Source organism: Elaeis guineensis, chromosome 10 (genome assembly GCF_000442705.2).
Source record: "Elaeis guineensis isolate ETL-2024a chromosome 10, EG11, whole genome shotgun sequence".
Taxonomy (NCBI): Eukaryota; Viridiplantae; Streptophyta; class Magnoliopsida; order Arecales; family Arecaceae; genus Elaeis; species Elaeis guineensis.
The window spans coordinates 28,402,171-28,467,357 of record NC_026002.2 but is presented as its reverse complement, the minus strand read 5'-3'; the positions used below and the strand labels follow the sequence as shown (position 1 = coordinate 28,467,357).

At 35.4% G+C, this 65,187-nt stretch overlaps 3 protein-coding genes and 1 long non-coding RNA gene across 5 annotated transcripts; 3 read left to right on the top strand and 1 right to left on the bottom strand.

Annotated features, from left to right (window-relative positions):
- Nucleotides 1–20,864: 20,864 nt before the first annotated feature.
- On the top strand, nt 20,865–21,824 carry LOC105052539 (uncharacterized). 2 transcript variants are annotated; one of them, XM_010933377.4, is made up of 2 exons: nt 20,865–21,141; nt 21,258–21,824. In XM_010933377.4, the coding sequence occupies exons 1-2, from the start codon at nt 20,927–20,929 to the stop codon at nt 21,451–21,453; spliced, it is 411 nt and encodes a 136-aa protein (XP_010931679.2). In that variant the 5' UTR covers nt 20,865–20,926; the 3' UTR covers nt 21,454–21,824. The 2 variants fall into 2 exon arrangements, with proteins under 2 accessions (XP_010931679.2, XP_073101150.1); XM_073245049.1 differs by having other exon boundaries at nt 20,878–21,141; nt 21,267–21,824.
- Nucleotides 21,825–31,681: 9,857 nt separating this feature from the next.
- On the bottom strand, nt 31,682–38,051 carry LOC140852003 (uncharacterized). Its single transcript, XR_012134894.1, has 3 exons — nt 37,924–38,051; nt 34,142–34,247; nt 31,682–32,582 (listed from the first exon to the last, which is right to left on the bottom strand). It is a non-coding gene; the product is annotated as an uncharacterized lncRNA (long non-coding RNA).
- A 6,367-nt stretch (nt 38,052–44,418) lies between these two features.
- Nucleotides 44,419–58,127, top strand: LOC105052538 (peroxisomal fatty acid beta-oxidation multifunctional protein MFP2). The gene is made up of 18 exons (XM_010933376.3): nt 44,419–44,690; nt 48,377–48,448; nt 48,546–48,611; nt 48,694–48,750; nt 48,849–48,916; nt 49,007–49,088; nt 52,524–52,579; nt 52,693–52,995; nt 53,132–53,218; nt 54,580–54,754; nt 54,870–54,991; nt 55,100–55,263; nt 55,332–55,586; nt 55,761–55,882; nt 56,029–56,150; nt 57,379–57,527; nt 57,612–57,750; nt 57,852–58,127. Exons 1-18 carry the CDS (start codon nt 44,441–44,443, stop codon nt 57,885–57,887), a joined length of 2,325 nt encoding a protein of 774 aa, XP_010931678.2. The 5' UTR covers nt 44,419–44,440; the 3' UTR covers nt 57,888–58,127.
- Nucleotides 58,128–60,768: 2,641 nt separating this feature from the next.
- Nucleotides 60,769–64,961, top strand: LOC105052537 (mediator of RNA polymerase II transcription subunit 28). The gene is made up of 3 exons (XM_010933375.4): nt 60,769–61,072; nt 64,284–64,396; nt 64,532–64,961. Exons 1-3 carry the CDS (start codon nt 60,883–60,885, stop codon nt 64,664–64,666), a joined length of 438 nt encoding a protein of 145 aa, XP_010931677.1. The 5' UTR covers nt 60,769–60,882; the 3' UTR covers nt 64,667–64,961.
- The last annotated feature ends 226 nt before the right edge of the window (nt 64,962–65,187 follow it).

Here is a 65,187-nt window from a genome sequence, read left to right as displayed (position 1 = left end):
GGAGCCCGGGCGGAGCTGTCGGCGGCGGAGCCCGGCTCCCGTAGGAGTCCGGGCGAAACGTCCTGTAGTCGATGTCGGCGGCGGAGCCCGGCTCCCGTAGGAGCCCGGGCGGAGCTGTCCTGTAGTCGATATCGGCGGCGGAGCCCGGCTCCCGTAGGAGTCCGGGCGGAGCTGTCCTGTAGTCGATGTCGGCGGCGGAGCCCAGCTCCCGTAGGAGCCCGAGCGGAGCTGTCCTGTAGTCGATGTCGGCGGCGGAGCCCGGCTCCCGTAGGAGTCCGGGCGGAGCTGTCCTGTTCGTAGTCGATTCCGCTGAGGATTTCGGCTGTGGGTATTTTATACCCAACAGTAATTATTGTTAAAATATAAAACTATTACAAGTACAATCAATGACAACAATGAATTTTGATTAATAATAGTACAATAATTAGTAATAATTTAATTACGATAATTTAGAAATAAAAAAATAAAAAATTCTTAATAATAATTTAATAATAATTAATCATTATTTATTACAATAAATAGTATAATATTAAAATAAATATATTATTATATTTTATAATATTATATTATATTAATGATACTTCTACTAATTATTATAATATAATATTATCAAAAATAGTATAACTCATCCATCCAACCCTCTTCCCTCCTCCCCAAAGTTTCAATAGCCACTCGATTCTTTAGCTCCCCTAGGAGCCAAAGTCATTTTTGGCCATTTTAGTTTAAAATAACTGATTTTTCTTTTAGATCTCAAAGTGATTTTTGATTATATTTTAATAGTAAACGATAGGTTGAAAGCTTAAATTTTTTCTATTTTAGCACTCTCAAGTCTGAAACAAAATGCTATAAAATTGGATCTCCATTTATCGAACAGAGATCAGAGACATTAATGCTTTAGGGAGCATGCATAATCATGCTCCACGTGTGGATTGCTCATGCCAATATTATCCCATATTTATTTTTTTTTCATAAAAAAAATTATTTGAGTAAATTAAAATGACCTTCCTCAAAGCTTAAAGTAATTATAGATTTCCATCCAACATATTAGAAATATACATTTTACTATTTAATTTTTACTATATGCATGATACATATCCACTACTAATATCTTTTTGTTAAATGGACTAATGGTTTTTACTAATATCATTACTATAAAATCTATTTGAATCTTAAAATATTTTTTATTTTGATATTTTTATTTTTAAAATTTTAAAATTTTATATTTGATCAGGGGGTTATGTGTATATTCGGTGGGATCACGTCATTACCCCAAATCTCAAAAGAGGTTACGATAATTTACTCACCCATGATGCCGATTGTAGAAGAAGATAAGTGTCTTTGTCACTGCACCTGATTCAGTCGATTGGGCCATGCCAACATTTGTAAAATGGATGCGAATCACTTTCAAGCTAGTAATTGAGATCATAAAACCATTAGAGTTGATGCCCATGCCAGAGTTTCAAACCAATCCTTTACAACTGTAAGCTGCAAAAATATTCTTCAACTTTGATATATGTGGCATATAATTTTAATGGGCAAAAGTCTTGATAAGTTTTTTTTTCCATTTACGGCAGCCGCCGGTTATTGGATCTTCTCCTGTTAATAAACTGGGCATGACGAATCATGCACGACATCTCTTTCACCCAATTGTTCGCCCAAGCTTGTCTCTCTGATCAATAATGCTATCGCTGTCCCGCATACGAATTTCTATATGGTATTCGATACATGTCCATATATGAACCAATCAATTCCACTAAAATCTAAGACTTTGTCAGTGTGGATCATCCATCATGGATTTATAATTAATAAATCTCATTAACATATTTTGTCAAGCAAAAAAAACTTATGAACATGCTGTGCATGTGATATGGATGATTATTCACACCATATTTATTATAGTCACATCACATACTTATAAGTGAAATTTACTAAGTCACTATTCCCCATAGTTAAAACGAATTATGTATATTTTTATATCATTTAGTCTTAGAAATTTGATAAAATTTACTGCTAATTTGTGCTATACATCATAAGTATTGAGATGATGGAGTCAACTGATTAACTATGAGAATTTTTATAAGTTAATTGAGTTATCAATACTTTACTAATAAATATTTTTATAGTAGATCGTGTTATAGTATCCATTACAATATAATATTTATCATAAATTATGAATTATCATGGTTACAATTTACTTCTATTGCTCGATCGTGGGGCAGGATTTGGTTATACAAGAAAAAAATGAGGACGATCCCGGAGTTCCGACTGATCTTTTATTTTTCTATTTATAATTTAGATTTTTAAAGAAATAACAGTGTTTGGGAGAAGATACCGTCTGAACTATCTAATAAATAGACCTAAATAATGATTCAAATATACTAGTGTGATATTTTGGGCTTTATTTTTTTATCTTAGGATGGAAGATGTCTGATGAACTTGTAACACAAATAAATATTTGATTATTGATTGTTTATCTTTAAATGAAAAATAATAACAAAACAATAACTTTAAAAGTGTGAAATATTGAAATGTTATCTATTTATTTAAGACAAATAATTATAGTAGTGATGAGATGTAAAGATAAAGGTAGATAAAAAGGATTATGGAGTTTTGGTTTGATACATAAGGGTTGTGGCAGAAGCATTCCAATTTACTGTTAGACTTGGATTGGGATTCAATTGGACTGATAAAATTAAAAAATTTCATTATGTAGTTGGTACTTCTTATAAAATGTTTCAAGTTCAAATCTTGTCTTCGACATGTAGTAGGTTTTTTTCAAAAAACTTTCATCCCTGCTAAATCACTATATATATATATATATTTCACACACACATATTAAAACGGATCCAACTGCCTCTATCCATCACGTGTGTAAAATGTAGATGCATCCATCCGCCACATATTAAAAAAAAAAAAAAAAAAAAAAAAAGTCTCCGGAAGGCATTGGAGTACGCGCGCTTTGCTGGCGTTCGAGAGGTTGGGGGCCATCCGCCACGTATTAAAAAAAAAAAAAAAAAAAAGCAAGGTCTCCGGGGCATTGGAGTACGCGCGCTTTGCTGGCGTTCGAGAGGTTGGGGGAAAGGGCGGCGTGGGAGCTGACGATGAGCCTGCACGTGACGGCGGCCATCTACTGGCCTAGGGCGGTACAAAGAGGCGGTGTTGGCACGGGAGCGAGCGGTGGCCGTGGTGCCGGGGGCCGGAAGGAGAGCACGAAGATCGGAGGGGTTTCTTAGGTTCCGGTGGGGGTTTTTTCTCGAGTTATTGAGTAAAACCATTAGCAATTATGGATGGGCGTCACTGATGCCGCCCTTAAATTCTTCCCCAATCTCCCTTCCATTGCTTCGGTTCGCTAACGTATGCGAGCGAGAGAGAGAGAGAGGAAAAGAAATAAAGGGGAGTGAGGGAAAGGGCTTTTCATTTTCGACCTGTTCGCCCCATAGATGCCCTCTAAACCGTCAGAACATTCTTGGAGCCCCGCTGGAAGGAGTCGTCACTGTCGTCCGTCGTCTGGAAGCTATGTCCAGCGGTCGCGGGGTCGAATCCCCATTGGGATCAATCATTGCCTTCTGAATCCACTGGAGGAGGGGTCTGGGCGAAGAGACTCTCGAGAGAGATGGAGGGAAGGAGAGAGTGCGACGAAACTCGTCGGAACAAAGACGTCGTCGTCGCTTTCCCAGGTTAAGGAACTCTTGAGAGAGACGGAGGGAAGGAGAGAGTGAGGAAGACGCACCAGATGGGATGAAACTCACCCCAACAAAGATGCCGCCATCGCTTCCCCAAGTTTAGCTTTGGGTTGTCCCTCTCCTTGCTTTCTTGGGTCAAATCATATCTTAATTTTATCCTCTGAGCATACTATGCAACAGAATAACAACTAAACAATGTGCACACTTGTTATTTAAGGTTTGCTATAAATTATCATCAAAAACATAAGTTAATTTTACCTACAAAAAATTCATTACTAAAAGAAAAAATAGGTTGCTTAAATTCAAGAGTGGAGCTTAAGTTTTTCTCTTAATAACTCCAAAAGTCGGACCCAACCTAGCAGCGCATGGACAAATGATTGTAAAAATGGCGATCTCTATCCTGAAGAGGATATATTAGATGAGATATAAGAATTAAGTGCAGGAGGCATGGCCGACGAGCAACCAGTTGCTTCATATGATACCAGAGTGCAAATGTCGAGAGAAGTTTAATGAGAGCTTTCATACATTTAGAATATTACTTCCACAAGATACAAAAGTATGCATTTCCAACTAAAACTTTTTAGAATACCATATACTCATAATAAAATATGATCACTTTACTTATCTGCAAACAACTTGATCAGCAGAGGAACACTATTGTTCAGAAGAAGTATGGGATGGAAGTCTGTTTTAAGAACCAGCTGAGATTAGAGTCCGTGATATAGAAGAAAATTGTTGACATGGATTTCATTTCATTGATATTGCAGGTTTTTAAAATATAATATAATAAATATAATAAAATAAATAAATAAAATTAAATATTATTTTAAAAAAATCATATCCCATGCATCGCATGGAGTTATAAGTTAGTTGAATTAAAAAATAGAATGCATGTATCCTTAGACTCATCCAATACTTTCTTCATCTAAAAAGAATTTGAAACATTTTGATAGAAACTACTGCTTGTAGATATGCTGCATTGTTTGTTTGAAATAAAAAGTAGTGTCATGTACTTCTGTACACATTAAGAGTATTTAAGAGAGTTTTGAGAGTCAAAACTGAATAAATTTAGTATGCACATTTTCAATGAGATTGATCTTTTAGTAGATAAAGGTGCACCACAATGATACCTTTGCTTAAAAATGATTAGCCATTTACAACCATTCTTAATATAGTTGAGCTTAAGAATTTTTCTCCTTTGACATGAAAGGATAAAATATTTGATTATATTTATCTTGATAAAACAATATGTATTATTTATAAAATAGAAATAGACACTTTATGATGTTTCCTTGAAAAAAGAGTCAATGATTCAAAATTAACTAAAGAACTATCCAAAATTAAGATCTAAACTATTGAATATGACTTATATTACAAAAATGTCTGGGACCCAAATTCATATATTTTAGTAGTTTCTAACCTAATTAGCAACCAATTGTCAAAATGGATTGTTTTAATAGCATGTTAACTCTTTCTGCAAGGGGTTAACAATTTAAAATCAACAGTAGGCCATTTAAATGAAGATCTAGATGTTAAAAACTATCTATATTGTAAAACAGTAAAAGCTTAGAAACTAAAATTCATATATTTGGCTGGTCCTCAACCTATGCATTAAGTTTTTACCAAAATAAATAGTACTAATTGAATCAGTACAGTAAAATACATAATAGAAATGTATAAATTGCAAATTTGTCTTATGGATCAGTATTTTCATAACTTAAAACATGGTTCACTTGATTTTGACGAAGATTATAAGAAAATACAGTATCATCCTATTAAAATAAACTATCCATTTTGACATGTACTTGATGGTTAGGTGTGAGGCCATCAAAGTTTCTAGGTATTTCTTATAATATAGATCATGTTCAACATTTGAATCTTGAATTTGGATATTTAATCGTTGACTCCTTTTTCACAGAATTAATGTAGAGTGTGCTCCAACTCATACAATAAATATACATATACATACATACAATTAGATACTATAAAAATGAGAATAATTTCTAACAAGAGAGAAACTGAACCATTATTCTCTGACTCACTTGATCTACTAGCTACCTGGTTGGTCTATATATCAATCATATCATGCTTATGAACGTTGTCCTTGGCTTGGAAAAGGGTCTGATGAGGCACGGCTCCTTAGAGGGCAAACCAATTGATCCAACATATATGCTGTTTGATGGACAACTAATCAATCCGAAGATCAAACCACATAGCATAATAGCCAGAACAGCCCTTGGTTTGTAGAGAAAATAATTGGTTGTTTCTAATCAAAATTGGATAAGTATGTTACTATGATTTTAAGTATTACATATCACTCAATAACAATTTTCTTATAAACGTGATCTCGTAGTATTTTCTGTTGTTAGTATGATTGTATATCATTTTCTTTTATTAGTATGATTTTGCATCTACTATTATTATTTTCTTTGTATATACGAAGACTGTGTACTTGTATATATAATCCTTAAGATATATCAAATGTAACTGAAATAGAGATAATAAAATCATTTTCCTCTCCTTCTGCAAATATTTTAATATAGTATTACAGCAATGGATCACTTAATATACTACTATTATCTCTTCCGCCTTTGTTATAGCCCTCGTAGCCGATCTATCAATCTTTATTTCTCTGTAGATCCTTTATTCTTCAGTGAATTTACAAATCATCTATTTTTGGATGGATTAAGACCCAAAAATCCTTTGTTTTTAGATGAATCCGTAGCAGTTCTTTGCCATCTTTTCCTTTTCTTTGGATATTTTACATTTTTTAGCTCTTTCATCATTCAGTTTGAGATCTTTTTCATCCTCTTTCGATATTATTTTGCCTCTGGCTCTTTGACCATCCAATTTAAAGTATTTTTCTTTTATTTAGATATTTTTCTGCCTATAGTTTCTTTGCCATCCAATTTGAGGTATTTTCATTTTTTCTGTATATTTTTATACCTTTAGCTCCTTCACCACCTAATTTGGGACCTTCTTCTTCTCTTTACGTATTTTTTTCCTATTACTCTTTCACTATCCAATTTAAAATTTTTTTAAAAAAATATTTTTTTATCTTTAGATCCTTCTTCACCTAGTTTAAGGTTTTTTTTTTTTTCCGAGCATTCCTTCGTTAACCGGACTGATTGGGCCAGTCCTGAACCAGAGTCGGCAGGCCAGACCGACTTCAGCCAAAAGTAAAGGGTGAAGACCGAAGCAGGGGAATCACGATCCCCTACTGATCTTCAGTCGTTGGGGGATGAGGCCACGAAATCGTGGCTATTGCGGCCGCACGAACGACCGTCGCAGGCTGTTGAGGAATGGCTGGAGGCCATTGAGGTGATTGCGCCAGCGAAACGGCCGGACTTATCCGCCATTAAATCAAGCTTTATCCCATCCAAAGCCCTTTCTATTTAAACCCCCCTCGATCGATGTCTCCCCGGAAACCCATCTCCGCCTCTCACCCTCTTCCTTCTTCCTCCTCTCCAGCAATCTTCGAGCCGCCGCAGCCCAGCCTCGCCACCTCCTAAAGCCTATCTCTCCTTCAAGCTGTCGATATCTCCCTATTTTCTTCCCGGATTCGTGCCTCTCTTACTGCGCCACCGCCGCCGCCGGTAAGCCCTTCCCCCTTCCTTTCTTCTTTCGGCCTAGGATGCCACCGCCATTGCAGCTGGGGGCAGTGCTCCTTTCCCTTTCTCAGCTCCCCCTTCACGGCCCCTAGCCACTGCCGGCCACGCCACATCTCCCCTTCCCCTTCGGCCCCCTCCCTTCCTCGATTTCTAGAGCCACGGGAGGGCTTTGTTTTGGCCTCTCCCTTCCTCGAGCCACGGGAGGGCTTTGTTTTGGTCTGAGAAAGAGAGAGAAGAAAGAGAAGAGAGAGGAAAGAGATCGATCTAAATTGTATAGGTCTGATTTGTGAATCAATCATAGATAAAGAGCATAAGCGGACCCACACTAAGCCCAGATCGAGAGTCCGTTCTTATCCAGTTTTCCCCTATTGAAGGTTAATAGCCTTGTTAATTTATTTAATCAAAATCTTCATCATCAAAAGAATGCCGAATCAAGGGATCAAGTTGCATGCCATTGTTGAATTCAATTATCTATAAATTCCATCTGTGATTTTACTTGACATATTTCTAGTATTTTTCAGTATAAAATTATATAAAAATTATAATATTTAAAAAAAAATAAAAAATTTTGAAAAAATATATATTTTATGCAATTCAAAAATTCGGAACATGCATAGTATTATTCTGATATATTTTAAATATGATAGGTCCTCTGTACCACATAAATTTTTGAAGGTAAAAAAAATAATTTATTTTTAAAAATAAAATATAAAAATTTATGATATGCAAATGAGTGTTGGTTATGAAAAAAAAATTGGTTTGACATTATTGTGAAAATAAGTATGATTATTTGGTAATGATGAAATTATGAGAAAAATTTTTTAGTTAGACTATAGTCTGGATCTAGCTAATGAAACTGATCGTTGATCACACATTAGAAATATATTTTTTCTGAGCTTAGCCAGTCGGATCTGATTGCTGGCAGAGTTAATCTTTTAGATCTAGTCAGTAGGGGCTGATCGCTGGCGCACATTGATGCATTCGCGTATTTCTTTTCAAGATAAATCTCTTTGTCCTATCACGAAGATAATTATGGCCGTGTGAATCAAAGCTAGTTCTTTTATAGGTCTAGCTAGTGGGACTGATCATTGATATACATCGATGGATCGAATATTTTATTTTTATAGGCTAGTCTCTTTTGGACTTTGTCTCGGAGCTGATCGTGGCTGTAGTTACCAAAGACTGAGAAAGAATTTTATGTTTTACTGTAATATATGACATATATTTTAAAAATTAAAAATTATGTTGGTATATGTATCTCTTGTTATCAATTACTATATTTGAAAAAAATTAATTATGTTTGATCCCTCAGAGATATTGGTAACTTACCAAGCCCATAAAATTTACTTCTTTTTTTTTTCTTTTGTTTATATCCTAAAGATCCTATAGGGGGCTTGGGACCAATCATCGAGGAGCATAGGTTTTAGGTATTTTGCTTAGCTATTTTTAAATAAAAATTATCTTGGGACTTTTGTTGGATATTTATTTTATTTTATTTTTAACTTAAGGGATTTATTTTTCAATCGAATAAAAATTATTAGATTTACTTTTACTACTATGTGAGTTGGATTGATGTATTGATAAAAAAAATAGACCTTGCATATTCTTTAAGGTATTGTCCTAAAAAGTATGCAGCCATCACATATCACATATCCGATTCGAATACTGGATTCAGAATGTGATAGATCCTAAACGCTCGATTGGATTATATTGTCTCTTAAGGTTTTTTCTTTTTCTTCTGTGGTATTTTTGTCCACAAGGGTTATCGATTTTCGTTTATCTTCTATTTGAGCACCAATCTTTTCTTTAGTGATATTTTTGTCTACGAGTATTATCGATCTTCAACTGTCTTCTCTTTTAGTGTCGATCTTTTCTTCTATGTTATTTTTGTTTATAAAAAAAATAATAATTTTTAAACTGAAGTTGGTATCTAAAGCACCATCTTGAGTTTGAGGGACAATGTTAGCATAATTTTAAGGATCACATATTAATCTATAATAATTCACTTGTTAAAATGATCCCATAGTATCTCTTTATTAATAAATTCTATATCATTTGCCTTTGTTAGCATAATTCTATATCAGTTGTTATTATTTTTCTTGTATGAAGTCTGTGCATTAGTATTATTGTGATATAAAAAGGAGAACATTTTTAGTCCCATATTATTTGTGAGTCAAGAAGAACTCTATTTTATATAGGAGAGGATCATTCTTCTTATGTGGAGCATCTTTTAAAGTGCAAAACTGTGAGGCCTAAAATAGCTCATACAGTCCAAAATGGATAATACCTCATGATCGTAGGTCAGAATGGACAATACCTCACATACCAAGTCATGAGTCCTTGACTGCAATAATAGCATTAGAAGAAGAGCGCTATGTTATGGTGTAGAAATGATGGCATTATTAGTTTCATATTAGTTATAAGTCAAGAAGGACTATGATTTATATAAAAAAGGATCATCCATCTTATGTTAGAAGTTTTTTGAAGGACAAAATCGTGAGGCCTAAAATGATCCAGACAGTCCTCGGACTATAAACTGTATGTCAGAGCGGATAATACCTCACATACTGAGTCATGAGTTTCTGATTGTAATAAATATATAAAATTTTTGAGATATAACGAATGTGATTGAAATAAAGATAATAAAATTATTTCTCTCTCTTTTTCTTATTTTATTTTTTTTTATAAATATTTTAATAAAGTAAATAAGTCCCTTTAGCTTGGAAAGCTTAAGCATGAACCACATGTAGGCTCTGATATTTCGGGTTCGCGGATTTAAACAAAAGCAAGTAGCATCTAGTGTTTATTGTACTCCAGAGTCTGGAATAATATTTAGACTTGACTTTTAGTGAAATTGAAAATAATGATTATTTTTGGCAAAAAAAGTAACGATTTAAATTGAAGAAAAAGGGAAGCCAATGCATTCTTGCCGATCAATGATGATTAGGATGACTACTAGACGATCTACAGCTAGTAAAATGAATTATTTTTAGAAAAAAATTTAATTTTATATCTCTCTTGTTGGGGTAAACCCATCAATCTTAATTTTTGTCTCCATGACTCTGACTCGGCAATAGCTGACCGACCGAATATATGACTCCGACTGATCGACTTCGACTCGACAGTAGCCGATCAACCGAACGCACAACTTCGATGGAGCATCGACTGAACTGACAACTCCGACTTTTCATCAACCGATTGAACAAATATCACCAACTTATAGCCGGTGACTGATGATACAGCAGAATCATCAACTGATGACCGTACTTACTACCGACACACAGTTGGCTAATCTGCTCAATATGTTTTAACCGTCACGAATGGTTACCAATCGTACATCACGACGTCATAATTGAAAAATTAATGACCCACTACATGATTATGGCCCGATGATTTAGCGTCATAAAACACGGGACCACGTCCGATGGCTACAAGAACCTCGTCTATAAAAAAGGGTAAGAAAAACAGGACTGGTAAGCCACTTCTGGTCAGAACTTTGCTATTCTGAATATTGACATCTACTGTTCACCAACTTTTCTCTCTAACTTAAGCATCGGAGGATCTCCGTCGGACACACATTCGGTTAGTACAGACGTTGTCTTGCAGGTGTTCGTTCCTGGTGACAGATGATGGAGAGTTGGCCGCAACAGATTGGGCCCACTGAAGTCCAAAAATGGTCATGAGCTAAAGCGGACAATACCTCACGTATGCAGAGATCCGACTCCTTGACCCATAACCACAACATTGGTGCTGTTTGTGGGAAGCCTCCTATCCACACATACTCTCTCTTGACTGGGGGACTATGTTGCGGTATAGAGAGGGCTTCTTTAATCCCATATCGATTAGAGTCAAAAGAGAATATGGCTTATATAGATTAGAATCATCTCTCCCACGTGAGGTGCTTTTTAAAGGGCAAAACGGTGAGGTTCTAAATGATCAAAGCCCACTGAAACTCAAAGATGATCATGAGCCAAAGCAGACAATACCTCACGTATGTGGAGATCCGACTCCTTGATCCATAACCGCAACATCTCTAAAATTTCTTTTCATATTCTAATAATCTAACAATTTTCTATTTTGGCATGGCCAACACTAACAAGGAGAGAGAATGGTAGCTACAGTGTGATCCACTTGATCCAACTTCGAGAGGGAGAGAGAATGGTAGCTAGCGGTTCTACCTCCCTATCTGAAAGGTGAAACAGGTGAGGGGTGGGGGGTGTGGCTTGGCAGAATTTCTCTTCTGAAAGATATGCTGGCATTCTATATATGAGGTGCAGGTGTACATCCAAGAATAAAAATATTTATATAAAAATATTTTTATTTTCAAAATAATATATGTTTTTATATTTTTTAATTCATGAATTTTTTTGATTGTAGAAGCTTAATTCTCACGAAAAGGAGTTTAGGATAAGTAGAACTTCTAATCAGAAGAAGGTAAATTAGAAAACTTTTATTTCAGAAGGATTTCAAAAAAAAAAAAATTTTTTTTGATAAGATTGGGGAAGAAGAGTCATTTATTTGAAATTTATGATATAGCATGCTTGATTTTTTTTATGTATATATATATTTTTTAAGAAAATCTGAGTTGTGGAGAGGCTAAAGCTTCCTTTCTCCTATGGCTTTAACAGCTATATAGAGATGTCGCTGAAGGACTCAAATAGGATGGGCTTTGGGGTGGCTGTAGTGAAGTTCCTGAGGTTAAACACCCAGACCCAACAAATGGCCTCCGTACTGCATGTACCTATACCCAACAAATGAGCCACCAAGCCATGCGGCACCTGAAAAAGAGTCAGTCAGTAATGGTATCACGAGAGAAATTCTCTGCGCACCACCCGTGGTGTAAAAAATTTAATATAAAATATATTATTTTATTTTATTAAATATTATTTTTAATATATATTTAATATTTATAAATATATTTTTTATTTAAAATTTTAAATGATGAAAATATTTTTTAAAATAAAAATTATAATATTATGGATCAAAATTATGACATCCTATCAAACATTCTGTGATAGGATGTCATAATTTTGTTCGAGAATATCATAAATTTTTTTTTGGATATCATAATTTTATCAAAACAGAACGATATTTTCATCATTCAAAATTTTAAAAAATGATAATTTTACTGGATAAAAATGTCACTTTTTTTGACAAAATTATGACATCCAAAATAAAAATTATGATATTATGTGTCAAAATTATAATATTCTATTATAGAATGTCACAATTTTAATTCACAATATCATAATTTTTACTTTGAATGTCATAATTTTATCAAAATATATGGATATTTTTGTCATTCAAAATTTCAAATAAAAAAATAAAATTATGAATATTAAATAGATATTCAATATATATTTAAAAATAATAATTATATGATCTAATAGGATGAAGTGGTATACTCCATATCAAATTTTCTATGCCATGGCAGTACACAAAAAATTTCTCGCGATATTATAACCAGCATTGAGTAATTTAAGTAAATCTGGGGCTCTTTTTAATTTTTTCTGACTATAATATATAGACAGTGGAGCAGGGAGAGGATATCCCAAGCCTGTTCGACTAGATGGCCCGCATGTTGTGACAAGGGAGGGTCAATATCCTCCCATTGTCCAAGCCATATTAAGAGTTTGCGTAGAGGCAGGGGCCATGCACCCGTGACATCCACTTGGCTTTGGTTACATGTGATGGACAAGAGAAATTATCCTACATTGCATGCACCAGTATGGCCATGCACATGATCAATCATCACCACTGATTTCTATAATAGTACACCGTGATGTGCATTCCATAAATGGGGCTCATGGATACTAGCGGCTATGATCTGCTGTACGCACAATCATGCTGGTGCATGCAGTGTAGACAACGATTTCTCGATGCAAAGATGCATAATAGAAACTATGGGTTTTGATGCAGCATTATATGATCTAAGAGCTTGCTCTTTACATTGGACCATTAAATGAACCAATAAATGTGGAACCCAACTATTTTCCAATCTTGATATGACATGAATATCCGCATAAGAAAAAAAAAAAAAAAGACTATATGTCCTTAATATCAAATTGTAAGATTTGGATTGCAAATTTAGACTCTATGATCAGATAAGAGAGAAAATAATATTTTCTTCAACCTATTCAATTCGAATCTTTCAAAAGAAAAAAAATAAGATAATAAAAAAATTATAAAATTGAAACTTAAATACCCTCTTTCTTTCATTGATTAATCTCCATATATAAAATAAGGTACACAGTATTTGTTTATAATAGTGAGATCCATCCTTACATAATTCAGATTGGATTCTTTTTCTTATCTTCTAAATGGATGCCCACTCTTAAACAAATTGGATCGGACTCTTCTTCCTAGCTTAAATAGGGACTAGATCTCTAAAAATTATGATGAATATAAAAAATCATAAAAAATACTAAAATTTTATAGGAGACAAAGTTTTACTTTTACATCAACTTTATCTTCTATCGCTCTGTCTAATTCTTTATGGATTGAAAGATAACTTTTGATTAAACTATTTCCTAAAAAAGAAAGTTGTGATTTGATTAGTCGATTTTGAAGCCTAAATGATGGAATTTCGATCAGATTTGGCCCCTTTAGGAGCTATCTCAAACTTATATATCTTAAAAGAATATCCAACTTTAAAAAAAAAAATCATCTCCATTGAATATCATATAATTAAGTTATTGCCTCCTGAAATTTGGCACGTGATTCGGCTTCTTGATATGGCTTCTTGATTCGACTTCTTGATATGGCAGATCTTGCTCGTAGATTTTAACTAATTTTGCTCATAGTGGCCAACATGATCCACATCAAGTCCTCATGGTAGTAAAAATGATCTACATCGAGTTTGATGATCCTTTTGGATATTCATAGTAGTCAAAATGGTCTACATCTAGTCTGATGATTCATCTAGATTAGAGCTTCCCTTATTTAGGAGATTTAGCTTCTGCTAAATCAAAATTGAAGATGAAAAATGCTTACTTCCCTGTCTCGCAATTGAACTACTTGGGCCGCTTGGCTTTGCTCGAAGATGGTTTTCAGATTTGATCTTCCTTACTAAATAATAAATCTTGATCTCTAGATGTAGGAGACAACTTTGCTATAAGAGTTGTTGGTGCTTGTGTTGAAGGCACTGCCAATTAAGGTATAGCCTAGGTGAGTTAGATATTCTTCTCCTCTAGTTCTATGAGACGTTCCTTCATCTCATCATCTATCGAAGTAAAACCAATAGCCATACTTACTTTTTGCCCTTCGATATATTTCAAGTATGAATAGAATTCTTCAGACTACTTGTATTGCTCACATGACTGGACCTCCTATAGATGTAGAGGATCGAAGCTCTGATACTAACTTGATATGATTAGTTCAAATTGAAATTTCCACTAAGAGCATGGCTTTGGTACCAAATTAATCTGATTGGGAGAAAAAAGATTTTCATCGATCCGCACAACTCAAATATTTCAAAAGAAGAAAAATAAGATGATGGAAGAATTGCAAAAGTAAGACTTAAATCTCCTTTTATCATTGATTAATTCTCCATATATAAAGTGAAGTATATAGCCCCTATCTATAATAGTGAGATCTATTCTTGCACAATTCAGTTTGAATTTTTCTTCTTATCTTTTAGAAGGACGTCCACTCTTGAACAAATTGGATTAGACTCTTCTTCCTAACTTAAATAGGACTAGATCTTTAAAAAATATGATGAATAAAAAAATCATAAAAAATACTAAAATTTTATAGGAGATAGATCTTTATTTTCGCATCAACTTTATCCTTTATCGCTTTACCAAATTCTTCATAGACTGAAAGATAACTTTTAATCATTTTTTTTTGAAAAGAAAAGTTACGATTTAACGAACCCATTTTGAGGCCTAATTGATGAAATTTCGGCCAGATTTAGCTCCTTTAAAGGCTATCCCAAAGTTGTAGATCTCAAAAGGATAAAAAAAGATCATTTTAATCAGATATCGTATGACTAAGTTATCGCTTTCTGAAGTTTGATACATAATTCAGCTTCTTAATGTGACAAATCTTACTCCTGAATTTGGTATAGCGCTGCTCATAGTGGTCGATATGATCTACATCGAGTTCTTATAGTGGTGAAAGTGATCCACATCGAATTTGATGATCCTCTTAGATATGCATGATGGTCAAAATAGTTCGCATCGAGTCTAATGATCCATCTGGATCACTCCACAACTCTAATTGACGCAAGTCTAAGATTTTGGGTGTAGCTAGATCACATCTAAAACTAAGCTAGACTAGAAAGTCTAAAATATCATAGGTGTTTAAATATGTTGGCATTTTTCTACTAACCATAGACATGGTCGTTCCACACCAGTGGCTTTAGTGAACTTTTTACCACCATGCCCATTAGATAAGATCCTTTTGACATAAGTTTCTATTTTAAGGAGTGTCATAGGGCGGTGTTAGAGGGGTTCAAGGTAGCCCATTGATCCTAAATCTATTTTTTTTGAGGATAAGATATTTTTTTGTGAAAAATCATTTAGAGGATTGCAAGGTACTTGAACAACGCTCTCGAACTCCTTTCTCTCCCTTCTTAACTTAGGGCTCGATCCCTCATCTCATGTTATTTTTTGCATAGTTGCCCGAGACATCCATGTAGGGTCTTAAGCCCTACATGGAAGCTGACTCAGATTATTTTTTGGTAAACGAAGCTGACTCAGATTAACCATAATAATTTATGCATCTGGTGAGATGAAGTGCAAGGATTCCTATTAAGAAAGAGGACAACAAATTTAAAAGTGGCCAAAGAATTTGTAATCATTTAGTTTTAGGGATAAGGTAAACCTTTCTTGGGATTTATTATGCCCAAAAATCAGTGATAATATGATCCATGGTTCTCTCAAGCTTGCAAAATTCTCTGTCCATTTCATGCATCCTCCATTTGAGAGGTTATTTGTGGATGGTCCATGTCCCATAGCCCTGGTTGGATGCAGCTCGCAGTAAATTGTAGGTACCTTGCACATTATCTGAGAGTAGTTTGAGAAGGCTGATCAAAGAGAGAAAAGGAGCAAACTGTGGAAAGCCAAGAAACTTGTAACCCTTGAAGTTGAGGAACAATATAAACCATGATTTTTTTTTTTTTGGGGTAAAGATATAAACTATTATTTTATATGTATCTATTATCCCTTGATACCAAGGATAATGTGATTCATGACTCTCCACTTCACTATTTTTCAGAAGAAATTATCTATAGATCCCTAAATTGATTCGAAATTATTTTTAAGTCCCTGGACTTTTCAGATTCCATAAAAAATCTTTGAACCACTAAGGAGTTATTTCTAGGTCCCTACCGTCTACACAGATTGATTATACAGGTCCATGTTCAGATTACACAGATTCATGTTCAGATTACACGGGTTTATATTCAAATTATGCAGGTTATGCAGATAACCTGAATATGAACTTGTATAATTTGAACATAAATCTGTGTAACCTAAATATGGATCTGTGCAATCAATCTGTGTAGACGATGGAGATATAGAAATAACTCCTTAGCGGTTCAAAAATTTTTTATGGAATCTGAAAAAGTCCAGAGACTTAAAAGTAATTTCTGGTCAATCTGAGGATCTATAGATAATTTTTTCTATTTTCCACCGACCTACAAGGTGATTTGTTTTTTTTTGAAGTTTATAAATATTGTGTCAGATAAAGAGAATAATGAAATAAAAAAACATATATAATATTTATATGATTTGATTTATTGATTTAGATCTATAAACAAAGATGATGCAAAATTTTATTTTAAAAATTAAAGATTGTAAAATATAAGTATCTCTCAAATCTTAGCTCTTGATGCACTCAATCTCTAGAACAATAAATATCTTTCAAAACATTCAAATTAAAACATAATTTGATTTATCTAAAACTGAGGTGTGTTGGACTCAAACCATCTTCTTAGAACAATGTACCTATCAAAACCAAGTTATATATTTCTATCAAAAAAAAATCAAGTCAGTGTTTGTTGAAGTACTAATTAGTGCTAATATAAAATGAGAATTGGGGTTAGGACGCTTCCATCTTAAGAATAAGAAAAAGAAAAAGATAAGAGTCAAGCAAGCACTAGAAATGACGGAGTACAAGAGGACACTGGGGTAGCTCAAAAAGGGCTTCACCAAAAAGTCCTACAGGATGGTTTGCAACATTTGGCCCATGATTTGGACCCCACCACACCGAGGAATCTTGTACTGCTTACCCCCTTAACGGAAACAATGCAGCGGGCGTTACACGGAGCCCGAGTGCTCGTACTACAGCAGGAAATGCAAGGAGACCTAGAAGCATGACTTTTCCTCCACCCAACTCTTAATCGAGTATGTTTTTGAGCAGCTCCCAGACTCCATGACTAGTTAAGCATTCTGGAATAATAACTGTTAAGGCCATTCTTCGGAGGATAAAAAATTTACTCAATAATTTATATTTTTTAAATAATTATAATTTAAATAATATTTAGATATAAAAATAAATTATTCATACTTTTTTATGCATTGAAATTTATCATCTACATTTTTTTGCATTACTGATTTTTCGAATAAATTATGAAGATCTATCCATATTTTTAATAACATTCTTTATTATATAAATATCATATCATATTATCATATAACATATTATATTATTATAAATATTTTAAAAATAAAATAAAAAATTATTTTTTTGATTGATGGCAAATAACTTATCGACATCCTAAATGGATAAGATCTTTTTGCTGTTTCATAGATAAATATTATTTATGAAAAAATAATTTATTTATAAAAATATAAAAATATGAATAAATTAGTGAATGAAAAAGTTGACCAATTTTTTTAATGATATTTACTCACCAAAGAACTGACTCTAAAATAAAGATCTAAAATTAGATAAAAAATATCTAAAGTTCAAAAATTATTCAGATATTATGATAAAAGTAAAATTACTAACATATTTGTAAAGCTTTAACATAAAAACAAGAATAAATGAGGTAAATGATAAAGTTTTTTTTAAAAAAAATAAATAACAACAAATAAAACTTGAGTTTGTTACTAGCAAAAGTATATACCGCTGGTAACATATAATCTATTTGAATTCTATAAATAATTTATATATAAATTATAATTTTTAGGTACAATAGGCTAAGATATAAGCAATAAAATTTTTGTACCAAAATTGTTACTCATTTATTTTGAATATAAAAATATTTATTTTTTAAAATTATAATGATTAAAAATTAATAAAAATTTTTAAAATATATAAAATATATAATATATATAGATACAAGTACTTGAAAAAAAAGTATATAACAATAAATATAGTATTAGTATGTTGTCAATAAAAATGCATAATGTCACTTATTTACACCCCATCAAACTTTTGGATTAGTTACTCACCCAAAAAAATAAATTAATTTAAAATCATAAGTAAATAAAAAAATTAAAAATTGTAAATAATTTTTTAACTTATTTATTTATATAAATAATTTAAAGAAGCATTCAACTAAGATCAAGACAAAGAACCGCTTGAAAATTTCACAATAACTCAGAGGTTGTGGTCCTTTTTTTTTTTCAAAAAAAAAAAAAAAAAAACTCCCACCAAAATTTAATATTTATATCAGGATTTCATAATAAGAATTAGATAGCTATGGTCCAAAATGTCAATTTTTCCATCACATGTGGGCCCTTCCCCCAACAATGGTGATGTTAAATAGTTGGTGGCGCTGTGTACATCCATCTTGGAGTCTTATGGCTCTGTGGGCCCCATCGTCCTGACAATCAGAAAAAGGCGCCACGTAGGGTGTCAGATCCTGGAGTAAAGGTTCGGGTTCCGGTAGGAGTAGGTGGTGGTCACAAACGACAAAAACCGGAACAGCTAGCACGGACACGTGGACGCAGGAAACGGAAAGCGTCAATGAATCCCACTAATGCAAGCGTCCTTCGATTCTGTTCGGCTCCCTTGATGTATTGGGACCCGCGCAATACCCTTCTGCTGCTCCTCTCCCTGTTCCCTTTTGCCTTAACCTATAACTGGGTCACGTTGTAGGCATTTTGATGCCAAGTAGAAATAGGATAGGAGATCGCTGGTAGTGAGGTTACCACAATCTTCCTTATATTGAACCATATATGCTCCACATATATGAATAATTCATTATTGGTGAAAATCACGAGAGAATTCATGTTTAGGATTTGGGTTATGACTATACTTATTAGATTAAAATTAAAAAATTTTTGGATAAGATAAAAATGATTTAATATTTAGAATTTGTTTGAATAATTTAGCTAAAAAATTTATGAAATTCGTAGATTGGCCAATACAACTAGAATACCATAGGATTATAATTGGACTAGACTTATATTCATAAATATCCAAAAATATCTTTATAATTATATATAATATTAATCAATTTAAGTTCTCAAAGCCCTTCCTTGTTGTCAAGATCAATTCCCTATATTAATTTATTCAAGAAGCATTGCCTCGATAATTGCTCCTCATCTTTCTCACCTCAAATACCTTTCTCTTTTTCTCTCTCCCTCTTCAATATCATTAATGTAGGTTGCTAGACTAACAAGCTACAAGCAAACATAGTCAATGACCATTGTTTGGCGGAAGAAAGAGGGAGGGTGTGTACAGATGAGTGCTTGGAAATACCGAGGAGAGGGAGGGAAGCAGTATATTTGATGAATTCTCAAAGAAAGAAAGTAAGAGAGAAAAATGAGAAAGAAGATGAATTATAAAATATTTAACTATTTGATCACATTACAAGTAATCGTAGATCACTGACACTAGTTAGATGATCAATTTTTTCATTTGCTTGAATAGATTAAATATTAATTTTACCTCATTGCAAATCAAAGATCAAGACTACTAGAAATATATAATGATACCAACTTCAACTTCAATATAGCATATTCATTTATTTATATAATGCTATGCATATTTTGAACCAGCATTTTGGCTTACAATCAAGTCCTCTTTCATTCGAAAATCTAGCTTCGTTTCAAGGTCTCTACTCATTTAATAACATAATAAATCTTCATATCACGAAGAAAATATCATTTACTAGCTCAAAATGCAGTAGAGGTGAGTAATTTGCTATACATCATAAGTGCGATATAGTTCATGATACTAAAATATTAATAGACTTAATATAAATATAAATTAAAACTCAAAAAAAAGTTAGTCAAAATGTATTGTTAGTTTTAACTATGGAAGTATTCTCCAGTTAAATGCTTGAATCTACATATAAACAAAATCAAGAAACTATCTGAAAAATAATGTTCCGGAGAAAATGAAAATGGATGTTGAAGCATGCAAGACACAAAGGAAAGAGTGATATATGATGCATGATCCATTAGAAAACCAGGTGCTACAGCCGCCTTTTAACCCTACATGTATTAACGAAGGTCTGACACGCGTTTCCTTCATCATTTGGAGCTTCCAGACAAACCACGCGGAATGGATGTCCACCGGGAGTGATCATATCCCACGATGAGCTATCTGCGTTCACTACCTAAACCTGTACCTGCGGAGCACCAGACAAAGCCTCTTCATTAAAAGCCCACCACCTCATCACCCTTCTCGCTCCCTTAGAAGAAGAGAAGAAGAAGAGGAGAATAGCTTTAGATGGCGGGCTTGAGCGTTCTTTTGGAAGCCCAGAAGAACTTCCCAAAAAACACCCAAATCCTCAGGAAGACCTCCATCCTACGAAACTTTTCTCTCTCCTCCATTCCTCTTCCCATCTCCCCTCCTTCCCCTTCCTTCCCCACGAGCCCTTTCCTGGAATTCTGCTACCTCTGCCGCAAAAGACTCCAAGAAGGGAAGGACATCTACATGTATAGGTGAGCATACCTTCCAGTCCCTTCCCCTCTTCTCACTCTTCCCTCCATGCGGGTATTTTGGGAATACCAACTCTTCTCTCTCTAAAATGCCCTTCTCCTAATTATTTTTATTGTAGGGGTGACAGGGCGTTTTGCAGCGTGGAGTGCCGGTGCAAGCAGATATTCATGGACGAGGAGAGCGGGAGGAGGGACAACTGCTCGCTCGCCGCCTCCGCCTCCGCCGCCGCCGAGAGAGGAGGAGCGCCGGCTGCGCGTCACCGGAGGCGGGTGGCAGGGAAGGGGTCGTCGGTGGCCGGCGACTTCGCGTACTGAGGAGAGCAGGGTGGAAAGAGCGCTTAGGCTTTATCTTTCTTGTTTAGACGAAAATGCCCTCCATGTTTTTTTTGCCGGTGGAGGAATAAGCGTGGAAGGCGGAGGCTATTTCGGTCTTTTCGGTGATTTTGTGGTTTCTCGTCCGAATGCGTCGCCAGTCGGTGGCAGAAAAGAGTAATAGATCGATAGATTCCACGAAAAAAAAAAAAAAAAAAAAGAAGAGAGAGAGAGAGAGAGAGAGAGAGAGGCAGGAGTTGTGCTTAAGAGTAACAATAAGAAGGACATTCATGAGATTCACTTTGCTTTTTTCTGTATTTTATGTCAGCAATTATTTTTCTCTCTATGAATAAATATAATGTTTTTATGTATAAGATTGCCAAACATATGAGCAGTATTTCTGTGGATGCTGCTTGTTGTTCATTCCTGGTTCTCTTTGCCAACAGACTCAACCTACTTGGATTGAGAAATTAATACAAAAAAGAAGAAAAAAAAGGAGAGGAATGGAAAGTTTTCTTGTTTGGTCAGAAAGTAACAAAAGAAGTGAAAAAAAAAAAAAAAGAAAAGAAAAATAGAGGAAGGAGAAGTTATTTTTCTCAAACATCATAATTATTTTCTCTCCAAAGATAAAAAGATTTGAAGATAAAATCAGCTATTCAAAATAAAATACTCTCTCTCTCTCTCTCTCTCTCGTGTATGGAAACAAGAGTGCTCTTCTCTTCTTTTCCGTCTTTTCTCTTTAATTTATCTCCTGTAGCCAAACTAAAATGAACTCGTACCATGCGTCACCGATCATTAATATATTATCGTGTCTTTAAAATCCAAAACTTTATTATACTTCCATTTGGTTAATTCTTGAATTTGTAAAGACAAACTAGTAGATCGTTTTGATTCCTTCTTTCAGTGATATATATTGTTTACTCGTCATTGGTTCTATTAACCACATACTATGTACAATGTTAAATAATTTGGATGGATTTTGTATTTTGGTGGACGATTTTTTTCTTTTTCCTTTTTTTAAGAGAAGTCCATTTACTTTAGATGTGTACTTACCAAGACTAAAATGAAAGAGAACAAAGAACTCTACACGTCTGCCAAGAAGATGCCCATAAAAGTTTCCATGCCTTTTCTACTTTTTCTCCTTCGTTTGTTTCTCATTTTATTTACTTATTAATAAACTATGATATGGTTTATCAATATTTTATTCAAAAAACTTGAAAACATAGCGAATATATTTATATGACATGAATAGAAGATGCGGAACAAGAAAGTAAAATATTTTTGCAAATAGCATTAGAAATGAGTAAACAATTGAATGGAGTTTGTTACATTAAGTGCATTAAGTTTATCTATGAAGCAAATAAAAACTTCTAATAAATCATCAGGATGCGCACATAAATAAAGCTAGATGGCACAAATTTAACCAACTGCCTATGTATATACAATATGATTTTTGTCTTATTATTCTCATGTAATTAATTGTCATATTTTGAAGTTGTTATGGACCACTTTGGACGGATGCTTCTAATCTTCCGATGCAGCTGTATAACATTTTATTTTCTGTCTTTATTGGATATCTATTCATTTCAGATCTGTGTAAGTCTTCCGGTTTATTAAAAAAGAAAGCTGTCATAAACTACTACCACAGCATGCAGAGCTCTTTGTAAAGACAGAAGAATAAAAAATTTATACTACTCATAATGATGGCTTATGACCAAGTATATAAGGATATTTATAACTCATTTTTTGTAAACATTATTGCAAATATAAACATTAAAAATTTAATTATAAATTTTTCAAATAATGATTCATTAATGAGCATAGTGCATTACAACTGCCGTATGACAAGAACGACAATAATGGCAACTTTCCGGTCCTCCAACAAAAAGATGAAACAATAATTACACCATATTTTAAAAGAACACAGATCCGGAACAACCCTTGGTGCGGAAAAAATCCTGTGGTTGTATGGGAAGCTGTGATTGATACATTGCATGTAACTCCAAGCTATTACCATCCAAATCAGTCAGGGGTGGAAATAGGAAGTACGTTATAATTTAAAAATTTATTCAGCCTATCAAATTTTATCACCTAGCTAGCTGACGAAAATTTTCCATAACTTGAGTTGTAGAGGATCCATTGTTTTATCTGAAACTACGGTGCAGACTGCAGAGGAAAATAAAGTGGTGGGAGCAGCATTTTCTTAATGCCCATGGTTTTGGTATTTTAGATGGTCCAATGAACTCTTCCACCTGTCCACTCTTGCATAAGAAGATACAAAATTTTAGCCTTTCGCTTTCGCTGACAGGAAACAACATCATGGGAGAGATGTGATACCCTTGATGCTATATGGTATAGGATTGGAGTTTTTGCTTGTTAAAAATAGGGAGTTCGATTTGCCTGAGGGGACCCATGACTTTGTGGTGACAAAAAATGGTGCACTTTTTTTTGCTTGCCAGATTTCAGATCTGGAGTTGAACCCTTATCTATAAGGTTTTTGATTTGGGGGCTCAAAATGACGAGGCTAGTTGTAGTGGATAGGTATGTAAGTGGGTCAGGCCAAGTCCAACTCTAGTTTAATTTAAATCTGATATGGTTCGCACTGGCACCAAATTATGTAAGAAAATGGTTATAATAAAAAAATTGCGTTAAAAAACAACAAGAAAAAAATCGTAAATACCAACAATAAATAAATAAGAAAATATTATAATTTTTTTTTTTTTACTAGATCATGCCAAAAAAAAATTCTTTCTCTTTGTTATTCTCTCACCACCATTTTATGAGAACAGATAAAAAGAAAACAATTCAAAATTATGCTGCGATAAATAGAGAAAATACCATAATAAAAAAATTATGAGAGAAACAAATTAGAAAAATTAGAAATACCAGTTGTAGATGTATAAAAGATATTTAATCATGATACTTGCAATAATAGATAAAAAAAGTACAAGAATATGTAAAAATAGAAAAAAAATCTAATTATTTTTAAGAGCATTTTTATAATTTATACACCATAACTTAGGTTTATACCTTTGGTTTCCAAAAATGTGGACTGGGTGCTAGCTCCAATAAAGTTATTATAACATATCTTATCTAAATTATTATTAACTGTTAAGGTAGATTCTCGTCGCTTAACCGATTAGTCTTCTTTCTCATCTCTCAACTGACGAAGTGCATAACATTCGATTCTTTCTTATCTCTGAACTGACTGGGTTACTATGATTCAATTCGACTCGGATAAATGAACCTGGACCTGATTGATGTTCGACCGATCAAGATCGACGAGACTTGACCACCGACTAAAGACGATAGACCTAATCAAGTCGGCGCCTAACCAATTTGATTCAACATGCAACCTATGATTAGCCGGTAATATTCAGCATTTATCCGACTGCTTCCTTAGGGCCACATCGATTATCTGAATCGACAATGGTTATTCGATATGGACATTAACTACACACACGAATGTGTAGCATAATTCTCACCCACAAGTGGCCCATTATTCGATCTTAATGATAGTTAATGGGATAATTGCTTACTAAATGCCATAACTCCCATGTCTCGAATATTCAGAGATGAAAGTTACACAGTAACGACACCACCTACCTATAAATATCGATAAGCAATGAAGAACCTAGTAAACTTTCATAATATAAACTTTCGCTCTCGATTTCGACTTTCTGATTGTTTCTTTTTTCCGACTAACTTAAGTATCAGAGAATTTTCCGTCGGATAATTTTCGACAAGAAATTTTTTTTTTATAAATTTTTTGTCATTCGATACCCAGACACAGCAATTCGACTCCCGTCCAACTATCTCGTCTGAAATAAGTGGCAACATTGGCCATTATAACAATCTTTATTTCCCCAATCCACATCAGTATTATTATATTATGACGGGCCTTGCGAAAATTATTATTGAGTATTATAGTGGTTGCAATGACCACTACTCACCGCAACCTATATGATTTTGAGTTATTTATTATTAAAATAGTTACTATGATGTTGGTCATTACAACAATATTGTCATGGAACTTGCCATAGATCACACCAACGCTCTCTTGACCATGGTTGGCAGCTATAATTTTTTTCTTTTTAAACCAAGGTTGGACCATACGATATTATTACTTGTGCAAATTATTGATTCAAAAAATATTGTCAAAAAAATTTGATAAATACTACTTTCAATTCTCAAAAATATTAGAATAAAAAAACTTATAATTATATTTTCAAAAATTACTTTTATGTGAGAAAATTATAAAAATATTTAATGAATAAACGAATAGAAGCTGACATCCTCGCACCCTAAGGTACGTGCTGGATTGGCTAATCCTTAAAAGGCTGCTGAACCTCCATGTAGTACGTAATTGACTCTCAATCACCTTATATTATCCACTGAAAAAAAAAAAAAAAAATCGGTCATCTCCTGATCAAATTTTTTGCGTGTCAGCATCATAATATCAACATCAACCTTAGAATTCTCAGCAAACAACAAATCATGGGAAGCCCTGGAGGCATCCAAGCTAAATTTAGTCACCACCTCCAGGAGACTATTTAATGGAAAACAAGACCATAGTTTAAGCATATCCATATAGGATAAAAATGTCCCTGTCTTGATGGATACACAACATTTGCATTGTCACGTAACTTATCTCAATCTTATCATTCACAACATGATGACTGCAAAAAACTTGACATTAAATGATTATATAAATGTAAGCCATTTAGTGACACCTGCAAATTCTAGGATGCTGCTGCTGTACATAATAAGTGCACTGGGAAAAGATAAATCAGTCAATTGTAAAAGCATTGTATAACATCATGGTGGAAGTGGACAAGCCAAAGTTCTGAATATATGACAACAAATGAAAAATAGCCAGAGCTTGGTCATCTATGCTCACAGTGTCATTGTGAAAGCAGATTTGAGAAGAAACACTACCTTTTGATCTGGACAACAAAAGCAAAGAGGCTTTTCTTCTTCATTGTGTATGAAAGCATAAACCACCCGGCCATAAGAGAAAAGGTATAATATTAGGAATGTACATTGCCTATATATCAAGAATATACAGAATATTAGGAATATACATTGTCTAGAATATCTTTTTACAATGGCATGTTACAGAATATTAAGAATGTACATTGTCTAGAATATTGTCTAGAATATTTTATAATTACTATGGCATATTTTTGAATTAGGAAGATCATGTGATTGATACCGTGATCTCTCCAATTTCCTGCCTGTTTCTCTTTTCTTCATCTCTATATATGGATGTACATATCATAGTGAAATACAAGAAAAAGATATCTTCTCCATTTTTTTATGTTTCTCCTCCTTTTTCTGAATCTCTCAGGCCTTTCTTTTACATGGTATCAGAGCGAGGTCGCCATTGATCCAAGTCTTTTCCTCGATTAAGCGCTTACAGCAGGTTGTTGCTGAAGCGTCCTCTTGCACGTAGCTGGAGGCAAATAGTTGCTACATCTTGTCCTCATCAACATGTCCGATCAAATCGATCAGAGCACCACAATCGAATCTATGGTGGATGGTTCGTCATCGACTTTAAATGCTGCGCATGATCCGGCATCTCCCTATTTCATCTCACCTTCAGAGAATTCTGGGAATGCCCTTGTGACATCTCTACTCAAGGGACCGAACTATTCTGCATGGCGAAGGGCCATTATCACTGCTCTTCGAGCCAAACGAAAAATTCGGTTCGTTGATGGGACACTTGCACGACCTATAGATGGATCACGGGATCATTTTCTCTGGGATACGTGCAATTCAATGGTGATGTCATGGATCTACAACTCTGTTGTACCAAAAATCTATGATAGCATCTCTTTTTTTGAAAGTGCTCGAGATATTTGGGTCGATCTTGAGGAAAGATACTCTCAAGATAATGCTCCTCGCATTCATGAGTTAAAGACTCAAATCTGGAGTTTCAGGCAAGGCAATGATATGACTATTGCCACTTATTATGCCCATCTTCGTGGCTTGTGGGAGGAACTTACGGCTTATTCCAAGGTGCCGACTTGTTCATGTGGAGCCACTAGAGAGATCCAAGTTGAGAAAGAAGAAGAGAGACTACATCAGTTTCTTTTTGGTCTCAAGGACTCCTACGACACGTTGCGAGATCAGTTGCTGTCCATGGAGCCATTACCAACAGTTAATAAGGCATATGCCTTATTGATTCGAGATGAAAAGCAGAAGGAAGTCGCCGCTGTTCGAACTTCTCAACCCGAAGCCGCAGCTCTCGCTGTTAAGCCCATGACAGAAAGGGCGAATAAAGATATCGGCTCCAAGGAAAGGAATAAAAAATATTTTCGATGCGACTACTGCAAGAAGACAGGACATACCCGTGATAGATGCTTCGAGCTAATCGAGTACCCACCTGGATGGCAATCCAAAGATCGAGTTAAGGGTAGAGGCAATGGAGCCGAGACCGGTAGTCAGCACCAAGGAGGGGTTGCCGTGAATGCTACTACACCATTGAATACAGACAGAATCTCTCCAATACCGGGTCTTTCTCCTACACAATATCAGCAACTTATTTCCTTTCTTGGACAAGATAAGACTCAAAGTGCCGTAAATTTTGTTGGTAAGGCCTCTCTTGATTCTTTTCATCATTCTTGGATCCTTGATAGTGGTGCTTCCGAACACTTAACCTTTTGTAAGTCCTTTCTTCATGATATTGAACCTCTTGACAATGCACTCCCAGTTACTTTACCTAATGGAGTCAATATGCCTGTACATTCATATGGTGATGTTACTTTGACCAATGATATTACCTTGCATCGTACTTTATATGCTCCTAATTTTATTTGCAATCTTGTTTCAGTAAGCAAACTTGCTCGAGAACTTAATTGTGCTGTTCTCTTCTTTCCCACATTTTGTACTCTATAGGACCTTGCCACGAGGAAGCTGATTGGATTGGGTGAACTCCGGGATGGTCTTTACTACTTCAAAGGCTTGGCAATACGTCCTGCACAGACAAATAAAATCAATGTTTCGATTAATCTCTGGCATGCTCGGTTAGGACATTGCTCTTACAAGCGTTTGAAACTTGTTCCTTTTCTTTGAAATACTTCTTTTGATTCCATAAATAATTGTTGTGACATTTGCTATCGTGCAAAACAGACAAGAAAGCCTTTTTCCTTGAGCATTAATAAATCTGCTTCACCATTTAATTTAGTTCATATTGATATATGGGGACCATATCGCACCCCATCACACACAGGAGCTCATTTCTTTCTCATTATTGTTGATGATTGCACAAGGGCTACTTGGGTTTATCTATTACAAAGAAAATCCGAGGCATACCAATGCTTTGTTAATTTTCATGCTATGGTCAAAAATCATTTTGATGCCAACATTAAACACATACGTAGTGATAACGCTCAAGAGTTTGTAGCCGGACCATTGAAATCACATCTTCTAGAACATGGGATTATATCACAAACTTCTTGTGTTGGGACACCAGAACAAAATGGAGTGGTTGAGCGTAAACATCGACATCTATTAAATGTTGCCCGTGCTCTAAGATTTCAAGCCAACTTGCCTGTGTCATTTTGGGGAGAATGTGTTTTGACTGCCGCCTATTTAATTAACTTGACACCTACACCAAAATTGAATGGCAAGAGTCCCTACGAACTCTTATTTCATAAACCACCCACCTATGATCATCTGAGAGTTTTTGGTAGCCTTTGTTATGTGCATGAGACGTCCAGTGATAAATTTCAACCTCGTTCTCGTGCTTGTGTGTTCGTTGGATACCCTCTTGGTCAAAAGGGCTATCGTGTATATAACCTTGAAACTCATGAAATATTTACTTCACGAGATGTTATCTTTCATGAGAAGATGTTTCCTTATTCTCAAACATTACCTTCTTTTTCTATTATACCTTCTTTTTCACAACCAAATCAGACTGATTATGATGTAGGATTTCCTTTGGCAACCAATAATTTACCTCATGTACCTAATTTGGGTCAGACCCAAGGACAGATTTCAAACCCTATTCTTTCTCATGAGTCAGATCAAACACAAACCAATTCCATTGATTCGAACCAAATGTCAAGTTTGAACAATACTCTTGATGCAATCGACACTATCTCTCCTGAGCAGGCTTCACCTTCTAAGACCATTGGACCTAATTCACGGCCCGTCAGAGATAGGAAGCAACCCATTCGATTACAGGACTACATTGTCGATGCCCCAGGAGTGGGGAGACCCCCGGACACATCCGCCAATTCAGTGACCTCAGGTAAGCCTTATCCTATTTCTTGCTACCTTACTTATTCTAAGCTTAATGCTTCCCATCGAGCTTTTATTTCAGCTATTACCTCTCATAAAGAACCTAAAACCTTTTCTCAAGCCATTAAGGATCCTAAGTGACGAGAAGCAATGGGGGCTGAGCTCACTGCTCTCCAGCAAAATGGCACTTGGACTTTGGAGCATCTACCACTCGGGAAGAAACCCATTGGATCGAGATGGATATACAAAATTAAATACAAGGCCGATGGTTCTATTGAGCGATACAAGGCTCGGTTAGTGGCAAAGGGATACACACAAATAGAAGGCCTTGACTATACTGAGACTTTTGCTCCGGTGGCTAAATTGACTACAGTACGGTGTCTCTTAGCTGTTGCTTCCGCTAAACATTGGCAGTTACATCAGTTGGACGTCAACAATGCTTTCCTTCATGACGATCTTCATGAAGAAGTATACATGACACCTCCGCCAGGATTTCTAAAACTAAGTGACACACGTGTTTGTCGGTTGCGTAAGTCTCTTTATGGACTCAAGCAAGCATCAAGACAGTGGTTTGAAAAGTTCTCCCACTCCTTGCTCCAATATGGTTGTACTCAATCTAAAGCCGATCACTCTCTGTTCACCAAACAGGATGAGGACTCTTTCATTGCCATTCTTATTTATGTGGATGATATGATTATTACAGGGAATAACCCTTCGAAATGTCAGGCACTGAAACAATATTTGCAAGACAAGTTTCACATTAAAGACCTGGGCAACTTAAAATATTTTTTTGGATTAGAAGTGGCACGATCACCTTCGGGTATATTTGTATCACAACGAAAATATACTCTTGACATTCTCCATGAGACCGGAATGATTGGGACCAAGCCCACAAAATTTCCTATGCAGCAACATCTCAAGCTCACGGCGGATGATGGAAAACTACTTGATGATCCAGGTCCATATCGTCGATTGCTGGGACGACTCATTTATTTGACTATCACTAGGCCTGATATTGCATACTCGGTTCATATTCTGACACAGTTTATGCAATCTCCTCGGCAACCACACTTAGACGCAGCCTTCCGTATTTTACGATATTTGAAAGGGTCTCCAGGTCAAGGCATATTTTTTCCAAGTGTCAACACATTTCAGTTATATGCCTATTGTGATGCAGACTGGGCAGGATGTCCCATGACAAGGCGCTCTACTACAGGTTTCTATATTTCCTTAGGAGATGCTCCGATTTCTTGGCGTGCTAAGAAGCAGACAACAGTGTCTCGTTCCTCTGCAGAGGCCGAATACCGGGCTATGGCACACACTATCAGTGAATTACTATGGCTTCGAGCCCTCTTATCCGACCTCAGTGTTTCACATCATGGTCTCATGTTCCTTTATTGCGATAATCAAGCAGCTTTACACATTGCTGCAAATCCTGTGTTCCATGAGCGGACCAAACACATAGAAATTGATTGTCATTTTGTCAGAGAGCGACTACAATCTCAAGACATTGCTACACGATATGTTCCTACACATTGTCAGTTTGCAGATATCTTTATCAAAGCTCTCGGCTGTGATCATTTTCAAGAGATTCTATGCAAGTTGGGCATTCGAAATCTCTATGCGCCAACTTGAGGGGGACTATTAGGAATGTACATTGCCTATATATCAGGAATATACAGAATATTAGGAATGTACATTGTCTAGAATATCTTTTTACAATGGCATGTTACAGAATATTAGGAATGTACATTGTCTAGAATATTGTCTAGAATATTTTATAATTACTATGGCATGTTTTTGAATTAGGAAGATCACGTGATTGATACCGTGATCTCTCCAATTTCCTGCCTGTTTCTCTTTTCTTCATCTCTATATATGGATGTACATATCATAGTGAAATACAAGAAAAAGATATCTTCTCCATTTTTTTATGTTTCTCCTCCTTTTTCTGAATCTCTCAGGCCTTTCTTTTACATATAAAACCTGTATTAGAAATATGACTGATAACCTTAATAAAACACAAGATCAAGACTTAAAATATGTGGGGAAGAAAAGATTCGCAGTTGAATCAGGAAGAGGACAACCTCTATTAATTTTGTCAAAAAGAAACAAACAAAAATAAAATCATGAAGAAGATTGTCTATAAAACTGAATTATTTAAGAAGGTGCAATTTAGTATGACAAATTGACAAAAGATATATCATGCCAACAATGGGTTGTGAAAAGCGCATAACTGATACAACCCGTAAAGATACAATCATTTAAGGCTGAGGCAAGATGAAGACATGGTCACTAGCACGAATAAGGGTGTCAAAATTGATGGTGATATGTTTATCAATCAGACAGCACCTTTGAACCTTTTTCAGATCAGGCCAAAGGTAAAAATTCAGAGCTCCTTTAGACTTGAAAAGGTGCAGACATGATGTCCACTTGAGAAGGGAAACATCAGAAAGCAAAAGCAGGAAGGTATGGCACTTCAAACTTACTTGGCTATGATCAACATATTCTTTAAAAAGACATGACAGAAGTACCAGGTAGCAATTATCACAAGGTAAAAAGAGGAAGGCTCCACACATGCTTTTGGAGTTGCGGGGTAAGAATAAAAATTTTCATGAGCAAACTAGCACATTCATTTTTTCTGGCATTTTACTTTGATAGCTCTCACTCAACAACTTGTAATTGCACATTCAAAGCTGGGTAAGTGTATGACTGGTTCAAATACCATTAACCACCCTTATGTGCCATCTATCTCAGCTCAACTTTATGGAGATATAAACCATCAACATGTTATGCTGTTCTATTAACGAGCTCCTGTTTGGTGTCAGGCCTCAATAAACTGGCACCAAATTCCCGATTGAAGCAACTCCATTCAAGAGAATGGCCTGCCATGAAACCTTTAAAAGTCAAAATTAAGCACAAGTAGAAAAAGCTGGCTTATCAGGTAAAAACTCACCAAGGAGAAAGCATCACTTTACAAAAGTTTAGATATAAGGGGAAGAGGGCAAAATCGGACAAAGTGGAAGCCAGAAAGCCAAATTGAAACAATCTCATAGACTTTGAATGATTATATTAAATGTGTTATAGACAACTCGTAGAGAATTCACAGCAGTACTCTCTTGCAGTTCTGATGGTGCAAACTGGTTATCAAAATCATCACAAAGGCATTTGATAAGAAACGTAATGATAGAAAACAAGGAATAAAGAGGCAAGAGCATGTGAGGTTATGTGCTAGTCTAGCTATGTAACACAGTAAATCATATAATTTCATACACAAACACACACAGAGAGAAAGAGACCTCTATTATCAGTGAAGTACATCATCACCATTCACTCATTTCCAATTATTCTTCAAGAATGCTACTGTGGTTCTTCAATACAGATTTATAATAAACACTACATGTCCATTTTAGAATGTGCCATACTAGCCTCGACAAGCATACTACAAGGATATAGCATTAGCAACCTGTAAAAACTGTTCGGCAACCAATCCCACCAAGAAGACTCGGTCAGAATGAAAGAACAAATTTATCTTGCTGTTGTTCATGACAGATGTAATTCCTAAGAAGTATAGGTAATAAAAGGTATATTAAAGAGCAATTTAAGAAATGGAGCAATTAACTAAGAAATATTTATTTGACAATGAATTTAAGGCATGACATGCAGCGCAGCTGTTAAGCAAATCCTGCAAGAACTACAGGTTAGAGTCACTAAAGTGAAAAAGAAAGTGTTAAATTTTGATACATAGCATACATCTTGCAATTTCTTCTTGCTGCAATTCTAGAAAATTGACTGCAACACATTATCACCAATGAATGTTGTGATCTCTAATCATAAGATTATGGCAAAAATATAGGTAACATGACTAATGCTGACTTAAACTGCAACAAGTAAAAAATAATTTGTCCTGATTCATCTGGATAGAAAATCACAAGGCAGGAGATATAATCCATATCCGACATCATTAAATCACCAAAATATTTAAGAAATTAAATCTTCCAACTTCAAGCCAATAACAAGTATAATTATAGATTAGGTTAACCTACTGTCATGCACCTTCAGATTTTTTAATTTTATATGCAGCCAAAGTTTACTGACTTATTATTGAGGTATCAAGTAAAAAAGGGTAATTCAACCTTTCAGGCTTAGCCAAGGTTTTTCATATTCAACTATCCAGTCCAAAGAAACGATTAGAGTTGATACTTCATCTATTCATTTTGGAGAAGAAATAGAGTTAGTTTGCAATGAGTACACACATTCAATTGAATTGCAATAAGAAAATGAGGCAAAAAGAAAAAGAGAAATCTCCAAGAAATCTTCAACTGAGCTATGAAAAGCAATGGACTGTGAGTGCAATAGAGGTTTTTCTAACTTTAATGAATGAACAGCCTACAAAAGGATTATATATTGTTCATGAAATATGTTTAAGAGAGCAAAAACTGACTGAGAGTGTCTGTAGTGAGACTGGTGGGTTTCCAACTGCAGCAGCTGATGATATTGTCACCATGTTCTAGTGTTCAAAATGACCATCACTTTTCGATATTACTGATCTGCAAGATCCAAATTTGTGTCAATCAAGCAAAGGAACACTAATTGGAGACTCAAACAATTATCCAGCATCTTGTGATGATTGAAGATTCCATCATCAATGGGCATCCAGTTCTGGGGCAAGATCAATGTGAAGACTCCTTCCATGAAGAGGCTGGGGGTAGGATAAAAAGATGAATAGTTTGTCCTTATATTTTCAAGAATATTTTTTTAGTTTTTTTTTTCTTTTCTAATTTAGGTAGATTTGCAATCTCCAAGTCCAATTTTAAGTCAATGTCAAGTAGGAATGTTATGTAGTTAATTAAAAGTGTACTTCAAAATAGTTTTAATGCCTTCTTATATAAGAGTTCGATTTTCTGAACTTGCACAAGGGGCTAGATATAGAAACAAATCTATCAAAGAGATGAGTTTCTTATTGCGATCAAGCAATCAACATTAGCAGAGATTAAATCAATCAAGTTTTCTTTGTCGTTGAATATTCGGGTTTGTCAGGATCCAAAATAAATCTCCACTGGAGTAACTAATTCTTAGCATTTAGAGAGTTTTGACAGGACAGATTCTACACAATCTGGGGTAAGAATTCTCCTACATCTCACCCCTAAAAGTTAGTAACATTTAAAGCTTTCAAGTCTGAGATTCAACATATAGGGAGGAAAGTATTCAAGAGCAGCAGGGATATTCTTTTCTGCTTCAGTAATTCCAGTAGCCCATTAATTTATGTTATTATCCTATATGCTACAGGACATCAAGTAGAGACTTCATATTCTAGAATTGTTCTTGAAAGACCTAGGTCATTCTTTGTGAGACAAAGTTCAGAAAGTCTGAAACTTGATTACGGTACCATGAGTTGGAGATCAAATTTGACCCCACATCACGCTTGTTGTAAATAAACCAAATGTTAATATGAGGCATCAGACTAATAGGATAAGTGCCACTTAAAGTAATGGAATGACTCAAACGAAAGATGGATTAAAATCAAATGTACACAGACTATGTCAATTTCATTTTCATTGTGAAAACAAAGGATACTGACCTAACAACTTCTGCAATCAAGGTCATTTAAATGGATGATTTAATCTCATGTACACATGCAATCAAAGGTCATTTAGTTAGGTATGTTGCATGGCTTCATATATCAGTCAACAGAAGTTTAGCTGCATATTACATGAGCATGGCACAAATGATAAATGTTAAGGTTGATATGTGTTGCTAATAAGGATTCAGTATTGCTGACAGAGGGTGTGCCAGATATAGGACTAGAAATGGGCCGGGCCACATCCCTAACCAAGGACAGTCTGAATTTTTTTTGGGGGCTTTGGGCTGTGCTAAGGCCTGAAAACTTTTGGAAACCCAGGATCGAGTTCAGCCCGAACCCAATTGGGCCAGCTCAAATTATCCATTTGGGCTCAAACTTGGGCTGGCCCAAATCTAATTAAAAATATGTGGCAAATAATTACATAAATGAATTATTTCGATAGACAAGAAATGCTGGTATATTTAAGAGGAAAAGATATTTCATGGATCGTGTTAGCCCATGAGTACACATTAAATCCAAACAAGTTGCACAAAGAGCAAGAATATTAAACAGGAAGATTAAGGAAAGAAAAAGCAGATAAGCAAGAGTTTTTCGGGCTGGGTTTGAACCTGAATTCGGGCTCTATTTTGGGCTTCGTGCAGGTTCAGGCTCAAGCCAGACTAATGATATTTATATCCGAGCCCAACCTAAAAAATAAATAGGCTCTATATTTAAGCCTAAACCTGGCTTAAAATTTTTCAGACCTAGCCAAACAGATACTAGATGGCACAGCACAGCACTTGCCATGTTGATGCAACGGCCAACTTATGCTGAAACAAAAATACCAAAAATGGTTTAAAAATTTTATTAAAAATAAATTAAAAATTATAAGAAAAGGATTTAATGGCTGCCATGCTGACCATGAGCAATAGCAATAAAACAAGGAAGTTTATTATCAGAAGCGAATAAACTAAAGCAAGCTAGTAATTGACCAAACAAATTAGGTTGTCAGAAATTACGAGACTATTGTACTAATCCTTCCTTATATTTAGGCCCAATTATTTTTATCCTTTGTAGGTGTTTGGTTCCCTCAACAGCCATACGTTCAACATCTAGAAAGTAAGTACTAAATGTCATTTGATTATTGAATTCGTATAGTAAAGCAAGAAGCTGGAACGAAACAAATGTTTTTAGAGGTTTTTGGTTGAATGCCAAAACATGCACCTAAAATTATGTAAATCGAAAATAACATAAAAAAATTGCATAATAAGGACATAGCACAATATCTATATGTATTCATCAATGATCTTTCACAACACAATCTCGCTATGGTGCGTATCCGGTCGATATGCCCTTATGTCTCAATATTTCAAACCTTGTAACTAAGTGTTTGAATTAGTCAATGCAAACTATTTCATATTGTTTAAGTATTTAGATTATTTTTTTCAACTTATGAATGCTCCTTATAGACTTCTTGTTAATGGTCTAATAGACCACCTATAGAGTAGATGATGAAGGTAGCACCTAGATTTTTTTGAGCAAAAGGTGATGAACTACAAATATAAGGTAGCCCCCGTATACCAAGTACAAGGATAGTGCCTTGGTATATTATATAAGAAGAAATATTTTTTAAAAAAATCCATCAAGCTTAGGAAATATAGAGATTGAGTCTCTATTTTTTATTTTAAAAACCCTCTGTGATCCATTTCATTGTTCTCTTAATAGAGACTGCAAGAAATGTTCATTATTGCTGCCAACAATAGTTGCGACTCCATTGCTGCTAAAAAGCAGATGAGGAGGAAGGTTTGAAGAGAGGAGTAGGAGAATGAAGGCAAAATAGATAGATATATACATATATACTTGTGTGTAAATGAGTGCGTGTGCGCCTGTCTGTGCAAGCGAAAGAGTTGCCATATAACAAAAAAATTTAAAAAAAATGTTTTCTATTTTAATCGGAGCCATGCTTACAAATAGCCTCAATATGAACATTATTGACCTAAATCTGATGTTGAGGGGGAAAAAAAAAGGATGTGAGCTTGGTGGCAAAAGTTTCCACTTTCAGTACCATCACTGCTATCGATTGTGCAAAGTCAATTTCAGCAGTTACATCTTAGAAAATTATCTTAATTAGCTTATTTACAACCTTCCTTGTGACAGGAAATAAATGTTACAACCAAAACAGATCCGGTGCAAGATACATTGGCAACAATCTGAAAATAAAAACACAGATCATTATATCGCCTTTGAATGCAGCATTTTTCTCAAATTTCAGAAATGAGTGTAAGCGGTCTCAGATTGTAAAAAGTGAACCAGACATCACTCTCAGTAGTTTTTTAACTATAAAATTTACTCTGATGTCGGCATAGTTATGTAGCTCAAATGTATGAATCCAAGCCCTGGCTTTGTTCAAACTGAACAAAAAGAAAGAATATAATCCACATCATCTTTAATGACCCAAAGCAAAACATGATCTATAAACTTTTCAAAAGAATGCACACCCTATTAGCTATATTAAACGAAAGCAATGAAAAATACTCTCCCTCCCAGGAAAAAAAACAAGAAGAAAAGAAAAGAAAATGAAAGGAAAATAGTGAGAGTGGCAAGCAAGGAATAAAAAAGTCTTTCCATTACAAAGGAAGCGGGAGAGAAGCGGAAGCGAATACCATAAGCGAGCGTAGCCGATGCTTCCGCCCCGCCAGGCCCCTCTCCTTCCTCTCTTTCTCCGACTGAAGGGCGCCTACGTTGATTCACGCTACCCGTGGCCGTTTTGGAGGATGCGTCCAGCTTGACCCATACCGGATCCGAATTGACTTTGGGTTTGGACAACAATTTGACCCATGCATCTTCACTGTAAGCCACCGTTAGCTCCAAGTCACATGAGTTCTTCTAAAATTCATAGGGTGGCAATTTACTTCCTGTACCCGGTCCGATCTAACCATAATGGGACAAAATTTTCCCCACCTATAATCGTAAAATCCATCTTGGACCCCACCCAGATATGTATAATTATCCGCAAATTCTCTTTTCAAGATGAAAAAATAATTTATATGCAAAGAAAAATAATTTTTACAGCTTTATTTGGTCTAATTTATCCCATTCTATATTCTTAAATATGAAATGAATACAGATAATTAAGATTAACAAAATATGATCTGATCCATCAATCCAACTCATATTCGATCCATCATAAGTAGATTTAAATTTAGACTAAATGGATTCAGATCATAAATAGATCGATCTTTTTAATTCATTTAATTTTTAAGTCAGGTTTGGATTTCAAATATCTGATTTGTTTAACTCATTTAATATTCAATTCAAGTTAAATTAGATAATCAGTTTAATCTATTTAAAATTTATTTAATCTATTTTTGATCTATTTAATCTGATCTATTTAATTTGTTCAATCCATTTAATTTATTAAAAATTTAATTAATCTATTTAATCTATTTAATTTAATTTATTTAATAAATAGATTAAATAAATTATATCGGATTATCTGTCTAATAAATAAGTCAAATTTAGATTTGAATTTTTACTCTAAATTCAACTTATATTTATCCAATCCATATCAGATCCATTTTAACTCAATTGCTACCGCCATACATAATCACCGGCCTACCTCATACTTGATCCAAAGCCGTGCATGAATAAGTATGCTACATGAGATGCGCAACACACAGGCCATCACCGTCCACATGGTTGGCACCTGCAACGATGGTGAGCCGACATACATCTTATTATTTGTTTATAACGCAGGAGACTGTCTTTTGAAGCTACCGCTCCTTCCCTCCCTCCCCTTATAATTATAATTTCAATACGAAATTCAGACACCCCAAACTCCAAGGGGTGTTTGGTTCACAATCGAAAGCAGAATGGGAATGAAAATTAGGATAACTTGGAATCAGAATCAAAATGACCAAATTCTCCGAAGTATTTGGTTCGTGATCGAAATTAGAATTGGAATGAAAAATTGAATCCATAAAGGAGAGTAAGGATTGAGTTCTATATAAATTGAGCAATTCCCATTCCACCCCAGAATCGGAATCGGAATGAAACTCCTCCCAACCAAATGGTTGGAATGAGAATCATCCATTCCGATTTCGATTCTAAACCTCCACTCTCCTCAACCAAACACCCTCCAAAGTATCACAATGTACGCAAGATTATCTTGGCCTGGCCAAAATCTCCATACCATTATTATTATTACTACTAGTCGAAGATCCGGACGTTGTGCAGAATCGAATATACGAAAATAATTTTTCTTCTAGATCTGATTAGATTAAAAATATATATATATATATATAATAAAATAATATTCATTCAAATTCTTAGGATCACTTCATATTCTTAATTACCTATATAAATAGATTTTAATTATAAAAATATAATAATATCGTATATTAATAACATAATTTAATGTGAAATTCTTTTCAGGTAACACAACAAAACTCATTTGAGAAGTTGAATTGTTAACACTCTAATACTCCTTCACAGAGTATTATTTTATATATATATATATATGATTACTGAGGGTCGGTTTGGCTCATATTGATGAGTTGGAGTTGAGGATTAGAGATAATTAGTGATGATTCAGAGACTCTAAGAGCTAGCTAGAGATCAAGAGATTTGGATCCGCACACTTTGACTTGCTAAAGTGTCTTGAAATACCAAAAAATCGAAGAAAGTCTACTTGTCGAGATTTTTTGGTGAAAAACCTTCCGATACCTAAGTCATTATACTTTGGTAGCATTGAGAAGGTTTTGAGAGAGTTAGAAAAAGAAAATGAGCTCAAGAGGGTGATAAGAGTGAGTGGGAAGTTAAAGTTTTTGTGGGAGACGAGAAGAATGCTTCATGAGTTTCGAAGAGATAAGTCCCATAGGGACCTTATGCAATCTAAACTATTAAAGGCCCTTTGGGTGGACCACCACTAGTAGGTACTTTGAGCTCACAAATAGGGACTCAGTAACTCCGAGGTTTCTTTAGAGACTTGGTGGGACTTTCAAAAACTTCCAAAGGTCCACAAATGCTTAGAAGAACTTACGCTTACAAAAACTTGTTTAAACTTGTATGCACTTATCTAGAGGACTCAGTAAAGAGTTTATATAGATGAGGGTCAGAGTCCGTGGCACCAAGAACGTGCGAGGATAATTGTTTTGCACATTCGAAAATTTATTGTGATATGATGAAATATGGATCTTATGGTTATAGAGTCCATTTCGCTATTCTGGGCCAAATATCATCGAGTGGAGAGAAATTTAGGTTTTATTGTGTTTTCGAGATGACCACGCAGTAGGAGCTGGCCAGCCAAAGTGATGAGTTTCATGGCTAGTCTGTGTCAGACTTTCATTGGTTAGTGGTGCCACATCATATGGATTAGATCAAAAATATATTAATAATAATAATTATTTTTAATATATTAGTATCTAGGCATGTGCAGCACATATTAGAGGGATTTTAATAAGAGTTGGTAGGTTGTTGGCCCTCCTTTTCTCTTAAAAAGGGAAAAACATATTTGAGAGAAAAATGTAATAAATAATTATATTATATTTGTATGAGTATAAAGGCAAAATATTACCATATGGGCATGAAGGATTTTTTTTTTTGGTAAGATTGGCATGGAGGATTTTAAATTGAATAATGCTATTAATTTAAAGTCTAAATTTAAAATTTCATCAATCTAGGATGATTTATATTGTTCATGATCACAGAGTTATGTGAATCAAGCAATTAAATAAAGATAATATAAGAGAAATAATATGTTATATTATTTTAGTTTTTTAAAAAGTGTGTTGCTCTAGTTGATAGACAACAATAGGCTATACAATGGATATCATTGCGCTCTAAAGCTAGGACCAGAATACACGAGTCACAGATAACATTTGGATTGCCGAATCCCGGCTAGGATCCGGACGGCATTGCCGCATACAGACACTGCCTGCTGCAGTTATTCACCCATCGCGGAGCACTGGATCGTATCTGGACGGTCAGGAGGACATCGATACACTGCGATCTTTGTCCTTGGTCTAAGGCACCGATGACTCGAGACGTGGGAGAGCGCGAACATAGAAAGGACCGCCACCTTTTCTTCTAGACGTCCGACGTGGCAAACTCCAAGCCGGATAAGATCACCATCAATCGTGTGTCCCAAACGCAGCGGTATACTTACCTTCCTTTTCTTTTGACCCGTCCCGATGGCAACAAATGAGGCACTGCTACTGAAATCATGAGACTCGGATGAATCTAGCATAGGCTTGAGACATATGGGAGGGGAAAAAAAATGGATACGGTCGAATCTCAAAGCAGCATCTTAAGGATCTCATAATTACCAACCTGTAGTTTCTCCGCGTCAAAATGCTTGGAGTTTCAACAAGTTCGCAATGTTCTTAGATTTAACGAGGACCAAGGTTATATATATATTAAGTAGATATGGGCACTCACATCATTCTAATGTGAAAATAGTTTATAAAATTAAAATATAAAAAATCTCGCAAGGATGATAAACACGTTTCACTCTGTCTCCCGATCTAATTTATATTTAAGATTTCGATTGTGTTATATAATTATAAGGAGCACTCAAATTAGAGATGTTCTAGACGAGATCGGCCATAAGAACATGAATATGGATAAATGATTGACGGAGTACAGACCGGTGGATGCAAAATTAAGGATGTGATGGCTGATGAGGCACAAGGGACCGTGGCATGGAGATTGTTAAGTTTCTTGTTATGTTATCAATGCATCATTGTACCAAAAGGCAACCATGGACCTCATGCTACCTATATAAATATTTCTAAGATATTTAGAAGATACAATTTAAGATAATAGTGCATGTGAAGGCTATTATTTGTTTTTCTCTCATTTGTCATAATTGTGCATTTAATTATAGGTAAGAATAAAAAGTTGATGGATGGATCGTGCTATCTTGTAAAACAATTATTCTTTGGAGGATTATAATATTTTTGTTAATTTTGATAGTGATACAATCCTCATCATAGTTCTAAATCTTGGTAGGATAGATGGTGTCTAAGTTGTGCTGCTCTAATTTTGTGATAAATTGAGAGGTTGAAAGGGGACGGGATTTCAAAACTCATTCATATGAGAATAAAAAATAAATAAGGATAAAATGAAAAATAAAGAAAAGAAAACTAAAATGAAAGAAAAAAGAAAAAAAGAAAAGAGAAAAATAAGTAAGAAAGGAAAGAAGAAATAAAGAGAAAATAAAATAAAGAAAATAAATAATGAAGAAAAAGAACTAAGGGAAGAAAAGATGAAAGATAGTACATAAAAAAAAAAGAAGAAGAGGAGAGGGGAAAAATGAGAGAAGACTTAAAAAAGAAGAAGAAGAAAGAAAGGAATGAAGTGGAGGAAAAAGCAAGGCAAAAAAGAGAAAAAATAAATGAAAGAAAAATGGTAAAAGATGAAGGCTATCTAATACTCAAACATGATAGTCATTGCGATAAGATAAGAGAATGAAAAATCTTTTTTATGGAGAAACTATGACATCCCCACCTCGCTGGATTTAAAGTCTTAATCATTATTTTCCTTTCTACATCAAGTCATGAGTTATCTTTGTGGCTCTAAAACCAGTACACAAACAAGTCAAACAAATTAAATTTAGACAATAATGACTCGTATTCTTCATTTCATCACGATGTTTTCTACTATTACGCTATGTAAAAACTTATAATCAACTACTATTATCTTAATACTTGTTTGGTTAAGGATAATCTAGCATGGAAAAATATATTTCCTATCAGATTATCATGTTTTGTACAAAAAATGAACAAAAAGAATGGTAAAATAAATGGCAGGCTTCACATCTATTTTTCTAAGAGAGAAAATAAAATAAATACTATCAAAGATACGATATTTGTTTTTTCATGTTGAATTACCAAATGTAGGTAATTTCTATTTGCTAAAAATACCCCCAATTATGACTATGAAATATATTGATGGGTATGATTAGCTATGACAGAGATTTTTAACTATGATTATGAATTATGATAAGCTATAGTGGAGTGTATTCCCCTTTTTTATGAAGTTCCATATTTGATCATGTTTCAAATATTAAGTAAGAAAATACACAGCACAGATAGTAAGATGTTGTGCTAATTGACAGATTAAATATTTCACAGACATGTCACATTAGTATTCATATTGTAGATCTTAATTAATTTATTTATTTTTAATAAATAAATTGAAACTAGCTAGTAGCATGCTTTTGCATTAACAGTTGTTCATCAAATTATGTTGCAATCATAGTTTTTCATTGCAAAATGATAGTTTAGCAATATTTTTTCCTTTCAATTAATTCCTCTTATTTCTAAACCATGATGGCATGGATATTTTTTAGCCAATCCTATCACAGATTACTCTCCAAAAACAAAATATATTTAATATATGATTTTAAGTTGGAAAAAGGTCAATGTTAAATCTAAAGCATCCAATAAGTTGGGTGGAAATGGCCCATTTATGTTGAGGCACACATGCTTATACAAGCCAAGCCTATTACTTCTCAAGCCATCCAATACATGGGAGCAAGAAATCTAGTCATGTTTCACAAAACACCTGCCACTTTTTTCTGAACATTTTTGAATATTTAATCATATTCTTATATAAAATTATTTCTAACAAAATAAAGTAATAATTTTTAAAATATTTTTTCAATCAATCAAATATAATAAAAATTATTTTTTTTATAACTATTTTTTAGATAAATAAATTATGAATATTACTAAATTATCTCGTGATCTGGTATATCCCAATCAAACTAAGACGGGTCACCTATCTCCCAAGGGCCTCGGTATTGCATGCACCAGGTGTAATTGGACTGCACAAATCTTACGGTGGATAACACGCCATGCTACCCTTGTATTTCACCGATTTCCGATTGCACGTTTTTCACCGTGCATATGCTCCGGTTCACTTGCACCTGGTGCATGCGATAATTTCTCCTCCCAAGGGCTCACTTTGGAGAGAGGTCCAGAATTCAAATCATCGCCATGGATTAACATCTTTATTTACTGGTATGCCTACGGATAATTTGACGATAATCCAATTAACGATGATGACTTAATCTCATATTATTCTGCTGTAACTTTCTTATTTATTGTCCCACCCGTTTGGGTGGTGAGCCGAGCCCATTCTTTGCTGTTTGAGCAAGGGGAATTCGGCTACGCTATGGACGACTCTCGTTTCGTCAGATCCGCTCACCTCCCCATCCCGCCACGCACCTACCTCGGTCCCACCTCAATGAATACCCCTATAAATACCTCCCCCAATCCAAGATCACTGTTCTCCGGCGACGGATCTTATTCCAGTTTCGTAGCGAGAGAGATGGCGAAGGGGAGAACAGAGATGGAGGTCGGGCCGGACGGGGTCGCCGTCATCACCATCATTAACCCTCCCGTCAATTCGCTCTCGGTCGACGGTATCGCCCTCATCTTTCTGTCTTAAAAAAAATTATCTCCATTTAAATTCGTTTTCTTAGGCGCTTATTTCGGACTTAGATCGAGGAAAATCTGTGCTTTCGATGATAACAAAGAAATTTTTATGTTTTTTTCTTTTTGTTCTTTTTACACTAACCTATGTGAGAATTAGTTCTTGATTATAGACAGTGAATCGTATCTCTCGGATTTTAAGCATTCAAAAGGTTTTTGATACGCATAGTTAGATCTGTCTATTGATTTTATGTTATTTACACTGGAGACTCAAAAATCTGTTCTACTTCCTTGAAATAAACCGTTATCCAACATTTTCTGGGCTTTTATTGCTTACTTCGTCGAAGAAAATCTATTCTTTTAGTGGAAGTCTGTTGATGAGATCTTTTTGCCATTTTTTGCGGCTTAATTTGATCTAAAGGCCTTGTTATTTGGTGTTTTCTTTTCATTTGTTAGTAAAAAAGAGGTTTTTATGCTCTGTTTTTAATACTTTGTCCAAATTAACCTACTTCATGATTATTGTTTTGACCATAATAGTGAATTGTATTTCTTGAACTTTATTTGTTCGAAGGTGCGGAACTGCAAAGTTAAATTCTATTGTTTTATTTTATTTTATACCCTGGATATTGAAAGTTTTGCTGCACTTTCTTGAAGTAAATTTTTTCAGACGGATGTAAAACAAACTCCAAAACTCTTCATCCACTGCTTATTAAATGTGCCTCGGATTGGACTTTGCAGTGAATTGGTTAGATATCCCCTACTTCGGATAACTGTTAGCTAAATAATCTTCTAATTTAACGACTATTACATGTTGGTGGTGGCTTTGTGGCATTCATGATGTGCCCTCTAGTGCCCTTGTGCCTTAGATCCCAAAAGTTCAATTCTCAAACCTAGACCAGTAGTGCAGCCGCATATGGCATTTCATATATGGTCTAAGTGATTAGCAACACCATATCTTTGTTTCATCGATGCTTCATAGTTACCTTGTGTCCCAATTTGAGATGAAAGTACAAGCAACTTACATGTTTATTCATCTAAATAGGTGAGTGAGATTTACAGTAAGAAGAAAAGCTTATTCAATTTGTTAATTTGATTGTTGTAAACCATTTTGTCTTCTGCTCCTTTGAAAAGAAGATAAAATTATATATAACATATAATCCATGCTCATCATATTCCTCAGACTACTGATCTCCTTCAGAAACTGTAGATTGTTTTCTCCAAAGTTACATTTTTTGTTTAATATTCTATATCTGCTTGATGAAGCAACATTTTTTTTTTTCCAATTTTGACTTCTGTGGTCATAATTACGCCTTTCTGAAAATAAATTACAAATAATTCTGTCTTTATTTGGGGTTAATAATGTCCTGTTTTTGTTTGTTCCCAATGGCATCTATTAGATATTCATAGTCTCCTTTGTCTTGATTTCTTACCATTGTTGAGCTCTGGCTTTCGAGTAAGATATCATGAATGCAGATATTTCCTTAAAGAATCAAAATCTTTGCTTGGGGATTGCTTTATTGGAAATTCTGACTTGAGGAAGTCTTTATTATTGTTGTCCAGCTTGGAAATATGGACTGTTCAATGACCAAGATGCAATTGTTTACTTGTTCATAATGTCATAGGGTGTACATGTGGTAGAGAATTGGAACAGTTTGTGTTCCCTAGATGAAGCATATTCACGTTAGCTTTACAATTTACAGGGTTGGTTGTGCAAAGAATAGAAGTCGGTCTTCTATCTGTCAGTGGCTTGGAAACTTGTAGGTGCTTTTGGTTAAAAAAATGGATAACATAATTGATCTTTGCAAGAATTGATGCACTTTCATGGGCAAGCCATAATCCTTCTATAGCAAGATAGGATCAAAACTGGGTTTCTTATGCCTCTGCTTGGAAGTCCCCAGGGTGGGCTTATTTTCTAAGCTGATGCTTTTTCTTGACTATTTTGTCCATGCTATATCAGCTTGGTATAAGGTTGGACATTCAACCCTTTATTTTTTGATCTGGCACTGTTTACAGTCACCATGTCAAGAGCCATAACTAAAGTTGTGTAATTTGTTCCAGTATCTTTGAGGGGAGGATTAGGTCATTGTCGTATCTCCAATATAATTTCCAGAACAGGGAGTTAAAAAGATTAATAGGTCAAAGTTCAGCATTAGATGTGGGAAATTCGTGTGTTATGGTCAATGTCACTCTTTTGAGTGTTGATATAATTGAGGAAAAACTTCAATTCAGATAGGTACTGTTGATTTGTGAATTATTGATGTGGAATTTGCTGGCTGATAGCATACCTTGAGGGATTTTGTAAGAGTGGGAGTGTGGTCAACTAACTTTTGGTGCTTACAAACTTTTTTATCAAGGGTGAGTTATTAAATGGATGATGATCCACTATATTTATCTTGTAATTTCTTGCATATCCTGCTTCTGATTTGTTCCTTCTTTAGGAGAATGAGCTTGACCGCAATCAATATAATTGATTGTGATGCGATGATTCTTGTGATACAACCACTATGAAGTGTCACTATGCTCTTTGGAATGTGTAGTCACTCATAAATGATCGTGGCCAATCTATTTAGGGCCTTTTTGGGTAATCCAGCAGAATTAGGCTGAATTTCCTACTGGATTCATAGATTGGGCTGCCCATTTAAGCATGGCTCATATCAATGCAACACTCCTTAGCTTGAATCCTGTGGGAAGGAAAAAAGACCATGGGTTTTTTGTTCTTCCTGTAGACCAACAGGCCCACAGGCTGGGATTTAGGCTGGGATTTGGACAGACCCTTAGAAGATGTGGGCTGGGTGGGCCAACGGGCCTGATTTCTGCAGGAATATCATTGATGCTACATGTTAGATGATTAACTTACTTTCCTGTATATTAACAAGAATTTTTTCCTTTAGGGGAGTGAGTAGAAATACCTTATTAATGCTTTCATCATTGTTACAGATTCCATGAATCTAGTCTTTAAGGTGTCAATTTGCTCTTTTTCCAACTGCTGAATATCCACACAAGTGGACCTATTGACCTTTCTTGATTAAACCTCTATGGTAGATCAACTTACTCAACTTGTTCTATGCACAAAAGCATGCTTACAAGCATGGATTTATGCACCAGTGCATATTGATCCATCCTGGCTATATAGTACTATGCTAGTCAGGATATAATTTTGACGCAGCCCTTGGTACTGTATAGTACCAAGACATGATATCACACTTTAGTTCTACCATACCAGCACCACCATGCATATTGTGTATTGATATAATACTTTGTAGTACTACTCCAACTGATATTGGTAGGGTATGAGTACGATTGTTGTACTGATACTACAAACCTTGGACAAACGGCTATATTTTATTCGTAAAAGTTTTCTTGTGGCTCCTACTTATTATGCTTGTGCTATAGTATCCTTAGAGTCTTCTTTTTTTTGTAGACTACCATTCATTATTGGTACAGTGTATCTGCTCTATTACTTATATGCATATTTTTTCTTACATGAAACAATAACCTTATTCCATCCCTTATGCTTGACCTAAGGCTGACAATGGTCAGCTTACTAAATAAGAGACTGACTCTTATAATCTTATTCATGTATTTATTATAGTTAGCACAGTTTATATTACAATATTGACCACTTAATTTTAGTGCATATTCATTTGTTTGACATATTTCCTGTTCTTATTTTCAGTATTATTCAGCTTAAAAGATAGTTATGAGCAAGCTCTAAACAGAGATGATGTGAAAGCTATTGTTATTACAGGTAACATGAGTAATTAAGCTTAATTGGTTTTTCAATACTGATGAGTTCTGATTTGTTTAGAATTACCATCTTTCTTACAACTTGGATTATTGAATAGGAGCTGGAGGGAAATTTTCTGGGGGTTTTGACATCACTGCCTTTGGTGGTCTTCAAGGCGGACAGAGTATGTCTAATCTTTGTTTCACCTTCACATTTTCTTAAATTATTTGTGCCTCTATTTATGTCCAGGTTTTTTATTGCAATAGGGGATCAACCAAAAGTTGGCTATGTTTCAATAGATATCATCACTGACACCTTAGAAGGTATTTGTTGGAGATTTTTTCTACCCATCCTCAAATAAAATTTTCTGACTGTTATAAACAAGATTTATGTTGGGAACCTCCATTCTTGTCTGTGTCAGGTGCAAGAAAGCCATCGGTGGCTGCTATAGATGGCTTAGCACTTGGTGGTGGACTGGAGGTTGCAATGGTATGTGTTACAGTTCACTTGCAACATTACTTTTGCTGGCTTGTATGTCTAGAAATCAGGTATAACGTTTGAATTCTCTGTTATCACTAGGCATGCCATGGGCGCGTTTCTACTTCTACTGCTCAACTAGGTCTGCCGGAACTTCAACTTGGAATTATTCCTGGATTTGGAGGTATTATTATGAGCATGCTTTTAAATATTGAACTCCAGGAGCTTGGCTTTTCTTTCAGAATTGGTGGATTATTAAGAAACCTGAAGGGCAGTAGATGCAAATTTTAGATATAATTATGGGTCGTCTCTGGCTGCTTGGAAAGCTTTCTCATACTAATATGTAGATTAACATTTTCAAATGCCTTTTTCATCTTTTCTAGTTCAGTATTTTTTTTAGATGTCTATGCCCTTATAATGTTCCATCGCTAGATCATCTTAAATGAATGGACCCTGGTAGTCTTTTTCCCTTGAGTTCTATCATTGAATGCTGAAATGTGAGAAAAATATATCATAAAATTGATCAATTTGTATTCTCTGTAGAGCATACAGTGCAAATTAAATATGCTGTTGAAAACTAATTCTTAACATTCTTTTTGTTTGGAATGTAAGGAGGAATTAGCATTTTATCATAATGACCTCAAGTTGAGTTTCTTACTACAAGTTAGGATACTTGGATCCTTACAGGATTCACAGGACCCTGACAGGAGCCATTACATTATTCAACTGAACAGGCACAAACTTATCTTCTTGACCAATTAAGTAGATCTTATTGTTCCATATTCTCTGAAAAAATTATCCCTATAATTCCCCATTAGATACTTCGATTATTCTCATCTTATGGTAACACATGAATGTAAATTTTTATCTGTTTTCTGTAACAATATGCCATCTTGCTGTCCTGCTTCTTCCTAGACACTTCATGCTAGAAAATGTCATAATCAATCTGGCAAAATTCTTGTATAGTTTGCTAGTTTCTTTGTTTTCATGCTGGTTTCTCTACGGATTCCCATGCATTTGTTATAGTAACCCATCTATTTTTACCATGGTTCACCATACTGACCCATACCACCTGGTTTTTGCAATCTTTACTGTACTTGAAAGGTGCCAGTATGGTATTGAAGTTCGATACAGTGGAGAGGTTGAAGCACCCTGAATTGGCCGGAACTGACCGGTTCTACCTGGGTTCTTATGATATCAACCATGACTACGTGCAAAAAAGGGGTCTCCTGATCCTATGTTGACATTGAGATTTTATACCAAACCAGACATACTCTACCATATTGTACTATACTGAAACCAGTACAATACCTGGTATTGGTGCAACGAATCTTGATTTTAACTGAACAATTACTTTTCTAGCATTCAGACCTTTCTGACAATCCTTTTCACTTCCTCATTATGTATTGTTGTGCATCCATTTTCCTCATTCGAAACTAACTTAAGCGCTCTATCATTCTATAAGTTTGTATCCATCAATAAATCATATGTGTCTTTCATTTTACTAGTAATTAAATAAATTTATTGAGTTAATAAGAGGAATTAATGAAATAATTTTCACTTTTCTAGTTTGTTTACTTTAAAACATGTTTGTACGGAGAGACCAAGGAGAGTAGATCTATCACAAAGGTGATTGTGTCTATTAATTTTTGGTAATAAAAATCATACTTTTTATTTGTTTTACAGCTTCTGCATTGGCACCTTTTCTTAAATTATGATGTTATTCTAGATAATAATTCCTAATCATTTATTTATACTAGAATAAAATATGTATTTTATTTTTTACCTGTGATCTGGTCACAATGGTGATAAAACATCACTTGAAAGAATCATGATGCCACTTGCTTGGAGATCCACCATTGCTCTCTCCTATCTCTCTCTTGCTACCACTTCCTCTGCTACAAGTTTTTAAATCTTGATATATAAGTTATCTTGTTGAATGGCTGGGATCGAAAAAATCGAGATAATGAACTTTGTTTAGTTATCAATTTTCAAGATTTATTAGTCAAGAAAGTCTATGTAAGAAAGTGAAAAAATGATTGCAAAATATCAGATGATATGAATATAGTATATCAGCCAATATGAATATTGGCTGATATCTTGGATTTTATCAATTTATATCAGTCATGATAATATGGCTAAGATTTTTACATATATATTATATCTGGGGTTGCCTGATATTGGTACAAACTGAGTTCTTGGCCGAGATGAAAATTTTGCTCCTGTCCCTTTGCTCAGGCTACCTGCGATTGCTGCCAGCCACCGTTATCCTCCTTTGCCTCCCAAACTAGTGCTGAGTCCACCCTCAGTGAGCTTGTTAGCATCATTGGCTTTGGTCATGGCTCCCTCCTTGCTCAGCTTCTCCATTGCCCTTGCCTTTGCCACCCACTTCTTCTACTGCATCATCTTTGAATCCTTTCATCATGATTCCCTCCAGTCTACATCTTCTATGCCCTTCTTCCCATCCCCAAGTACCCCTGCTGCTGCTCTATTGCTCGTCTGCATTCGAAGTCGGATTTGTATCTGACACCTCTGATGCTTTGTCAATGGCAACGATGGGATAGTGGGAGGTGAGAGAGATGGTAAGTAGCCGTCAAAGGAAAATCATTGTGTAAAGGGCAAGATCTCAAGAAAAATTATGTTGGTGTAAAGAAGCTAAAATACCACTTGAATTCAAATAAATTATGATTTAATCAATGTGCTTAACGATACCTTTGGTGGTAGGGGAGGTACAATTGTACCAACTGGTTTCAAAAAGAGATCTGAGTCTTTTGTTTCATGCATATGAATGACTGAAAAAATCAGGCTTGTTTAGGTAAAATCTTGTAGTTGTTATTAGAAACTGGTCAACCAGATTACTTGTGTTACGGTAAAATGGAAAGAAGAAGAAGAAATAAACGATAGGGTGTTAGAAGGAGAGGAGAGAGGAGAGAGAAGATGAAGAGAGATGAGAACGATATTGTGTAGACTAAACTGATCCATGCAGTATCTATTTTTATTAAAAAACGGGACTATCACTACTTAGGGAAAAAAGACACTAATTCCCTTATTAAGTGTCCAAGTTCAATACAATATAAGTTTGGGCTTATATAGGTTCCAATGCAGGCCTAATGACAAGAAAATAAAAGGGTGAAAATAGCTCAATAAGCATAAACACAATATATTGTTAGGTAAATATATCGAAAAGCTTCCTTGTTGACCAACCCCCCCCCCTTTTGGAGCATGAAATTCAGTCATGCATAGCTTGATAATAATGCTCTTCAACCCTTCTTGTCGGAGAGCCATGGTTAACACATCTGCAGGTTGAGAATTAGATTGAACATGTAGCAAATGCAATAGCTCTGTATGCTGCTTCTGCATTTGACCTCACTACTATAGATTGTTTCTTGCTTTTCCAAGTAACCAAATTCTTCCACAAATGTACAATATCCAGATGTAGAGCTTTTATCACAAGGATATCCTGCTGAATCAGCATGTATATTTCCACCAAACATTTAAACAGTAATCTTTCAGGCATAATATGCTTATGAAATAGATGTCTTCCATTTTCAATTTAAGTAGTTTAGTAGGTTGTTGCTTTTTCCATGTATCTTGCCATCTAATTTTATTTCTTCTTCAGGAACACAACGACTTCCACGCCTTGTTGGACTTACAAAATCTCTTGAAATGATTCTGGTAAAGTATTTTCTTTGATCTGGAGATGCTTTTTTGTTTGTAGCAGTTCCATAATCATGAATTTCCAAGCCAATATTTTTAAGCAGCATCTCTATATATTCATCACTTAACAGATGTCAAAGCCAATAAAAGGAGAGGAAGCTCATGCATTTGGTCTAGTTGATGCCATAGTTTCACCTGAGGAGTTGGTGAAGACTGCTCGCTGTTGGGCTCTGGATATTGCTGAATTCAGAAGACCATGGATCAGGAGCCTTTACAGAACTGATAAGTTAGAGCCTCTTGGAGAGGCTAGGGAGATACTAAAGTTTGCAAGATCTCAAACTCAAAAACGAGCTCCCAATCTGCAGCACCCATTGGTATGTCTTGATGTAGTTGAAGAGGGTATAGTTTCAGGACCTCGTGCTGGACTTTGGAAGGTAAATGCTAATATGCTGTTATTCTCAAAATCTCCCAGTCCCAGCTTTAACTTAGTCAATTTACTTTCTTCGAAGTCTCCTACCTATGACGAGCCATCAAGCTCTTATGATCTGAAACTTCTTCCTTTTTTTGCAGGAAGCAAATGCTTTCCAGACACTTCTTTTCTCTGACACATGCAAGAGCTTGGTTCATGTCTTTTTTGCACAACGTGCAACCTCAAAGGTAGTTCTAGCGTTTCTTTTTTCCTTTGCATTAGTTGCATTCTTGCTTTTGCATTGGTCATGTTTCCTTGAAAGTTGCATTGGATGCTGTTGTACCAACATAACCATCTACGTCTTCCTGAAGATAATGTAAATTACTATAGGAGACAAACTTTTGGGACAAGTATACTGAAGAAGATGTTAGAAGCCTGGGGAAGCTTTTTTTTTTTTTCTTCCTTTCAAATTTTAATCTTTTCAGCAGCAGGAAATGATTCAGCAAGATGTCACAGTATCAGCTGCACATATCACAGCAAGAGGGGTTACAGGAAGAACTTGTGAATATCTTGAAAATGACCAAAACCCTCTTGGCTTTTCTTTGTGCAGATAAAGGGCATTTCAGTCATTTTCACATGCACTGAGTATATCATTATTGGCTTGGCCTTCCAGGTGTTGGGAATTAACACGTACAATTGAATGACCTATATAACAATTTTAAATTTGAGTTACACATGAAGAAGTCCAAAAGGCAGCTGCATGCGTCCATGTGTATATGTATATGTGAACAAAGGAATCTTTCTAATATTCCCAATAAGCACTACTTCCAGAATCTGTAATGGCATGCATAACCTAGACATTGCCTTTTTCAGCTCAAACCAATTTGTAACATATATTCCTTCTTACTTGGTAACTCTAATTTCTTCAACAGTTTTGGGTATTATAAGGCTACAGCCTAGCATGTTGACTAGGATGTCAATTGCTTGAGAGGATTGAGGAATTACTGAAAATTCCTATCTGAACTTCAAGCCTGTTTTCAGTATTTCATGATGAAGGTATTCTGTTCTTAGAGGATCAGGTTGAGTCATTCGGTTGTGCAACTTGAATTCTTTCATTAGAGCTCTGGTGTCAATGTACTGGTAAAAAAGGAATTGGGATGCTTGGCCTTGCTGGCAGGAAGCAAGTACTCTTATGTCAGTCTGTCTTTTCATCAACTGAAATTACTAATTTGTATCCCACAGCCTGTAAGATTTTGACCTCAAAGGTCACCTAATGCTTAATGATTGATCGGCTTTTGAACACACCATTAATAAATCTACGCTGAGACTTTTGGCACAGACATTTCTGCGAGCTATTGTCAAGTCCGCCAAATTAGTTATATCAATCATGGAATTAGAAAGCATGTTTGAAAGTGTATAATTGCATGATGAATACCTATACTCACATATTTAAAATGCACACAATTTGCATGATTCTTTTGCTGGGTATGTTTAGGAGGTACTTAGTTGTTTGATGTTATTTTCTGATATGTAGCTATGCAGCTTTTTCAGAAAAAGAAAGACTGAAAAGCCTCATATGATGATGCACCCTCATGAATTCTGTTGACAGGTGCCTGGTGTCACTGACTTGGGTTTGGTTCCCAGAAAAATAACTAAAGTTGCTATTCTTGGAGGAGGTCTGATGGGTTCTGGAATTGCAACTGCACTAATCCTGAGCAATTATCCTGTGATGTTAAAAGAAGTCAATGAGAAGTTCTTAAAAGCAGGGATTGACAGAGTCAAAGGTAGATTCATATTAATCTTGCTTTGCATTTTATGGTATTCTTTTGGGCATTGAGGGCCCTTTTCAAAAATTCTGTTTTAGAAATTTCAAATGCTTATATTGCTGCAACGTTTCAGCCAATTTGCAGAGTCGTGTCAAGAAAGGAAAAATGTCTCAAGAGAAGTTTGAGAGAACCCTTTCGCTTCTTACAGGTGTTCTTGATTATGAATCCTTCAAAGATGTGGATATGGTCATTGAGGCAAGACGAAGCATCACACTCTTTTTCTTCCCTCTGTTTTTAGCTTTTTAGTATAAGTAAATTTTTTCGCCCTATTTAATCTTGCCATTGAAAATTGTATCATTGCAGGCGGTCATTGAGAATGTGTCACTGAAGCAGCAAATATTTGCTGATCTGGAGAAATTTTGCTCGCCCCATTGCATACTTGCTACCAACACTTCAACAATAGATCTCAATTTAATAGGAGAAAAAACCATGTCTCAGGATCGTATTGTTGGTGCACATTTCTTTAGGTAATACAAATTACATTTCTTCGTTCTTTTTGCTTGTTATTCTCTTACTGATAATTTTTCTTCTTCAGTCCTGCTCATATCATGCCACTCCTAGAAATAGTTCGGACTCATAAAACATCACCGCAAGTTGTTACAGACTTACTAGATGTTGGGAAGAAGATTCGCAAAACTCCAATAGTAGTTGGGAATTGTACTGGCTTTGCTGTCAACAGGATGTTCTTTCCTTACACTCAGTCAGCGCTTTTTTTAGTTGATCGTGGTGTTGATGTCTATAAGATTGACCGTGCATGTACGAAATTTGGAATGCCAATGGGCCCTTTCAGGTATGTAGAAAATGATTTGACAAAACTATGATTTTGTTTTACTATTCCCTGGCAAAACTATTTGAATGGGATAACGGTTCCAATGTTGCTCTTGTGTAGTTTTTGGATGGATATAGGAAGAATACTGCTTCTTGACTTTGCATAGTGATGCTGGTCTTTTCTTTTATCACACAGGCTTGCCGATCTGGTTGGTTTTGGGGTTGCAGTAGCTACTGGCATGCAATACCTGGAGAACTTCCCTGAAAGAGTCTATAAATCATTGTTAATGTCAATAATGCTTGAGGATAAGAGATCAGGTATAAGACATTGTCTGATAGTGTTTATCATGCAGTTACTTTCATTTCACTCACTCCATGATAAAATCTCCTGTCTTTGCTGTGGCATTTTAAGACCCTAATATCAATATCAGATGCTCAACCACCATGTATGTCATTCATGACAGGTGAAGCTACTCGAAAGGGATTCTATAAATATGATGAGAAGCGGAAGGCCAGTCCTGACCCTGAAATAAAGAAGTACATCGAGAAATCTAGGAGCATGGCTGGCATTACACCTGATCTTGAGGTTCTCTTTCCACTCATTATTGACTAGTATAGAAGTTTCAGTTTTAGGCTAGATGGTAAAAATGTGTGCATGCTTGCTTTCTCACATTTGTTAGACAGGGTTGATAGTATATAATATATATAATGGGGTATACTGGATTGATGGCATGGGGTATTTTGGCCATTCAACTAGTGCAATGTTGATCGACCTCTTTGTTTCATGTACAGATTTAATGCATTGGTTTAAAAATTACCAACAGTATGGAAAAGAAAAGCATTCACTTGGTAACCAAAATAGACATGAACAAGCCAAAGAATGAGCTGTTTACCTCACTGCTATATGTAAAGCTCCTCATGCAACCTAACTTGAAATATTCCCCTCATAATTCATGTTTTGCCCACACATCATCACATTTTGAAGTTCATAGTGATGTGCTTACAACTTGCTAATGGTTCCCTGCTGAAACCTGCATTAGCAGTTCAAGAGTGCATACAGAAGTGGTGCATCAGCATGCACAGAAATTGCTACCAGAGATGAAGTGCTGAAAGAGTCCTTGACAACTGTTTATTTATTTATTTATTTTTTACATTTATTTTGATAATTGACAACATCGGAGTTTAATCAGTGATTTTGTACAAGGTAGATTAATTCTATTTATGTTCAATTGTCGGGAATTTTGTATCTCCAAAAAGAGAAATCTGTGACAAAGCATTCTAAATTTACGATAAAGCATTTAAAACATCTGTTTCATGTTTGTACTGTCAGCAATTTTTCCCTTTTATAAGGATTGCGTAATTTGCTCTCTTCTTTGCAGCAGTTAGAGAAATTGTTATTTGGGTTCTTGTAGAATTCCGGTATCTCTGATCTTATGCAATTCAAGTAAGATAGAAGTGGTGATCTGTCTTCTGGTAAAGACATGATCAATGAAACCAGAACCATATATATGCTTGATTTTGAATGGCCTTCAGCACAGTGGGCATGGTATAGTTATTGACACGGTTTGGACCTGCCAAAAAAAAAAGAAAAAGGGAATAACAATTGTGTCTGTGTGGTACCAGTTTTGTGGGATGTGTATAACTGGATTATAATATTTAATGTCTCTAAATGGAAAGCCTAGAGCATAAAAGCTCGAGAATTTGTGCATATCTAATCAGATGTATCCTGGTGTCTTTTTCATCATAAATAATGATCAAAGGTGATGACAGTTTTGCTGCTTCATTGCTTATGTGCTTTGTGTGTTTTGCTGCAGCTAATGAAGTTAGCAGATAAGGATATAGTAGAAATGGTATTCCTTCCTGTTGTAAATGAGGCCTGCCGAGTCCTTGATGAGGGAATTGTTGTGAAGGCATCAGATCTTGATATTGCTTCCATCATGGGCATGGGCTTCCCCCCTTACAGGTTTATTTCTTTATCTGAATGTTGATTAACAGGGGATAGTATTTTCTTACCTAATATTTTCTCTAAACTTGTATTCCAAACCAGGGGTGGCATAATGTTTTGGGCAGACTCTCTTGGTGCAAATTACGTCCACTCAAAATTGAATGCATGGTCAAATAAGTATGGTCAACTTTTCAAGCCCTGTACATATCTGGCAGAAAGAGCTTCTAAAGGCCTATCTCTGGTGAGGAAATTGTGCTGCATTTACTTTGTGACTGGTCTTTGATGTAGTAGCTTCTTATTATCACCAAGCTATCCTTGATTCTATATATCAAATTTATGCAGAGTGCCCAAGTGAATCAGGCAAGGGCTCGAATGTAGAGTGACCTATCTGGCAATATTTCTCTTTGAAGAAGATGTAATAAAGGGGTGAATAATGACAGAGGGATCATATATTCCTAGAATGTTGCAAGGCCTTTATGTGGAACATCCCTCGAGTATTTTCCACAGTATTCATGCTTATGATAATTCTGTGGATTCCACCATGTAGTATTAGCAGTGGATTGCAGTTAAACTATTAAAGCAGAAACAAGTTAAATTGATGGTGATTATTTTGTATCATTTCTTATGTGTGCCCGATATATCACGAAGGTGTTTGGATTTTCGTGCTACTAGAGATGTTTAGCAAGCAACAGGTTTACTCTATGAGCAGTGTTTTAAACTGAGACCTTGCACTTGTGCGTGCATGTTTTCGAAGAAGTTCTAGAACTCTGGTAAAAGTTTGAGGTTTGTTATGGCTGTTGAAAGAAATTGGTCCTTTTTTTCTAAAACTAGGCAACCTTTTTCCCCACCTTAAGACCAACTATTCAGTTATTAATCAAATGATTAATAGTTCATGCTGCTGTACACTCTTAAGAACTCATCCATCAGGATGGGGACGTAAACAACAGTTAGTTCTTGATCAAGTGTTGCACCTTCCAAAAGCTTGGTAGCTCAGCTGGTTGGCACCTCTCTCTCAGAGGATTCAAATTCCAACCTTGGTGGTGGTAAATAATCAGGGAATAGATCTTAATAATTATACCATTCTTAAAAACAGAATAGTTCATATTCTTAATAATTATACCATTTAGAAGCTGCTTTGCAATTCAAAAGATCTTTCTTGCTCGAGATACCTGGTGCATGATGATCCATTCTTGTTCTCTTGAATTAAACTTTTGCTAGAATTGGAATTTTGAAGTGTATAAGGTACTACGAGTTATTGTACATTACTAAAGGAAGTCAAGCCCCGTAAACATTAAGTTTTTCTTTCATGTGCGGAGGGACGTAGGGCTCCATCTAGAACTAGACTCATAAACATTAATTGGCAATTTAATTTTGTTATGTTTTATCCATTACATGGGTGATGGGTGTTTTATCTACTACATGGCTGATGGGTATAACCATAAAACAGCATTGTAATAGCTGTTGTTTAGCCCTACAAATGTGGATATATCACAACATGGGTGGTTCCAATGCCTTGTTATCTTCTACTAGGGTACTATATAGGATGTGTCATACTCATATAGGATGCACTCAAGCTACAATCTTTTGAACTGAGACGTAGAAAAAATTTCAACTTTTTTGAGGCTATAAGATTTTCAACGTTCTTAACATCCACTTTTCTCCACTATCCATTCCCTCTTCTCAGTCCACTCTATTATGCAATGCTCATCTTTCAAGTGTAAACTTAATCCTTGAAGGGAGGGAGGATGTGGTGCTGTATACTGAATGGCCGCTGGTTGTTCCGGAGGACCAGAGCTAATGTTCGATGGTTTTTGAGAATTCCATATGGTGATTTGGTTGAAATAAATGGTTATTCTGCTGCTATTTTTGTATAATTCCAAGTGCCCTCATCTAAACTATGTTAAATACTTGTAACGTTTTGCAGATTGTCATACGGCAGATAGCTCTATGAATCACAAAACAACAATATATATAATTTTTTTCTAACATAAATATGGTAGGAATGCCACCACATTAATCAAACTTGGCACTTCCTTGCTAAGAAGAGGGGTGCCAACCAGCTGAGATAAGTCTTAATGGCAACATGGCATATAGCTAAAAAGGTCCTCATTTATACTATATGAACAACAAGTTGGTGACAAATGGCTTTATTTAGGCATACCTTAGCTTGGAATCAAGCTGTATTGTATGTGATTAAATCAAAGATCCTTTTTAATTCCATCTTGAATCCATGTAAATTTCCATACATAATGATATATTGCAAAATGATATAAATTTCTAAATGGCTGGCAGAAAAGAGCTCTATTGACATGATTTTGATGTGTTTCCTTAGGCTTACTTATTTTCTTGACAAGAAAATGAGTGGTGAAGTAAACCATGACATCAGATGTCTCTGAAATAGATTTTGAGCTAAAAGCACCATATATTATGAAAAGGGAAAAATATAAATATGCTTAGGATTTAGGAAGCTTAGAATTTAGTGGAGTTCAAGTAACTAATGGCCTGTGGCTTTTACTCCAATTCCAAAAACTAATTTGGCACGGGAGCAATTTTTTTATCCTTCAATCTTGGATATAAGATTGAAGTGATGTTTTAATAATTTTTTTATTTTTTTATTTTTTTTGATATAACAGAGGGATCATATTCAACAAATACGAATACATCCAATAAAATCAAAAAATAGCATGTTCCATTAGATGCTTTGAACAGAATCAAAATGAGACCAAAAGATCTTTTTTAAGTACTCCACTATATAGAAGATCATTCAGTCCATGATGTTGTTCATCTCCTGATAAATATGCATGATATTTAATAAAATAAAATCTCTCGAGATTTTGCAGATGTCATTCAAAGGTGAGGGTTCGTCGAATTTATTTTGCCTTGTATCCACCTATCACCCTCAATCATAAAAAAGTCTACTCTCAGCAAATATCTCATGTAAGTGATGTCCACCTAGATGGCTATCAGCTCTGCCTTAGGATCAAGATATTTTGTTGAATTATAGAATGGTCGCATAATAAAATATCTTTTTGTCTCAGAAAAAAATTGTCTTTGGATGCCTGTTGAATTATAGAATGGTCGCATAATAAAATGTCTTTTTGTCTCAGAAAAAAATTGTCTTTGGATGCCTCTTGGAATCAGGAAACTCGGGTTCAGGTCAAAATAAATAAGAAATTGACTCGGAAATAACGTCTGGATTTCTAAAGCTAGTTTGAACCCCTGACATAATTTTAACCCACTTCAGCGTTCCACCGGAGCATTCTTCTAATTGGGTCATTAAAATTATTCCCGGTTCTTATCTTTTACCCGTGGCACGCGGAGAGCTTCCATCCAAACGGCTTTAGGGCTTCTCCCCTCTTGGTAGAGATCTCCGATGGCGGAGCAGCAGCAAGCCCAAACGGAGTCGCCGGCACGATCTCCGTCACTGTCTCAGCCACCGCAGCAACAGAGGCAGCGGGAGGAGATGATGGCGTGCGTGGTGGCGCTGGAGGCGGCGCTGCTCCCCTGCCTCCCCGCCCGCGAGCTCCAAGCTGTCGACCGCTCCGTGCACTCCTCCCACCAGAGTCAGTCCTCCACGACCCCTCTTTCTCTTCCCTTTCCCTCAGCGCTTATCTCGATCTCTTAGTGTTCCTAAATCTCTATATGGTACTCTAGATTTTTTTTTTTTTTTCCTGGTGACGGTTTAGCATAGAAAGGCGGGATGTTGGACTGGTTGGAGTGCTTCTTTTTGCTCTACGTAAGCAAAGATGGGATTTTGGATTGTGTGTTTGTTGTTCTGTTCCCAAAGTGTGCTGGTTAACGAATGGCTCTTAATCAAGGGGGAATTTTTTTTTGGATGCTCAAGTTGTGATAAAATTATGTAAGCAAGCATTTTTCTAGATGAATTATTGTTCTTGAATCAGTTTGTGTCGGTTGATTTGAAGTGTGAACCGCTGAAAGCTTGTGGTTGGTGTAGCTTATTCTGGTGCTTGGTTATAAGGAAACGCAAGATTTATCCAATGTCTTGAGGCTTTCCATTGATATTGGTCCTTTTGTGAATGTGTTGATCTGGTAATCTTGATACTTAAGATTCTTGTTCTTGATGATTTCATTGATTAAGCTTCAATCTGATGGTTGAAGGAGCTGTTCAACTGCTCAGCTTGATTGAGTGGCATTGACAAAGAGTCAAATCATCGTCGAATAGTGTAAAATGGAAGAATTATGCATTAGTTTATAGTGAAGGACTGCAATGAGAAGATCACTAATTCCCTTATGGCATGCCGGATGACAGTCACCTCCTCCAAGAGCTGTGCAGCAGCTACAAAATAGAAATTTGACAGAATATAAGACAATGATATACAAACAAGAACTAATCCTATGGAAAGGGAAAAAAGGGGTTGCTAAGTAATACTTCTCCCTCACTGCCCTCGTCGAAACCGTCTGGCCCTATATCCACCTGTCGCCCTCAACCACAAGAAAGTCAGCCCTCAGCATGTGTCTCGTGCAAGTGATGTCTGCCCGGGCGGCTCTCAGCTCCACCCTAGGATTGAGATATTTTGTTGAATTGTGGAATGGTCACATAATAAAATAACTCTTTTTCTCAGGAAAAAATTGTCCTTCGATGCCTCTTGGAACCATGAAACTCGGGTTCAGGTCAAAATAAATAAGAAATTGACTTGGAAGTAACATGTGGATTTCTAAAGTTAGTTTGAACCCCTAACATAATTTTAACCCATTTCAGTGTTCCACCAGAGCATTCTTCTAATTGAGTCATTCAAAAACCTCATTGCAAAACCATTGAGCTAGCAGGAAACCTCAAATTTGTCAGGCAAGTCACTATGGCCTGTCTGCTTCATTTTCTAGGTAAGAAATCTTAGGTGGCTAGTGGTTGTACTTGCTGAGCAGGGCATATAGAGGAAATGGTGCATCTCTTATATATAAAACATAGCTTTCTAAGATAGTGAGAGTGTGTGATAACTTGATCTGGTCCTTTTTGACTTGGCTTTTTTTTTTTTGGACGAAGTGATTTAGTTATGTCCTAGGATGGAAATTTTTGTGGTTAGGTTCTTTTGAGGTCTCAAATCTCAATTCTCCTGGGGTTGTTATAGCCCTAAAGACTTCTTGCCAGAGCAACTTAGCTGATTTGAGTCTTAATCTTCTGCTACACAGAGAGTTGGTGGAATCATTAGACTAGGTTATATTTGTCATCATTTAATGGTCACTACCACATTGTTTCTTATGCAGAGTGATCAGAGCTTCAGCTCACATCTTACAATCTCAATAGATTATTCCCAGTGGATTCTGCAGACCATTAATTGCAATTGGTCATTATGTTAAACCCTAATAAATGTAATTGAAGTTCTAGAGTCTCATTTAGGTAGCCACTTAAAATTCACAATTAAAGATTACTTGTAATTCAACAATGATTATCTGCAGAAGCATTTAGTTTCATTATAATCATATTTTCAGTTGAAAGTTACTTAAGAATTCTTAAAGATTGATTGCTATTGTATCCTTTTTTTCCTTTTCTTCTAGCATAGTGTGAACCACAATTTCTGACAAAGGAGCAAAACATGATCTCTTTATGTATATAACTAGGCTGAGTAAAATACAAAGCAACTGATAAAGTTAGATTACCATCATGCCCTTTGTAGCTAGTAGCTAGTAAATTTAATGCGGTTGCTTCATATTCTTTGTCAAAATATCTGTTTGTAAAAGACTTTCATACTTTCTTTAGCCTGTCATGGTAAATGATAATGCTATTTTCTTTTTCTATGTGACATTATGTCTCAAGATCATAAAAAATGTGAGCAACTTTTATTTACAAGTCTAATATATTGAGTCATCATAATGCAAAATTTTTGAGGCAGTCACATATTATAAAATGAGGTTCTTAATATCATTATAGGTCTTGATTTCTAATCTTCATCATATGGATTTTTAGTTTTTCAACAATTACCTCACTTACCATTAATCTTATCAGAAGTTCTTGTATACAGAGTAAGCTTGAAATTTTAGACAGCTGTAGATTTCGATTGTCACTTTACAAATAGACTTTCACTGCATGGGATGTAGGCTCTGTTTTGGATGCTGGGACCTTAAAAATAAAGAAAATGAACGATTGAATTTGGGACAACTGGCATAATCTTCTTTATATTCAGGCACAATCAGCCATCATATCTAGAAGGAATTATTTGGGTTCCTTAGCCCTGTATAAGTATTTAAGATTTCTTCAATTTTTTGTACAACTAGTAAGGGACAAAATACATGCTCGAATAGATCCTCACATGCTACCCCAACGTCCTTGTCAAGCTTAGGGACCAAATCCAAGCAAATTCAAATATAGTCACAACAATCACGGTTAGCTATGGTCAATCCTAAAGGGGTCTGTGCTGTATTGCCCTTGGTAGCTAAAAGGTATTATTTGGGTTCTTTGGTTTTGCATTAGTATCCGGGATCTTTCTAGTGCACAACCAATTTGGGACCAAACACATGCCTACATGTCTCTTCACATAAATTTTCATTTCTTTTTCTTTCATAGAATCCAAACAAAGCCATAGTGTGCCTTCTGTAGAAACCTCTACTAGTGTTCTTATAAAGCATAATGGTATGCTCACCTCTTGATCCATAAAACAGCACATTAAGGCAGCTGGGGAAGCCACAATGTAGAAATATCAATTCTTTTTAACCACTTGCCAAAATGCATGCTAGGAATGAACATATTATCGTCTGCTTCTGTAATGTAATTGTAAACTAAAGGTTTCTTGTTCAATCATGCTTTTTGATTGCACACAGTTGATGTTGAAAGGCATGCACGAGATTTTATGGAGTCTGCGAAGAGGCTTCAATTGTATTTCATTGGGCTACAACGTGAGGATCAGCCCACCAAGGAAGAAATGCTTCGAAAGGTACAACTCCATTGAGGACAATTTTTAAGATAACATAAGAAAATCTTCCTTACAAGTATCTTATGTTTCTTTTCCTTGAAATTTAATGAATATGTGGCTATTTCTCACTGTTTGGTCTCTGGACCATGTTGCCAGGAGATCTCCATCATGGAAGAAGAGTTGAAAGCCAAGTCTGAGCTGATTAAGAAGCATGAGAAACTCATTCAAGGGTGGAGGAAGGAGTTGAAGGACCAGCTGGAGAAGCATGTCACAGAGTTGGAGAGGGTGTAGAAATTCTCTTATTGTTTGTTTGTTTCAGTTTAGCACTTTAACTATTACTTCTACCAAGAGGGATCCTGTGTACCAAATGATAGAGAAGTTCAGGGGTAGTTAGAAATTGTCATTTTGTGGATGCAAGGCATACTGCATGTTAATGGCTGTATCAAGTCTTATAGAAAATTGTGTTAATTTCTGCTGACTCAGCCAGTTTTGTAGGATGGCAAAATAAATAATTTGATCATCACATAGTCATCTAAACAATTTAAAGAGGTTTGGAAAATAATAGTTGAAATTAACTATTCTCCTTTTTTTGTTGTGTTCTTTCAGCTCATAATGTTTCCAGATATATTGAGCATACTGTTACTTTATGCAGTGTTTGGATGATACAAATATGCTGGACAAAACAAATATGTAATTGAAATGCTAATGCTGGGTTAGTGCTAAGAGAGTTGACAAAACTCCACAAATACGTTTCTAGTTTAACTTGGCCTATATGCCTAAATCACAAACTAGATTTTTATTCATATTATTAA

Coding starts and splice junctions, on each gene's coding strand:
- LOC105052538 (XM_010933376.3), top strand. CDS start 44,441: ATGGACGACTCTCGTTTCGTCAGATCCGCTCACCTCCCCATCCCGCCA. Junction 48,751..48,848: donor CATCACTGACACCTTAGAAG/GTATTTGTTGGA, acceptor TGTCTGTGTCAG/GTGCAAGAAAGCCATCGGTG. Junction 56,151..57,378: donor GCATTACACCTGATCTTGAG/GTTCTCTTTCCA, acceptor GTTTTGCTGCAG/CTAATGAAGTTAGCAGATAA.
- LOC105052537 (XM_010933375.4), top strand. CDS start 60,883: ATGGCGGAGCAGCAGCAAGCCCAAACGGAGTCGCCGGCACGATCTCCG. Junction 61,073..64,283: donor CGTGCACTCCTCCCACCAGA/GTCAGTCCTCCA, acceptor GATTGCACACAG/TTGATGTTGAAAGGCATGCA. Junction 64,397..64,531: donor AGGAAGAAATGCTTCGAAAG/GTACAACTCCAT, acceptor CCATGTTGCCAG/GAGATCTCCATCATGGAAGA.
- LOC105052539 (XM_010933377.4), top strand. CDS start 20,927: ATGGCGGGCTTGAGCGTTCTTTTGGAAGCCCAGAAGAACTTCCCAAAA. Junction 21,142..21,257: donor AAGGACATCTACATGTATAG/GTGAGCATACCT, acceptor TTTTTATTGTAG/GGGTGACAGGGCGTTTTGCA.